General features: G+C 44.1%; 5 protein-coding genes and 2 pseudogenes across 7 annotated transcripts; 4 read left to right on the forward strand and 3 right to left on the reverse strand.

Annotated features, from left to right (window-relative positions):
* Positions 1–3982: 3982 nt before the first annotated feature.
* Positions 3983–4957, forward strand: LOC105097977 (olfactory receptor 51I2-like; annotated as a pseudogene).
* A 1785-nt stretch (positions 4958–6742) lies between these two features.
* On the reverse strand, positions 6743–15940 carry LOC105097978 (olfactory receptor 51E1). The gene is made up of 2 exons (XM_010990607.3): positions 15898–15940; positions 6743–9731 (listed from the first exon to the last, which is right to left on the reverse strand). Exon 2 carries the CDS (start codon positions 9687–9689, stop codon positions 8736–8738), a length of 954 nt encoding a protein of 317 aa, XP_010988909.1. The 5' UTR covers positions 9690–9731; positions 15898–15940; the 3' UTR covers positions 6743–8735.
* Positions 15941–20029: 4089 nt separating this feature from the next.
* Positions 20030–21004, reverse strand: LOC105097979 (olfactory receptor 51D1). The gene has a single exon (XM_010990609.2). It carries the CDS (start codon positions 21002–21004, stop codon positions 20030–20032), a length of 975 nt encoding a protein of 324 aa, XP_010988911.2.
* An 8839-nt stretch (positions 21005–29843) lies between these two features.
* On the forward strand, positions 29844–41810 carry TRIM68 (tripartite motif containing 68). Of its 3 annotated transcripts, XM_010990611.3 has the most exons (8): positions 29864–30046; positions 32811–33293; positions 34884–34979; positions 35771–36031; positions 36474–36496; positions 37074–37174; positions 37329–37510; positions 38361–41810. In XM_010990611.3, exons 2-8 carry the CDS (start codon positions 32868–32870, stop codon positions 38457–38459), a joined length of 1188 nt encoding a protein of 395 aa, XP_010988913.1. In that variant the 5' UTR covers positions 29864–30046; positions 32811–32867; the 3' UTR covers positions 38460–41810. The 3 variants fall into 3 exon arrangements, with proteins under 3 accessions (XP_031316053.1, XP_010988913.1, XP_010988912.1); XM_031460193.2 differs by having other exon boundaries at positions 29844–29928; positions 37329–41810; XM_010990610.3 differs by having other exon boundaries at positions 37329–41810.
* Positions 41811–42791: 981 nt separating this feature from the next.
* Positions 42792–43925, reverse strand: LOC105097981 (olfactory receptor 52I2). Its single transcript, XM_010990612.3, has one exon. It carries the CDS (start codon positions 43764–43766, stop codon positions 42792–42794), a length of 975 nt encoding a protein of 324 aa, XP_010988914.1. The 5' UTR covers positions 43767–43925.
* A 13638-nt stretch (positions 43926–57563) lies between these two features.
* On the forward strand, positions 57564–59049 carry LOC105097982 (RNA polymerase II subunit A C-terminal domain phosphatase SSU72 like protein 3-like). Its single transcript, XM_064491869.1, has one exon. The coding sequence runs from the start codon at positions 58098–58100 to the stop codon at positions 58680–58682; it is 585 nt and encodes a 194-aa protein (XP_064347939.1). The 5' UTR covers positions 57564–58097; the 3' UTR covers positions 58683–59049.
* An 8055-nt stretch (positions 59050–67104) lies between these two features.
* On the forward strand, positions 67105–68187 carry LOC105098062 (olfactory receptor 52B4-like; annotated as a pseudogene).
* The last annotated feature ends 2522 nt before the right edge of the window (positions 68188–70709 follow it).

The raw sequence follows: 70709 nt of genomic DNA on the forward strand, positions 1-70709 counted from the left end.
AGGGGTGTATCTTGGTTTCAGGGTCTTCCCAGGCTTCTGTAGGATATTGTACAACCAAACAGCCTGGGGAAGAGCCAGAGTAAGTAGCAGGGCTCAGACTCAGGTCTTTCTCTGTGTCCAGAGTCCTGGGGGGCACCTCTGTCACCTCCTCCTTTCCTCCTCCAAAATAAGAGTCAAAGAGAAAGAAATGACAGAAGGCAGAGGTAGCAGAGAAACATGGAGATGAGAGTGTTGAGTATCCCCACGGGTGGTTTCATGTCTTGCATCAGGGAGAGATCAAGGAGAATCTCTTCCTGTGGCTCATGGATTAGCTCAGAGGAGGGCACAGAATCTCATAATCTGTTTCTAGGAATGATGCCTAAATTGTGATCCAAAGTGGTAATGGTTAAGGGTACCTAAATCTCTTCTGGGCTTCCATTCTAGAAAAACAGAAATGTTCATGCTTGGCAACACGCGAGCATAGTCCACAGATGTCTCCAGTGAATTTTTCATTCACTCATTCATTCACCAAAACAACTGAATTCCTAAGATGTACCTACCATACATTGTGCTGAGGGAAGCCTTATCAAAATAAATCAGAATTACTGTTCTTGGCAAACTCAAGCTAGTTGAGAGAGAAATTTGAAATTACCATGTAAATGATTGAATGGGGTTTCTAAGACACATGAGTGGACAAACAGAGGAAAGAAAAAAAATATTTGGGCATGGGGAGGGTTGTTCAGCAAAAACAAAAGGTTAGGAGCAAGAAAACCTTAGGGGAAGGAGATTCAGAGGGGGGAAAAAACAGAAAAAAGTGAAGAGGTGGGAAAGTAAAAATAAGTCTATTTCAGGAACACTAGGTTTTGCAATCATAGAATGCCAGGATTAGAAAGATAGATAATCTAGTCCAGTTCCATGATTTTACAGATGAGGAAATTGAGGACCAAAAGGAGAAACTGACAATGTTTAGTATGCATGGCACCAGGTACAATCTGTGACAAACAGTGCAGTTTATTTGAAAGAACAAGGTACTTTGTACCAAACAGAACCAAGTTTAGATCATTCTGTGCTGTCTCCTTGATAGACATTTGACTTTTCTAATCCTCAGGATCTTCATTGATATACATGGAGAAAGTTACATCTATCTTACAATATTGTTTCAGAGCTGAGGGAATTCACTGATCATCAAAACTTGACTAATCTCTAATATGTACCTTATATAACAAGCATAACGCAATAATACAGTGGCATAGCTGGATCCAGAAACCTCGTCTCTAATCCTCTACGTTAAAGTAAGTTGAAGTGCATTGTATCTGCCTCATGAGGTATGTTAGCGCTCCTCCAGCAATTACAAACCATGGAGAGAGAACCAGGGGTCTCTGCCCTTGCAGTTGTCCCAGAGATTCTAGTGCTAGAGCCTTGAAGGGATGTGCACCCAAGTGACGGTGCAGAACTCTGGCTGAATGCACTGATGGACTGGCCTAGGAGATGATTATACAGTTCAGTGGGGCAGGAATGTGCCGATTTCAATGTGGTACCTTACGAAAATTAAGCTGGTTGAAGCAGTTTGGAAAATCTGCAAAGAGAGGAAGGTGGTGGTGTATGCTGAGAGAAATAATACCAGCCAAACAGCTGCCCTAAGGAACTCTAAGAGAGATGACGAGATTATGAGCAATTGAATTAGGGACTGAATACTGGGAAGGAGAGCATAGATGTAATAAGGCACATTGGGCAGATTGAATGAGTTGATTAAAAGACATCCATTAGCTTTAATTCTATGTAGATCATCCAATAGTAAGGTTGTAAGTACACATATGTCTGTGAGAGCCCCCATCACACTTCTCAAAGCGGGGTAGGGATAGACTCAAATACTTGATATTCATGTGGACCTGTTATGAATTTATTTTTCAGAAATTTAACCAAACACTTTATTGGAGATTTCTTCTGTGCCCTGTCGTCCATAAATCCAACGTGTTTCCAATTCTATAAGGCATCATTGCCAGGGATAAGACCTCAACCACCCACCTCTTCAAAATCAGCCACGATCCTAATATCTGGAGCATAGGGGAACAAAAATTTTCTTTTACTTCCTCTCCTTTCATGAGTTTATAGACTTGGTTATTGACCCTGCCATTTATTTATTCAACCAAGCAAATAGTGACTGAGAATCTACTCTGTTCCGGGTACTGCACAATGCAAGAGCCATGTGTCAGCAAATAAAACCATATGGCTGCTGTATTCATGGATCTTACAGTCTAGTGAGAGAGAACAAAAGATTTCAAGGAAAGGAGCAATCATAAAATGTTAAAATGTGTTGAGTGGTATAAAGGAAACTAAGAATGTGTGGTGTGAGGATAATGGGTGGGATATGTGGCTCAGGACACCTACTTAGTGAGGGTCATCCCAAATGGTGCCTGAGAAAATGATGCTTAAGATCTAAGGAATGAGGAGTCAGCCATGTAAAAAGCAAAGAGTGGGGTATGGAATGAACATGAAAGTCCCAAAGTGAAGAAATAGCTTGGCTTATTTAATAGACTGAAATAAGGTCAGTGTGGTTAAAGAACACTGAGCAAGAGGTAGTCTGCTATGTGATGAGGGTGGAGGGTTAGGCTGGTACTGGAAGATACGGGTCAGTATCAACATATATCACATATCACGTCACAACCATTTTATCAAAGTGCGTTGGGGAATGACTGAAGTGTTTTAAAAAAGGGAGTAACATAAACCAGTCACTTCCCTGAACATCAGTTACATTATCCCTGAAGTAGGAGTAGTAATCTTTCCAGGGTCTACATCACAGGATGATCGTGGAGATTAAATGAATAATACGTAGTGAAAGATTTAGAGAAATGTAAAGTGTTAGACAATACAGTAAAGATAACAAAAATCATGGCTATGGTGCTTTGCACCTGAGATAATTTTTCACATACTTTGTCTCATCTAAAGAAAAGGTCAAAGGATTTGGAATGAGACAGACCTGGATTCAATGTCCAGGACTACAGTATATGAGCTGTTCATTCAGAGGTCAACCACTACAGTTGAGTCTCAGTTTCCTCATCTGTATAATGGGACGGGGAAGATGGTATTATCCAAAGTCTCTGTTGATTCTGAGATGGAGAAATCTAGTCAAAAATACTTAGGCACAAATCAAGCAATTTATTCTACAGCAAAAGTGTATCATACATATTATTATCATTGTTATTAAAATAATCAGATTCTGTATGACGAAAAATTACCTGGTAAATGATTTTGTTCAACATTTGCATTGTCACTGAAGGGTAGTACAATTTTCTATTTCATTAAAAAAAAGTGTATCATACAAAATTCAAGAGCCAGAAAAATTGTGACTTTAGGAAGACTCAGTTTCAGGAAGTACAGAGCCATCTCCATAGGGGGAAAAAAGCAGCTTCTCACTCCCTCAGACTCTGTCTCTGTGGGACTGCATGAACTCTCATGCTTGCTTCTCTCTGCATATCTGATTCATTATCCTCTCTTTCCAAAGAGGTATTCTCCTTTTCTCCCTATGCACATGGAAATAGCACGTCCTCAATTTGGGCAGCAAGTGGACAATCACTAGTTTCTCTGAATTCCAATCACTATTTCCTGGAGAGAAATTTCATGCCATCAGCTCATACCAGGTGTCAACATTGGGGATGATAAGCTTTTGCAGGATAGGTAAGATTATGTAGTAGTGATGTGACTCTTAAGGTGCTGTAGATGAGAGGGAACAGCCTTACAAAAGAAATTTATTATGTTCATAAAAGAAATGAGACAATCTAGGCAAATGCACTGGCATAGTTCCTGGAATATAACATAATAGGGAGTCAGTGAATATTTTAATTGTTGTTATTATTATGTTTTGAACATATCAGTAAATGGTATAACCAGTTATGGAGCTTGATTTTTAGAATTTGGATTCAATTACTAGATTGTTCTTTCCTATCATCCTGGATCCTCTCAGTGTCTGCCCAGATTGAAGAGGTCACATCTATCTGCAGACCTCATCCATATCCCAAGGATGCTCCCTTCCTAGTCCTTCATCAACATCTCCCTCTTCCAGCCCCCTGATTTCCTGATAATTGGCATCCCAGGGATGGAAGCCATTCATGGCTGGATCTCCATCCCCTTCTCCTCCATCTATACTGCGGCCCTCACTGGAAACAGCCTGATCCTCTTGGCTGTGAGGAGGACCCCCAGCCTGCACCAGCCCATGTACTACTTCCTGTCCATGCTGGCCCTCACCAATGTGGGTCTCACCTTGTCCACCATGCCCACCACCCTGGCTGTGCTCTGGTTTGACCATCGGCTCATCGGCTTCAATGCCTGCCTGGTCCAGATGTTCTTCCTCCACTTCTTCTCTGTGGTGGAGTCCTCAGTGCTCCTGGCCATGTCCTTTGACCGCTTCGTGGCCATCTCCAACCCCCTGCGCTATGCAGCTGTCCTCACAAATAGTGTCATCATCAGTATTGGACTGGCCATTGTGGCCCATGCTACCCTGTCTCTCTTTCCTGTGCCATTTTTGATTAAGCATCCTAACTTCTGCCCTGGAAATAACTTCCTGTCCCACTCATTCTGTTTCCACCTTGATGTGATGAGGAGAGCCTGTGCTGACGTCAGCATCAGTATACACTATGGGCTCTGTGTGGTTGTGTCCACTGGGGGCATTGAATCCCTGCTCATTGTCCTGTCCTACAGTCTCATTCTGCACATGGTCATGGGACTGGCTTCTCCCAGGGAGCACATCTGGGCCCTCAACAACTGTATTTCCCATATCCTGGCTGTGTCTTCTTTATTCCAGTTATCACCATGTCCATGATCCACCGTTTTGGGAAGCACCTGCCTCCCCGTTACACATGCCTTTGTTGCTTATGTGTAGCTGGTGGTGCCCTCTGTGCTCAACCCCATCATCTACAGTGTCAAATCCAAGCCCATCAAGGAGGCCATGCTCAGGGTCCTGAGGGGAAAAGACCAAGGCTGATGTAATTATGAAATATAACAGGGTCTGAGCACCATAAAAGACACTTGCTGTAGCCTCATAGGAACCAGCTACCCTCAGCAAGTATTGACAATTCCTAGTCTTTGCTAATACAATGGAAAGACCATCAGGCTTGTTCATGTTATGAATGTATGTTCACTGTTTACTTTGTCCTGGAAGCAGTGCTGAGGATTAACGACTGAGAAATATATTTAACATGGCCCTTTCTTTCTAGGAACTCACCATCTTGTGCCTGGATAAAGCATGTAAATACACAAGCAGAATTTAGACATATTCGTACCATACAAAGTTCTGTGCAAGAGATTACTAGGGATTGCAAACTGGTACTTGCCAGAACCTTCCTGGGAAGATTGGAGAAACCTCTACTACAGAGAGTGCTCTTTATTTCATCTTGGAACATGTGTAGGGTTTTCCTCCGCAAAGTAAGAATTAAGAAAGAGAAAAATGTAGGGAAAAAAGAACAACACAAAAAAGGCATTTTTATATTTTTTCCATAAATTTATATTGAACAAGTGAATAAATAAATGTATTGATCAGACGATAGGATTCCACTGGCCCCAGCACTGACTTCTTGTCACTCATCTCAGGAGTGTCCTGTTCTCCAAGAGACTCCCTTATTTGACAGATTCCATAGTAAAGTCTGACAGTGACAGTTGCATCGTCTTCTATGTCCACTTCAGATCTCCTCCAGATTCTCCATACCTTCATTCTTCAACCTTCTTAAAAGCCCTACCTCCTTGTTGGCTTCCTTAGGAATGGAAGAGGCAGATTATAATCTGGTTCTGCACCAGCTTCATTCCCTTTGGATTGAATCTAAGATAAAAAGCTATTAGATGCAAGGGGAATGGACAAGAAGAAGTTTGAGTGTACCTTGTTTAAAAGATCAGCAATGAACATCCACTCTGAAATCCTAAACCAATGCTGGAATATAACCAGCATGGAGGTTTTGACAGCTCTCCAAGCAAGAGAGGGGTCTCTGGACTAGGATGCTGGCAGTCAGAATGGAGAACACAAGGCATGTTTATGAAACATTTCTAGATAAAACCAAAAATAAATGAGCAAGTGACTTACGGACTGAGAGTTCCTATCATTCAGACTTCTCTAGCACCCAGCAAAGGTCCAAGTAGCTGAGATGGTAGAGGCAGAGACAGGAATATCCAAACAAAGAAAATGGGAAAGGTAAAAGGATGCCCATGTAAAAGATATATGATGAAGGTCTTTGTCCGGAAGATACCCTAACTGCCTGCCAAATCACCTAAAAGAGGCAGCGCTCTCTCTTATTCGAGTTCTTAATTCCAGGCCCTTCTCGGTGACCTGATGAGTGTTCATGAAGTAAGTGACCAGACATCTGGTCTAGAAATTAGGAGATTCTTGCTCTAGTTTTATCTCTGGGTCTGGTATTTAATACTTATTGAGAAACACAGGAAGGTGGTGGTGGTGGTAGGATTTATGTGTGTGTATGTTTATATTCACTAAATGGTTAACCCATTTAGGATCCAACCCATGAAACTTTATCCTGAGCTTATTAACTATCATAGACTTGGAATCCCTTTTGAAATCTAGGATAATGGCTGCATCCCCAGAAAAAAAAAAAAAAGTAAAATGTGTCTGATTTATCTCTTTATTATCCATCTATGTGTGTCTCCAATAAAATTTCAAATATAAAACGAATATACACACTCATCCTATGTCCATACAGAAGCATGTACACAAGCATTTATTAAAAATCTGGAAGAATAAACACCAAAAAGCAGTATTTTTCAGGTGACAAGTTTATTGGAGTTTTATTATATTTTTATTTATTTCATATTTTCGAAGTATTTAAGATTTTTCTTTACAGTGATCACATATTGCTTTCCTAATAAGAAAAAAATCTGTCTCTTTCTCTCCCTTCTTTCATTCTGTTTCTTTATTTCAACCCCAGTGTCAGGGCACTACTGGGAACTGATATGATCTTCCACATAGTTCAAAGTGACCAGCACTGAGTCTAGTTTATGTCCGTCATTCTCCTAGCCACCACTCACCTGGGCATAGCAGATTCCACGCTGTCACAATTCTCATCTTCTGGATTCTAGTTCAAGAAACTGGGTATTCAATCTCCATAGCCTTTCTACTGAGTAGCCCTGTGCTACTAGCTATGGCCAGAAAGTCTGGCGGGCTATGCACCATGCTCTCCACTCTACTACCTGCTTCTCACACTTACCTACCTCTCTTTAGGTCTGACTAGCACTCCCCTGTGACTGGAGATCTCACTTCTGCCCCATTCATTCCCATGGCACTCCTGTAGTGCCAATGCTACCTCCTCCCCATTCTGCTTCCTTCTGGAAGTGCTGTGCCTGGCTTGTGGGGCTCCTGAGTGAGCCTCCGGAACCATACTCATGCTAAGTACAGCTATCAAGGACACAGTCATTATTATTGGTCTCGCCTATGGTCTTCTTCTCTGAACCTTGATGCAACAGGCTTCCCCTACATGGTAGCTCAGAGCCCTCAGAGTACATGGTGTCCACTTACATGCTCTACTCTCTTTCTGTGGACCCATGCTTGCCTTCACCTTGCTTCCTGGCTAGTCTCAAAGTGCTTCCTACTCTTGACTCCCTGGTCTATGGTAAGCAGCCCAGCCATTTTTACTGTGAGCTTCTAGATTTTCCCAGCTGCATCTCTCCATGAAGTGTCTCTCCAGAAATCCAGTGAATGCCCACTGCTGATTATACTGTTTCCCAAACTAGCCGCTGTTAGGAAATTACTCATATTGCTACTACATATTGCAAATTACTCCTGTTGCTACTACACAAATACAATGGCAAACAGATCAGGAACTATTGGGATTAAAGCCATCAGCAACATTAACAGGAAATTCCTAAATACAATACTGGCTGAGTGAGAAAGGAACTTAAATACTTCCCCTAGAAAATGCAAAACTCTGGAATGTCTAACTCACTACCCAACTAGTCTAACAGTCCCTCCTAACAATATGGCTAGAGCGTCAAAAGATTTAATTTTTTTTTTTTTTTGAGCCTGAGTGATCTCATCAAACATCAATTTCCCCATTGGTACAATGAGGGTACTAATCATATTTCTACCTAAATCAAAATGTTGATAAGAAAATTACATAAGGAAAAGCATCCAAGGTCTGTTTAACTCTCAGAATACCATGTGTCATCTTTCATTAATGTAGATGAATATAATCTTCCTGTGGATTTACTTTTAAGCCTCTTCTTAAGAACTGGTACTCAGAAGAAATTTTTTTTTTTTCTCTATAGAGGTCATTTTGAAGAAGGAAATCTAGGTACGACTCTTTCCTAAGTTCCAAAGTGGTTGGAGATTCTGAAGAGGAAAACATAGTTTGAAGCCAGATTATCTAACTGTATTATATTCTTATATTATTTTATTTTTTGCCATGCTTAATCCTTTGGTAGTAAATGGTCTTTAGATGCATCATCCTCATCTCAGAATGCTGTGGACTATCAGGGCAAGTGATAGTCTGAATGATTTGGACTTAAGAATTGGACTGAAAGGTTAAGTGGGAAATCATAACCCTCCAACCACAACTACCTCAAAGAACTAAAGGGAAAAATAATATTGAAAAATGGGGATTGAGAGTATACAGTTCTACCAACATGGAGATTCTCCAACCAGTTTCACCTTTGAAGGATCAGTTGCGTTTTTAAGAATTTTCTCCCTAATACTGTCTTCCAAAATCTTGATATTAAAAAAATGAATTGAAGGACTTTGCATGAAAAAGAAATCTGATCCCTGCCACCTAGGGAACTGAAGTATGTGTGGTCACATGGAAAAGACGGAGGATGCGCTGCCGGATCTCCTTAGTCTTCACTCCATAGACAATAGGGTTGAGCACAGGAGGAACAAGCAGGTAGGTGTTGGCCATGATGATGGGCAGGAGGGAGTCATGCCGTTTTCCAAAGCGGTGTACCATGGACAATCCAATGAAAGGCACATAGAATATGAAAACAGCACACACATGAGAGACACAAGTGCCAAATGCCTTTGCCTGGGCTTCACGTGTCAAGCCCAACACAGTCTTTAGGATAAGCAGATATGACAAAGAGATGAGAAGTGAGTCCAGGCCAATGGCAGAGATGATGACAATGAGGCCGTAGATGATATTGATGTGGATATCAGCACAAGCCAGCTTCATGACATCTTGGTGGAGGCAGTAGGAATGGGAAAGGATATTGGAGCGGCAGAAAGGCAGCCGTTTGATGAAGACAGGCAGGGGTGCCATAAGCGCAGCACCCCGTACCACCGCAGCCATGCCAATCTTGATAACACGAGGCAACGTGAGCACAGTGGCATGGCGCAGTGGGTGGCAGATGGCCACGTAGCGGTCAAAGGCCATGGCCAGCAGCACCGTGGACTCCATGCCAGATAAGGAGTGGATGGCAAACATCTGTAGCAGACAAGCATCAAACTGGATGGTAGTGGAGTTGAACCAGAAGATGGCCATCATTTTGGGCATAGATGAGGTGGAGATGAGGACATCAAGGCCAGAAAGCATGCAAAGAAAGATATACATGGGTTCATGTAGGCTATGTTCTGTCCGCACGATGTAGATGATCGTCAGGTTACCTAGCACAGCAATAAGGTAGAGGGAGCACAGCGGGAAGGCCAACCAGAACTGAGCTTCTTCCAGGCCTGGGAGGCCTATTAGAATGAAATATGTGGCACTGGATTCATTGCCATTGGAGCCCACCATATTGAAGAAGCTGAGCTGTGACCAGTGCCTGACGAGTAGAGGCTGGAATACAGAGATAAACCATTATTAGATCCTCTAGAATTCCAGTATCATTTTTATTTCTCTTCATCCTGATGGCCTGTTCTCTGACCCATACTCTAACTTCGTTGCTTATCTAAACTCATTCTATTCGAAACTCAACCTAGCCATCCTTCATAACTGAAGGACCAATGAATATTTACCCAGTCCTACCTACTAACTCCACCTCTAAAGTTACTCCCGAAAACAAATGAAATAGTAAGGCAAAAATTCTAAGCATATTTTAAACCATTTAGTTCACCAAGGATAGGTTATTGGCTAAGTACACATCAGACTTAGATGATAAAAACAGCCATCACTTCTTCTGTCCTGTCCTATACTTATGCTCCCCTATGCTTAATATCAACCGTAATTCTAAATCTATCATTAGGCTACCTTTAAGACTAATCCCAGTCCAATGTAGTAATTCTAAGAGTAACATAGTTAACACTGAAACCTAACCTCTTCACTGCTCCTAATGATCTCTCTAACCCCAACTTTAACATTAACCTAAGGTTTTAGTAGTTATTTCAAATGTAATCTAAAACTTAACATCTATTTAATGATGATAAACTTTAATTCAATAAAAATACCTGACATACTAACTTCATCCTGAACTCTACATTTCACTCTTGCCAAATGTCCATCCAAAGTCTTACACTTGTCCAGAACGCCTAGTTTATATCATAAAAGGAACAATGGCTGCAGTGGGTGCTGTTGGTGTCCCACCCAAATCCCCTTCATCAAGTCAGTGCATCTATGTTTCATCTGCAGTGAGTGTTGAATGCTAAAGGCTCATAGTTCCCACTTTCCCCAGATCAAAGGAGAGGCACTGCACCCAGAAAGTTATGCTTTCCCTACCAGGGTACATCTAGAGGTCAATGAGTGCCTGACATAAAGGTACAAAGGCTAGCCTCCTTGCCTCAGGGTGGGACCAAATCTGTGATGCAGTGTTCCTGAGGAACCAGAGCTGAAGCTGGTGTACAGCTGAGACCACAGCCTTACTTAGCTTTCTTTCCCTTCTCTATCCCACTCCCCTCACCCCTCTTCTCATGACAGTAGTCCTTCATATCTCCTTTAAACAAGAATTTCTACTTCAAGTTCTGTTTCTAGGAGACTCACCAAGCTTAAGAGAGTGGGGTTGACACCGAGGACTAAACCTGATAGATGATGGTATCAGAAGCACTGGAGGAACAATAAATCCTGTACCAGGGTTCTGGTATCCCCGACTCTGGCTATTAAGGTGATGGATATAAGTAGGAATTGCTGAGGTAGAAAATGTCAGACTTGCATTTTCTCAGATCATATCTCTCTGATGAAACAACTATAGAGTTAACTAACTTCCTCTCTTTTTTTCCCTTTCTTTCATTCACAAATATTCACATGCTCCTACTTTTCACTAGATTATATAAACTGTATATATTTACTCACACAGTGTATGTGTATATTTCACATACATACTATCTATGTATATACTAGCTGTCTCCTCTTCCCGTTATGAAAATAGTAACATTTATTGCTAGAGTATATTTAAGATAATTTTATCTTGGCAAGAAAAGAGAAAGGGTTGGTTCTTAAGACCTGGCCCTTGACAACCAGGGTAGGGTATTCTGCACGGGCTACCAGAGAGCAGGTGAGTGTGGAGAAGAGCTCAGGGCCAGCATCAGGAGGGGCTCACACCATTCACTGGGCTCAGGACACACTGATGATCTTTGCTCCACCACTGAGCTGTCCCCCAGAGGTCCCCTCAGACCAGGCACAAAAGGGGAATTACTGGCAGCATGAGTTTTAGAACAGAGAGTGACAGAGTTTAATTCAAACTGCTCGAGGGAGAAGATATAAGGAGCCAGACTTATCCAAGAACTTCAGGTTAAGAGGCCAAAGTCATCAACATCACATAACTCTTCTGTACTGACCTCTCTGTAGCGTATGCCACTGTGATCAGTTTCCTCCTTCTTAAACCTTCTCCTTGCCCCTTCTGCTTCCCATCTATCTCCGAGCACTAGGTCTTTCTGGATCCTCAGCCTCCTCCCCTTGACCCTGAAGCATACTTTTAAATGATAATGCTCTCAGAATTGTATCCTCAGAGCTCTTCTTGTTCTAGATACTCTCCCCGGACTATCTCTTCCCCTTCAGTAAACCCCCTTGTTTACTATTGATTCCGAAACTATTGACCCCAAGTCTACTTGGGAAAGCCTGACTTAACTTTTGTGATCCAGATTCATCATTCCAAAGTCACTAAAAGCGTTCACCTAGCTTTCTCTCAAACATATCAAACCCTCCGTGTCTGTGTCCACACAGATCTGACTAGCAGTCAGTCTCTCACAATGACAGAGACCAAGCACCGATATGGAGATAACCAGGAATCAAAGAGAGGAGGATGAAGCTGGCCTGGAAGTAAGGCGCCTTGACAGCATGAGGTGGGCAACTGTCGCTGGAGGTAACAGCAGGCTGGACCTCAGAAGGCAGCAGCAGGAGAGAAATGAAGGAATGGAGAGGGGAGCCAGGTCCAGGACCCAAGCATCACCCTTCAGTCTGTCAGCCCTGAAGCAGCCCAGTCTCCCACTTGACAGACAGCCTGAGCAGCTGTTGGTAATTAAAGCCATCGCATGCACCCAGAGAATATTTGGCACTCCAAAGAAAACTGGAGCTAAATCATTCTATTTTGAAAACAAAACATAATCCAGGAAAAATATACAAAGAGGTTTTTTTTTTCTTTTTTCTCTCATTTTTAGGAAGCCTTCACTGCCTTAACCCCCAGGGAATAGCTCTCTGTGCTTGAAATTTCCTCTGAAAAAGTCACACTATTTTAGCAAATCCCAGAAATGCTTCTTGGAGAACTGTGAAGGACATCTTAGCCCTTTCTTGATGATGGGGGAACAGAAGCCTCCAGTGATACCGGGAAATCCACTTTGAGGCCTTAAATCTTCCTCATTCCTTCCCCGTGGCCTCCAGGACTCTGGCCCCTGTCCAGCTCAGCCCCCTTACCAGTCCATCCTCATATCCTTCCCCCGAGTTCTCTGAACTCCCTTCTTCCCAGAGACATGGAAAAGCAGTCAGGGGGACAGAGTCAAGAGAACAATAGGGTCACTCCCAACAGGGGCCCTATCGGTTTTATGATTATAACAGAAATCGTTGTATGCCTATAGTGTTGAATGCAGACACTGAATAAAGAGTACCTAACCCAAGAACAATTCTGCATAATAGGATTGCTATGTATCTTCTCTGTATTATAGGTGAGAAAACTGAGGCCCTCAAGGAGTTAAAAAAATGTTTCCAGGGTTTACCAGTTGACTGGTAAAACATAAATTTGACCTAGACTGTTCAGCTCCAAGGCCTGTGTATTTCCCCTTTGAACTGCCTTTAATGTGCTGTACCTCCTGAAAGCTAATCAGATCTGCCCAAGAGGCAGAGGAGAAGAAGGGCTTGGTATGTAAGTCACCTGGCCCAGCTAGAGCCTTGGAAGGCAAACCAAGGGAGCTGTAAAGAGGACCCTCTGGGACTTGAAGACTCTTTCCTTTTCAGCCCCGACTCCTCTGGCTGTGACTTGGGCAGAGCCCACAGTGGAAAGTAAAAAGCTTTATCCTCTTCTGAGTACTTCCTTATTATACAATACAAGCCTCAATACAAGGAGGTATCAGTAATCCCATTTGACATATGAGGATGGTGAGAGTTGGTTAGAGCTCTTTGTGTCAAATCCATGTGCTTTCCACAAGGCCAAGCCCTGCCTCTCTCCCAGTCTCCTTTACAATGAATCAGTGCTTTATACGGACTATTTCAATGTTAATTCCAATGAATCCAAAATTTGTAGAGCCATGAGTCCAGAGGGCCTCTCTAGGGCTCAGGACGCCTGACCAGCTCTCTGCATTTGGGCTCAGTGTGTGGGGCGTGAAGAGAGGGAATGTGAGAGGAGATCCATGGTCACTGCCATTATCAGGCTAAGCACACAGAATGTTCCATGCCTAGATCAGTGGGGTGAGAGCCTCAGGTGCCCCTGCCTGCCTCTGTGGGAACATCTGGAAGAAAATGTCCTTGGAGGGAAGCCCAGGAATACCTGGGAGCCTCTGGCTCTTACTCCCAGGCACAGAGTGGGAAGGCAGACTTCAGGGGCCATGCTGTGGCCAGCAGGGATGATCAGAGCTCGTCATTCACAGGGAGGGACCCCCTTCCTTAACACTCCATGAGGGCAGTGGGCCCAGAATCACATCCATCCTGGATCGTCTGCATTGTCTATCCCCCACACCTTGCTTGGATTTGATAGAGGAGATGAACCCTTACAGGGCCTTGGCCATTCTTTATAGAATGGCCACAGTGAGAATGGAAAGATGGGAGAGTGTATTTCTAGCTCACAGAAGGCAGGGTGAGGCCCCCAGCCCTACCCTCCTCCACTTCCCAAGCTGGACCAGAGCCAACAATATTCCCACACACCTGCGAAGTTTGACCTAGGTATCAGGACCTTTCAGAGCTACTCTGACCATTGCCTACATGCACTGGGACTTTGATTGATACACTGATTTTTTCAACAATTCTTGATTAAATAACTACTGTACGCCCAACTCTGTGCTAAGCATCAGAGAGACTGGGACACAGAGCAAACAAGTCACAGATCAGCCCTCCAGTGGTGGGGAGAAACTGAGACAAGTATGCCATTACCATAACATGTTGTGATAAATGCTAGGGCAGGGGTAAGTCCCAGGGCCTCAGGAGCAAAGCAGACAGTAGCTTACAAAGTTGTCAGGCTCGAAGGGCTTCCCTGAAGAGGTGACATGTGAGCCAAGACTTGCAGGGCCAGGCACAGTTAATCGGGCAGGGCTGGGGCATGGGGACAGCAGCATTTAGTTAGACAATGAAATGTATTGAGTGCCTACTGTGTGCCCAAAACTAGAGAAAAAACAGTGGATAAAACAGTGTGATGAGAAAGCACCAGCCATTCTAAGGTCAAGGCAAAGAGTGTTGTAGGCAGAGGACGTAAGAGAAAAAGGTCTTCTGTTCTGGGGGTTCACTGAAGAAAGAAGGCCAGTGTGGCTGGAGTATCAAGATCACAGGAGAGTTGTAGAAGATGAAGTCAGGGGAGGGCAGGGGCCAGATCACGTAGGGGCCTGCAGGACAGGGCAAGGAGCTTTGATTTAATTCTGAGTGACTTGGGGAATTTAAGCGGTAGACCTGATCTAATTTGTTTTCAAAAGTGCATTCCGGCAAATGCAAAGGCCCAGAGAGAAAGAGAACATGCCTTGTTTGAAAAGCTGCAAGTGGTTCAGTGGGAAGGGATTGGGGGCAGGGGGAGGGGGGATATGCAGTTTGAAAGAGTGCAAGGCAGGGGAAATCACCATGTGGACACAAAATCCGCTTTTTAAATGGGCTGAAAACGGAACCCTCATCCTAGATCCAGACTGGGTCAGGGTCAGAGCCCCCTGGGAAGATTGCTAAATCCCAGCCTCAGCCACAGCCTGACTCCTGATGCAAAGTATAGAGTGAGTTCAAACCCACTTGGAGCCCACGCCCCAAACAGAGCTATAGTCTGAGAATAACTAAACAACAAAGTCCTACTGTACAGCACACAGAACTATAATCAATGGCTTGTAGTAACCTGTAATGAGAAAGAATGTGTGTGTGTGTGTGTGTGTAACTGAATCACTATGCTGTACACCAGAAGTAAAAAAAAAAAAAAATTGATTTTGTAAGTCAAAGAAAGAAAGGGGAAAAAAAGCTACAGTCTGACCCCTGCACACAAACTGAGCTTCGCCTGCACTAACGCCCTGGGTGGGACTAGCCCTGTCCACACACTGAACCCTAGTCCAACTCTAGCCCAGTCCCAGCCCCATCTGTTCGCTGTCCCTGTCACCTTCATTTAGGTCACCCCCTTCCAGGCTCTAGATGGGCACCCAGTAACCTGATCACTAGGAAGTTTCTTGAAAACCACATAGGAAGCATCTAACACCACCCCTGCTTCCCTTCACCACACAAACATAGAAACTGCTGAGTCTGTCTGTCCTTTGAGTCAGGGGCCACCTTCACATCCCCGGCCCTGCCCTTGTACTTTTCTGGTTCTTTCTGTCCTGGTTTCTCATTCACTCAACAGGTCTAAAGAGGGACCCCGAGCTGCAAGAAACCCACACAGCTGGACCCCCCCCCCCCAACCTCCTGTACTCACCTCAGCTGCACCGAAGGCACTGGGGCCCTTTTCTCCAGTCCTCTTCCGGAAGCTGTCTGGCAGGCTGCGCTGGAGAGCAGCCCTCTCTGTCTCCACCCCCTCCTTTGGGCCTCCCTGGTCAGGGTTATTTATTCTCTGTCTTACCTCCTCCCTCCTTCAGCTTCTCCCTGCTAGGCGGCAGGATGCTTCCCAGAGGGTCTATCAGCAGGCACCCCTTGTAGCCAGCTGGGGGTCTGGTGTCCTTCTTGGCTTCTGTGTCTTGGGAAGGTGTGCCTGGGGGAATGGGGAAGGCGGAGCCATGGGTAGAGGGGTCTCTACAACCCTCCCCAGATGGGCCCTGTGTGAGCTGTGACGTTTATGGCAGCTCCCAATGCGAAGCTAGGGGGAATGAGTGAAGAAAGGCTAGAAGAAACTCACTAGTGTGGCCTTGGCCTTTGGGAGGAGCTTTTCTCCAAGTTTCTACTCAGGCTTATCGAACTCAGCCAGGGGAAAGGAAGGAAAAGCATCCAGGGAGACCCCATAATTACATGCCAGCTCATGGCCTCCCTGAAGCTTTCTCTAGCCTCCCCCTTCTCTCCACTGGTGGCGCCTGCCTGGGTCCCTGCTGGCCTGGCTTCCAACGGCCCCACCTGCCTTTCCCCGAAGCTCCAGGGATGCGCCTTCTGTGTCCCCCAGACTCTGGGCCCTGTGTCTGGCTGACTCATAACAGGGATCCCCGGGGACCCGGCCTCTACCTTCCACTCCCTGGCTTTGAGTTTCTGGACTTCTTACTGAGGAAACAGAATGTGATTTCTTAACCCTCCCCTCCCTCTGACTGCAGCCGTCTAAGACCAATGCCATCTGGTTTCTCTCTTAAGGGCAAAAATAGTGAGGGAACATTTTAGAGAGTCTAGAGAACAGTTTGAATGTGACACTAAATAACTTACATATTTAAATAAGTTGTTTAAGTCTCTTAATAAGGCCAAGTGAATTTTAGTTGGTTTCTCTCTATTTTTTAATGACCAGTTTCACAACTATAAGCTTTAAATTCACAACACACGGCATGCTGACATAAGCTATCCAAAATTAGACAATGTCGTTTCATAGTGCAGTGGTTATCACGGCCTCACAAAATTAGATTAATGTCAAATCGGGCCATTTCAACTCAGACCGCATCAAAACTAGTGATTACAAGACCTGCATGTGCCTGTCAACCTGCAGCCTGACACTCAACGCCATCACTCTTGAGCCATCTGTGCCGCCTCCCTCAATCTCCTATTGAGTTAGAGAGTTTGAAGCCGTAAAAAAAATGTTTTTATGGATAATATATATAAAACAATGATTTGCAAGATACAGGATATCAAGCAGTGAAGGACAATGAGCTCTGAGTTATGGGAAACACATGAGGAGAATCCTGGGGTTTCCCCAGCTTACTGCCTGGACAGCGTGTCCACGCAGCAGCCCAGGGAAGGAGAACCCAGGCAGAGGCCAGAGCACACCATAAGCTAAGGATGTGGAGCTGAGAGTCCAGGAAGTTCCAGCTAGCTAGGATTTGAAGGCAGAGTATGGGAGGTAGTCTCTCTACCCAGAGAGAGACTCCAGAGGTACATAGAGGGCCCTCCGCCAGAATCCAGCTGAGAACTGAGCAGCACGTGCCTGTGAACAAGCTCCCTGAAGCTGGGGAAAGAGCCACCTGGAAAGATTAGAGGTAGCACCACCCAGTGTTCACGTAGGGCAGGGATAGCGACTGTTCCCACCAGCCAGACTGGGAAACTTCAAGATTCACAGGCATTGAGTAGAGAATACAGAAGGATATTGCCTCAGTGGTGAGGAATAATTAACCAAGCATTGTCTGCAGTCTAATGCTAGTTTTAGATCACAGGTGATCATTAAGAGCTGGGGAAAGTACTTTGTGGACTTCATAAAATAGCACAGTCAAACTAAGGACTATGATGTGTAGAGACAGGAACAACAGATGAGGGTGGACAGGAGGCGGGGGATCATTTTGGTGAGGGGATAAGTGAATGTGTTCATCGACAATGAACCGGAACCCACTCAGCCTCTCCTCTCTGAGAAGCCCCAGCCAAACAGACATTGAGCACCTTATACGTCAGGTCCCAGAGACAAAGATACCTACTTCTTGTCCTCAAGGAGACAGACAACCATCATACAGATATTTCAGTTCTATGATGAAAGATAGACAGCTGTCGTAAAACTGTTTATGCCCTATGACCAAGGAATAAACATCCCGTAGGAATACACAGCTTTAAGGCTTATGACAGAGGGAAGCACAGAGACTGTAGGAGCCTAGGGGAAGCCCTTTTTATTGGTAAGTGGGGAGGTAATTTGGTTTATTTATTTAATTTTTTTAATGGAGGTACTGGGAATTGAACCCCCGACCTCATGCTTGCTAAGCATGTGCTTTGCCACTTGAGCTATACCCTCCTCCCTGCCACCAACATTTATTTATCGCTTTTTATTTTCCACGTGTTTTCACACCTATTATCCTACTTAATCCCGGCAACCACCCAATGGGAGCTACATTGTATTTGTTTTATAGCACTTACAGTTCCCAAAATTGCTGAGGTGCAAAGTAACCTGCTCAGGTATCAAAGCTAGTGATCCTAACCTAGACTGCATCTAATTCCAACCCCACAGTGTCTCTTTCACTGATACAGTCATCAACCATGTCTAAAGGAACTTCTTGGCAATGTTGTGCTTTCTTTGAATTTCATTTGTAAATTTGAGCATCATTTGCAAATCAGACACCAGTACAGGAAAATAAATTTCAACTTATCTGAAGCTTTATGAAAACATTTTTTTAAGAGATAGAGAGTTGTTTTAATTAATCACAATAAGTCTGGACATCCAGGCATGGCCAAATGGGTGCTGCCCTGCACAATATGGGAGCACCATTTACATAGACCATGATGTAGATGGTGTTTCCTAAAGTTGTGCAATGAGACAACCATGAATATGATCATTTCTTGCACATTTACAACACTTTGCAATCTACAAAGGATGTTCATAGTGTGTAAGCTTTACAACATCACAGCTTTTGTTTTCCGAAGGTTCTGACCTCCCTAAATTCCTGGTCTCCTGCCTCAACAGCAGGTCACAGTATCTTTCCCTCTGCCTTTCCTTTTTTGCTGTTCTACCAAAAACACTCAGGTGTCCTCGATTTTAGAGAGTTTCTTTTAATCCCTATGGGGAGCAATGAACAAGGATGAGGGGGTAGTAGGGAGTGGGGAGACCAATACAAGACACAGCAAGGGTTCTGGCACCTCCAGGGCCTCTCCCTCCAGGTGTACTCACTTAACTTCTAGCACTTAGAATCTGTTAGGTCAAAAATGTTCACATTGAAGAACTGTAGGTAGAAAACAATAGCAATCAGGGACATTATTCATGAAACATACATGCCGGGACACAGCTACTACACAGACCAAAACACAACTGGCACATTCTGTGTGCACTCCCACACACACTAAAAGTCACATATAGTCACATAAAGATACCTACATACTCGCAGACACAATCAGGGTAAATATTACACTTGTGGGAAAACAGTCTCCAGTAGAACCACAAAAGATGTGTACTGGCAGATTCCACATAAATACACCCACATGCACGCAGAAATGTCAACATTTCATGTGTGCTGTCTCTTTTCCTGCTATAGACTCCGTCCCCTCCTTCCCATTACTACCACCCAGATACTTTCATTAACCCCTAAAAATGACTGTGTAACCACTTTGGGGTCCAAGAAAGAAGCTTTATAGCTAACACAGACTCACTGACATGGATACATGGGAGCAAAATAATTAGAATCACACATCAAAATTGATATGAATCGTAGGGTGTGGCATGTACAGCCTTCTTATGTCAAATTACATGGATTTTCCAGCTGGGAGAGAGGAGTAAGTCAAGGCCACCGTGGCAGAGAGACTAGGATGATCCTTCTCCAAGATGTCCTGTCCAGACTGGGTCATGAGCTCTTCTGTACTGATACATTCCTGGAGATAGATATCTAAGGTCTACTTAGATAACTGGGAGCAGACAGCCCAGTGGGTTGGATGGTCCAGTCACCAAGACATTCAACAGGACTGAGTCCTGCCGTCTTTCTTAGGGTTTGAGGACACTAGGGAGGTTATCCTGCTCACCTGCCATCCTGTGAGAATACATGGAGGACCCGTGAACGAATCTCCTTGGTTTTGGCTCCATAGACTATAGGGTTAATCACGGGGGGTAGCAGTAGATAGATGTTAGCCATAATCACGTGGAGCAGGGAGGTGGGGCCACCCAGCCTGTGCACCACAGAGAGCCCGATGAGGGGCACGTAGAAAACCAACACAGCACACAGATGTGAGACGCAGGTGTTGAAAGCTTTGAGTGCTGCCCCCCGGGAGGACAGCTCCAACACAGCCCTCAGGATGAGGACATAGGAGAAGCCAATGAAGAGGGCGTCGACGCCCATGACTGAGAGGATGATGAAAAGTCCATACACCACGTTGACCGTGGTGTCAGTACAGGACAGCTTCATGATATCTTGGTGCAGACAAAAGGAGTGTGTGACAGTGTGCCTTTGGCAGTACGACAACCGCTTCAGGATGAAGGGCAGAGGGAAAAAGAATACAAACCCTCTGGTCAGGGCAGCAAGTCCGATCTTGGCGACCGTGGGCCCTGTGAGCACAGCAGCATGCCACAGTGGGAGGCAGATGGCCACAAAGCGGTCAAATGCCATGGCCAGCAGGATGGCGGACTCCATGGCTGACAGAGCATGGATAAGGAACATCTGGGCCAGACAGATGTTGAACTCAATCTCCTGGATGCCCGTCAGGAAGAGGCTGGCCATCTTGGGCATGGTGACAGAGGAGAGCACCAGGTCAATGGTGGAAAGCATGGCCAGGAAGAGGTACATGGGCTCATGCAGGCGCCTTTCCACACGGATGATGAGGACAATGGCCAGGTTGCCCAGGGTCGCCAAGGCATACATACAACACAGTGGGAAGGCCAGCCAAAAGTGTATGTTAGGACCCAGGCCAGGAATGCCCACCAGCAGGAAATAGGCTGGATGGACCAGAGTTACATTTGATGTGGCCATGATAGGACCCAAGAGCTGAGGCTTCTGCATCCCAAGTCCACAGTCTATGAAAGGGAAGAGGAGAAATATCACTCAGTCATGGCTCGGAGGAGAGAAAGGACTTATCAAGACAGGGGGCTGAAACAGCGATGGCAGAAAATAGAAAGACTAAGTACTGGTCATTCTGAACTCCAGGCTCTTTCTGCTCTGATTCTCCGTAGACGCATCTCCCTGGGGGTCCCGTGACTCTCAGTGTGTGAAGCCCACTCAGAACACTCAGAACATACGTGTAGCAGCTCTTTATTTCCAGAGCTGATGTTGCTGACCACAGGCACAGCTCCTGGCCAATTCTAAACCAGAGCCGCCAGGCTTGCACAGAACCTCCCAAACCCCAGATTTTCTAGCTCATGTTGGGGTTAGGATCCTTCTGAGTCCAGAGTTTGAGGCTCAGTCTGTGGTTGCCTTTAAGACCCACTCTGATCCAAGTTTAGGGCAGGAAACAGGGGCTTAGACTAGATTTCAACAGACAGGTTTGTGTTTCAGCCTGAGTACCACTTCTCAAACTTCCTTGATAGAATCATTTGAAACAGTCATTGAAAACACTGTCTCCACAGTCCTACTCCAGGCTCAGAGAATCAGATTTTCCAGAGATGGGGTCCAGAAATCTAGTTGAGACAGTAAATCCCTTCTCTCTAGGTGATTTTTTTTTTCAATTGAAGTATGGTCAGTTACAATGTGCCAGTTTCTGGTGTACAGCATGATGTCCCAGTCATACATATACATACATATATTTGTTTTCATATTCTTTCTCATTAAAGGTTATTATATTGAATATAGTTCCCTATGCTATACAGAAGAAATTTATTTTTTATCTATCTTTATCTACAGTAGTTAATATTTGCAAATCTCGAACTCCCAGATTTATCCCTTCCCACCTCCTTTCCCCCAGAAACCATAAGATTGTTTACTAGATTTTTTTCTAATCGGAGAAATTTGGGGAAAGCTGTCCTGGAAAAGCTGTTCTGGTGTTCCATGAGATGGGGAGGTAGGAATAAAGAAAGACTAACATTTCCAGCCCCCAGTGAAGAACAGAACATAATCTTTCATTGGGATCTCTCAAGGCCACGTGAGAGACAGTCCCAGATTGTACCTGGCTGGGGTGTGACATGGAAACCAGATGCAGCTTAGACATGGAAAGAAAATCAGTCTGTGCTGCAGCCAGTGCCAGCCGGTGTGCACAGGCACATCCTCCTTCCGCCACTACCCTCCCTTGTAAGCACAGAACACCCAGGCTAAACATCCTTTCTCTACACAGACTACTCTGTGCTAAGCCTCTCTCCTGAGATCCGAACTCATACAGCCTGCTGCCTCTTCATACTTCTGCTTGAATAGCTTGTGGCCTCACACTCATCTTGTCCCAAATAGGAGCCCTCCGAATGGTACCACTGGGTTGCCCACGTCATGCAGTCAGAGTAGCTAGTCTCATTTTGATTTTTCTGCTCTGTCACCTCCACTGTGATTTTGTTTTCTCGAGTAATCTGTTATGGCCTCTCCTTTTGTTTAACACACCCTGCCTCCCTCCCAACCTCATTCTACCATCCACTCTGCTCTCATTATGAAAAGAACTTCCTAACTCACCTCCCTGCTTCCAAACCCAGATATTTCAATTCACCTTCCCCATATGCTGCCATCTAAACAGCAGAACGAAACATGTCAGGCTCCTGTTTAGCAAGGTACAGGTGACTCCCACAGCCTTCAAGATCAAATTGGAATTCCACAGTCTGCATTCAAAGTCATTCCCAGGGTGGCTCCAACTTCAACTTTGCAGCCCAGATTCTCAGTTTGTTTCTTCCTTGTCAATCGCCACCACCACCACCAGCACACACGTGTATTTTTCTCTGGGTAAATTAATTCCCCTTGCCTTGTTTTTTCCGTGAAGGGTTGGAAGCTGGAACTGGGGAGCCTTTCCTGGCACAAGGGCTTAGACAAAGTTTAGAATGAGCCTTACAGCGGTTTGAAGAAATTCCTCTTTGGGTAGGTCACTGAACAAGGTCTGAAATCAGACGCGGTCATCAGGATGAATGCACGCTGGCGGACATCTCCAAGCAACCAGGCTGGCTGAGCAAAGGCCAGGCTTCCTTATGCAATGCGCCCTCCCTGCCTGAGCCTCCGCAAGCTTCCCAGGCCATGGGCAAGGCTGCCCTCCTCTCCTGTTCCCTCCCCACCCTGGGCTGAGCCTGGCATACTCTCCAACAGTGCCTCCGCCCAAGGCAGCTGCCCTTATATAGCTTCTCTGAGGACCCTAGGGAGCGTGAAAGGTGATGAACAGTGAACTACTTCAGGCTCCCTGGGAGCACCGCTCCGCTCAGGCGCCCAAGGACAGCTGAGCTCCGACCCCTACCCAGGGGGGCTGTACTCTGTTAGTATTCTAGGGCCAGCACAGGAGACTAGAAGGAAGGGGAGTGCCATGGAGAAGAGGGATGACCAACACTGGAAGAAAGGAGCTACTGGAGTGGAGGCGTGGGTGCGCACCTAAAAGCGTGCGCTCAGACTTGAATACTCTGCTCACTCTCCGCACGCATTAGCCAAGGGGATGCAGCGCTATGCTCAGGCACTGCCTCTCGCTTCTTGATGCTGCCCCCTTGTGGTAATATGGGAGAATTGAAGGAATTTGGGCAATGGCTCTGAGGTTAGGGAACCAAAGACCTAACTGACCTTGAATCTGAGCTCCTGCCACTGCGCTATGGCCCCTTAGTGTTCTCTCCTCTCCCTAACAAGCCAGCCCTTCCTTCCTGGGGCTACTAATCATAGCTCTCCTGTCCCTGTACCCTGTCCCCACAAATGAGATAGTGTAGAGTGGTTGTTTAAATGTAGCTCTGTCAGGAAACAGACTTCTGTCCAAATCCTGGCCCAACCACTTACTAATGGTCTGACCATCCTTAGCCTCCGTTTGATGTGAAAAGTAAAATGAGATGCTAGAAATTCTCCAGTGAATGTTTGTGTTCATTATTATTGCTCAAAACCACTGGAAGAGCCGGTGAAATAGGAGGGAATCCAGTTGAGATGGTGCTGCAACAGCCAGAGGAGGAAAATACACAGGGAAGGAAGAGCGGGCAGCAGTGCAGAAGGATGCTGAGACATCAAGTAGTAGGAGGGCTGAAAACAAACACAAGGTCACTGGTTACCTTGGGAAGAACTGTTGAGGTGGGTTGGTGGGAATGGAATCTTGAATGCAGCAGAGTGAAGGGTGAGTGGGTTAGGAAGAAATGGAGAAAGTGGATGTAGACCACTTTTTAAAGAAATTTATATGTGAAGAGAAGGAGTGAAATGGGCAATCCATGAAGAATTGGTAGGTCTAAGGAGAGTTTTTAAAAATTTGTATTTTGGAGCATGAAGAGATTGAACACAAGTGTCAACGGGATGGAATTAGTAGAGAGGCTCCCTGTCTTTTACTTCCCACATTCCTGGTGGAGCTCTTCAAGGCTGTGACCCAGGTAGACCCTCTGTCCTTCTACCTCTGTGTAGTAACCATGAGAAATCTCAGCTGCTCCCAGAACTTCCATCACCCAAACAGGCCAGACCAATATCTTGAAACCCAGACATGGTAATGTCTGTTGGACATTATCATTTATGCATCCCTCAGGCACCTCAAACTCAATGCCTCCAACTAAGTTCATATCTCTGATCCCCAGTCTATGCCCGTAATCTGCATGTTCTGTTCCCTGTCACAGAAATGACTGTTGCCCAAGCCAGAAACCTAGAAGTCGTCATCTCTGCCTTCTCTCCCTCTCTCTCTTACCCACGTCTTTGGTCACAACTAGTCACCAAGTCCTCTTTATTTTAACTCACTGATGTCTCATGAATCAGACTTTTTTTTCTCCATCTCCTCTGCCTTTACTCCAGTCCAAGCCCAGATAATCTCTTTCATAGGTCATCAGAAGAGCTTACTTACCAGTCAGCCTCATTGAAGATCTTTCCTACCAATTCATTGTCCACACTGTGGCCAGTGTGATCTTCCAAACACAAGTTAGTTTATAGCATCTTCCTATTAGCTTTAGAAAGGTTGACGTTCACACTCCCTCACCCAGCTCATAGAGCCTCCATGTGCCATCTCAGTGCACCTCTGCATCCTCATCTTCAGACATCTACCTCCCTTTTTGCATGACAAGTCCCAGACGCACTGAAATTATCCCACTGCTTCAACGTGCCTATGTCTCAACCTTCAGTTTTCACGTAATCTTCCCCCATGGTAAAAATACTCATCCTACTCCCTGTTTTTATTCATTCTTAGTCTTCAGGTATCTCTCTAAACAATACTTCCTTAGGAAGATCTTTCCTAAGCCCTAATTTTGATGGATTCACTTTACTTTTTTTCCCTTTGTTTCATTTAATGTCTTCAACATTATGAGATTATTTATTCTCATAATTCTGAGCAGATCTTATCCTCCTATTTCTGTAGTGGGGTGGACACTGATGTGTACATTTAAAAAAGGAGGTTTACAGAGTCGTCTTTCATTCACTCTTAGTGCAGAAGTTATTTATCCTCTCATTGATGTTCGTTCGTAACTCACAGTTCTGTTACTTCAGTTGAGGTCCAGTTTAAGGGAAAGTTTCCTTACATTTTTGGTTGCAACATCAAGCACCAAGTTGGCCCCAATTTTGAATGAAGATTTTTCATGGGAACTTTTCAAGTATTTTTTCACTTGTTACAGTAATAAGGATATTATCTCACTGAGTACTGTGAACCGTGGTATGACTTTTAAAATAATGGTATATCCCTATATTTTTGTTTCAATATTTTTCACAAGAAATAAGGAAGAAAACAGTCAATATAAACAGAATATTTAAACAGTCAATAGCAGAAAACTCTGACCAGGGACATACTCAAATTCTTAGCTTAGGAGGGCCTGAATTATATGAACTTTATGATCACAATTCCCCAGCCCCATCTCATGACGCACCAACTGTCCTTCAGTATGGTCCTACACTAGCATTATTTCACTTCCTCAAATGAAAGTTCTGTTTCCTTACACCCACTTCTTGCTCAAGAGTGGGCTGGCCAGCTCACCTGTGTCATTCTTTATAACCTTCCTAAGAAGAGGCCCAATCTACTATTCACTGAGAAGGAGGCAGAGCTCTGTGAGAACCTACATCAGATAAAAACAGTAATTTGTCAAACCATCATTCATAACCATGAAAAAACAAAGGGAAGCAACTAATGTGGAAAATATCAGAGCTTGAAAAAGGGAAACAAATATGAGAAATAAGATCAAATGGCCCAGTAAAAAACAGGGCAGAAATGAGAGACCTTAGATAAAAAAAATTGTAGCATCATTGAGAACTGAGAAAATCCTGTTGTGTTAAAACAAGAACAGATTGCTACAGAAGGAAAGCAGTGTGCAAGCAAAAAAGAATTATTGGAATTAATAATAATGATAATGAGAGTGTGCAAATTTTATGGTTGGTTCTGAAGCAAGACGGGGAAGAGATAGGAGTATTTTCTTGAATCCCTAAGTCCCCCAGGTGTAAAACACAACAATAATAACAACAAAACCAGAAACTGAGTAGAAAAAGAGTACTCGTTGTCTTTCTGCACAACATTTTGGAAGAATCTCTCAAGTTGACCATGCATACTTCTTGCATGAGACTTGCATAAGAAAAGGTAAGACACATGGAGGGCAAAGACAGGCATTCCAGAATGAAGGAAAGGAAGGGGTGGAGCAGATGGAGTAAAGTCAACAGTCCAGGAATACTTCCTAAAAGCCTCTCCTTCTCCACGAGAATTCTAGGTCTTATTTTTTAGACTCACCTCACCCTCCATCCCTGACTCCCTCCCCTCGCCTAAGTGAGAGTATTAGCAAAGGCCTGTGGCTTTGCTGCCCTGAGCTGGGATTTCCTTTCTCTTCCTTGGGCTGCCATTGAGGGGATGGAAGAGGGAGGCCCTAAATTCTGCTACTTGGATTCCAGTGAGGTATTTATCGATATCATGAGTTGCCTTCTAGAACTGAAGACAGCCTAAAATACTGGAAGAACAGAGGGTATTAACCTCCATTATAAGAGTTCCAGGAAGAGACTTTTGAGCTGAAGGAGGGCAACTACCCGTGGTCTGAGCTGCGCTCCTCCTAGCCTCCTCCTTACACCCTCACAGGTTTTTTCTTCTTACTGCCAAGTCACTACCACAGGAAGCTATCTCCTCCCCTTCAAAGTTTGGGCCTAAGATTGTATGAAACTCCTTGAGGCTGTGGCTCACATGTCGAGAGAGAGAGAGAGAGAGAGAGAGAGAGAGAGAGAGAGAGAGAGAGAGAGAGAGAGAGAGAGAGGGAGAGAGAGAGAGAGAGAGAGAGAGAGAGAGAGAGAGAGAGAGAGAAAGGCCAACGCGGGGAGGGAGGTCTTTCAGCAGGGTGTATGGCACGCAACACGGCCAGTTCCTAGTCTCCGTCCACAAAGTCAGGCCCCAGGGTTTGTACCAGCTCCTACCCCTTTCTTAGCCCTACTTCCTCACCTCCTCCCCTGCCCCCCACCCAGCTCCCAGTCCTTGTTTCTCCTTTGAGTGCCACTCCGCTCCCCTAGTGCAGGTAGACACCATCCCATAGTTAGCCATTCAGCTTGTTGTCCTGGTCCATCCTGGATTCAGGCAGAGGGTTGGGGTCTGCAGTTACAGCCATGGGATGTATCTAAGACAGAACCTCACCTGGACACACCTGTCTGCCTCTCACAGCAAACAAAACACCCCAAGAGAGTGAAAATATTGAAAAAAATAAGAAAAAGTACATCATGAATGCATAAATTATATGTAGATACTAGCCTATCCTTACATAGGCATAAAGTGATTTATATTTAATATAAAATTAAAAATGTGTTAGTTTTCTTACTAGTTTATCTTTGCTTCCAAAGAACTACATTACCATACAGTATCTCTCTTTCTCTCATAACTGAAAAAACTGCGTAACAGCCTATGATCACAGGTAAGTGGTTCTTTTAAAAATGTAACAATGTCTCCAATACTATATTATTAATATGACTGTAATTCTATATGCCATAAAATTTTATAATGATTCATTCATTAGTGTATAGGCTAGGTTATGGTGAAGCAATCATATCAATTACACTGTGACCATAGAGTAATCATATTGCTGATCATTATCAATGCATAAATTGTATACCTATAAGTAAATATGAATTTCTTTTCATATTATCTATTTTTTACATCTAAGGTTAACAATACATATAACACCTACAGTGTTTCATGTCATATAAGACAATATTGATGTAGGTACTGACAGGCAGATGATACATCTTGTAAATAGAATACATAACTTATAATATCAATAAGTACAGTACAGTACTGTAAATATATTTTCTCTTCCTTATAACTGTCTTAATAACATTTTCTTTTCTCTACTATAAGAATACAGTGTTTAAAACATACAAAATATGTGTTAATAGACTGCTTATGTTACTGTTAAAGCTTGGGGTCAACTGTAGGTTACTAATAATTAAGGTTTTGGAGGAGTGAAAAGTTATACGGAGAGTTTTTACTGTGCAGAGGTTGGTGTCCCTAACCCCACAATGTTCAAGGACCAACTGTATAACCAACTTGATTTTGAGTTCCTTAGGAGCAGAGCTCTGTGGCCCATAGTTGTAATCCCAGCACCCAGCACAAAATGCACAAAGTTAATGCTCAGTAAATGTTAAAGAGGCTTGTTTCAATTAATCCGTTTACTATTTCTTTAGGGCAGCCATTTCTCCAGATCCAGGTGAGGCACAGGGTACAGCTCAGCCCTCAGCTACCTCTTTCCTTTTTTCTTTGCTCCTGGCCCCATTTGTTTCAGAAATTTTCTGGACCTCACCCTTCAGAATTTTAGCCATGGCCTGGGCCCTGACATTGGCATGAGGATCCAAAAAATATCAGTCCCCACAGGGAAATCATTTGGAACTGGGCTTCAGTTGGAGGATTTCCTGGTTGTTTTCCATACAGGCGGGATGTGCCTTTATTTGCTTATTCAGTGTTTAGTAAACACCTAAGTACCAGAAAAAGGACATGGTGCAGGCAGTACAAAGAAAAACCCAAATCACTGCCTTTTGCAGTTTGTGTGTGTGTACATGTCTCTGTGCATTTGGGCGAGGGATGAGTACCCCTTGTTTTGGGGGGGGGGGGTGGCGGGGGGGGTGTTTTGCTTTTCAGTTTCTATAGCAGTTTCTGACCAGGAATTCCACTTCTGCTTCCAGTTCCCAGTATCTGCTTCTAACTCTAAAGGGGGTTGTGGCAATAGTGATGAGAAGTTGCCTGCTGAAGCTTTGAAGGATAGGAGCTCGCCAGGAAAACTCGGGGTTTTTTAATGAGAAACCACTATCTGCAGCCTAGAGCCAGGAGAGGTCGCTCATCTTGCAGGTAACTGCAGAGTCCACTGAATTTGAGTCCCCAGCCCTTCGCTAATTTGGGTCACAGAACCAGACATGGCTGGTCTCACACGCTGCTGAGTTTAATGTGGAAAACTGTCAAATGAGCAGCATTACGTCCGGCTCTACCACCCGGAAGGGAAAGGTTCGCCCACAAGAGCCACTAGTCATCCAGAGCGGAAGTGTGAGAAGCAAGGAGTTCCCCGGGCCTGGAGCCAGCTGGGCCTCTGCTAATGCAGGGCCTGAGCGGCCTCACCCAGGAGCCTCAATCCTTCGACCCGTCCTCAACTGACTCCTGTGCCCTTTTACAGTTTAAAAAACTCTGAGTACGGTAAGGGTCCAGAAAAACCGAACAGAGAAAACGAGCCGCCCAGCCTAGAGGTGCGTGGAGCCCGGTCCCCCGCTCCGATTGGCTAGGGACTTCCCGGTCCCTGTCTGTGACTGGTTGCTCCCACAAAGACGCCGCCGGCAGGGCGGGCCGCTCATTGGCTCTGGCCCTGTGGGCGGGGCCTCGGAGCCTGTGGATTGAGGTGGAGGAGCGGCTGGCGGCTGGGGTCTTCGTCTCCTGGCCGGCGGTAAGTGCCGCGCTGGCTGGGCTCGCCGCTTCGGATGCTGCGGACACTCGGCCGTGGGAACCGGGCGTCTCCGTTTTCAGTTTCCGCTTCGGGGCGCTAGTGCCGGCTGAGGAGGGAGGTGGGTATACAGTTGTGCCCCTTCGGAATTCAGAAGTCCTGCTGGCGGCCAAGCTTATTACTCAGCCCTCACCCGCGCGCTGCCCTCAGGCACTGCCGGGCGTCATGTGACCGGAGGTTACCACCCCCTCAGCTCCCGAACGCCGGAGGTCACCACCTTCCCTCTTCCCACTCAGGCCACTCTGGCGTCTCTTCCAGGCTCTGTCCTTTACTCCGCAACTGTCTTTCTTAGAGGGCTCTCCACTCTGCCAAATGCAGGGCAGGAGCAATTAAACGTTTAATATTTAAAGTTTTGCCGAAGTAATTTGTGTATGATAAAAATAAGGCAATTGCTACCCGACCCTAAATCCTTTTTTGCAGGGGCTACCGCTTTTCATTTTCTCATGTTTAGAGCTTTTTATGGCCCTACTAAATCTAAATAATATGCTTCCATCGCAAGTTTTATTTTTTGAGGAGGGAGCAGAGAAAGGTTTATTGCAGGGACGGGTGGCTCATGCCCAAGAAAACCCCAAACTCTTCCATAGCATTTCTTGACTCAACATTTTTGTATTTCTTTACCCCACTTCCCTACTGCCACCATCTTTCCATTTTCAATAGCAGTTTTCATTCTTTTGTTGATCTTTATAGCTTTAAACCATAGATATCAGCTTCTATTGTGTCAGCTTCAGTTGGTAGCTCCGTATTAGACGAAGGTATTGACATTTTTTCCACATCCAACCTATCAGCTGGACTTCAACATTTCCGTTATCTCTCATGTCTTCAAAAATATTTGAGGTACTGTTTTTGCCCTTAGATATGGTAGTGAACAAAGTAGACAATGCCACTCATGAAACTTGTACTCTGAAAAGTAGGACAGTAAACACATACATGTCAAATGACTTTAAGAGCAGGAAGGTGGAGAAGTCATTTCAAACTGGGAGAACAGCAGGAATCCACGTGGGGTGGAATGAGTGGACATGGGGGCTGCAGGGAAGTGTGGAAGTGTCTCTGTTTGCTTGACTGGGCTGTTTCAGGGTGAAGAGAGACCTTCCTACTGGACTGCGTGCCAGGGAAGCAGGATAGGCTCTTCAGTACGTTAGTGATTTAGCAAAACAAGGTTTTAGGGTACTGGATCCTACAGTTTGGTAGTGACAGTGGAAGGAGGAAAAACAGGAGGCAGGGAGGCCAGTGAGGAGGCAGGGCCTGCTAATGGCCTATAACGGAGAGTCCTGCAAAATCTACTGAACCGTCCCACTTCCTTCAGGCAGCCTTACTGGATTACCCTAAGCCACAATGATTTCCCTCCCCTCTTGAATTGTTATTATACCTTAAAGCTAGGGAGGTTAAGAAGTGAACTCACGGTCATGTAGGATGGGGAGACTGATTACCAAAGTGGAAAGTATTGGGGAGGGATAAATTGGGTGTTTGGGACTGACTGATACATACTGCTATTATAAAATAGATAAACAAGGACCTACTATGTAGCACAGGGAACTATATTCAATTTCTTGTAATAGGCTATAATGGAAAAGAATCTGAAAAAATACGTATTATGTATATGTATAACTGGATCGCTTTGCTGTACACCTGAAAATAACATTGTAAATCAACTGTACACTTCAATAGAAAATAAAATTTAAAAAGAAAAAGAAAGCTAAAGAGGTGAAGTACTTTGCCTGAGATAGAATTGTGGAGCCCAGGACCAAGCACCTGTAAAATGAGAACAATAGAATAATGGTTTCTGTAAAATAAATTGAGTCAGTCCATGTAAAATGCTCAGAGCAGTGCCTGACTTATAGTCTACTCAAGGAGTGCTTGGTATTATTATTAATGCATAATACGCTGTCAATTCCCTAACACGTTATAAAAACATTTTGGATTTAGAAACTATTTTCTCTGTCTAGCTGATTTATTCATTCAGCAAATATGTATGCAGCAATAACTGCATGACAGCAACCATTTAGGTGCCGAGGATACAACAGTGACTAAGACCGTCTTGGCTTTTCCCTTTACTGACTGGTAACAGACTTACAAGGTGAACACATAAAAACTGTGCCAAGAGCCTGCCGTTGATCATTCAAGTTCTGTGTCCACACTTGTGGCCCTGGCAGAAATCTCAAGCTTCTTGCGGTAGTGAATTCATAAATATGGGTTTAATTAACATCAGATGACCTTTGTTTTATCTTCCAAGTGATGTTTGTTCATGTCTACTACTAACATATCCCTGAGGAAAGTGTCTTGGCATGTTAGTGAGTATCACTGCAGAGGTTTACAGGGGGTGGAGAAGATATTGCTGGTTCCCTTATACCTTACACTGGAGTGTGCATCACGAGAAAGCAAACTGAACATAGAGGCAGTGGGCTTCCAGCATATTACCTTTTCTGCACCTTGAAGTATGTACATAGACATAGAAACATGCTAGAGAGTGAGGCTGGGGGTATTTCTGGCCTTATTTTGGGTACTGAAATACCACATGGGTAAGTTCTCTTAAACAGACCAGTGCTGGTTTGGCGAGCATGTGGAGGTAGAATAAGAATGGTCTGGTGAACAAACCCAGAGGAGAGTCAGAGGTGACCAGGTGAATGAAAACAGACCTCCCAGCATCCCAACGCTCGGACATCCCAAGATGTCCCTTCTGTGGTGTGAGTAGCATGACCCAGTCAGAACTTCAGTTGGGAAGGCCAGTGCTTATTATTAAACAAGGTCAATAAAGGGTCCAAATGAGGAAGTTATTTTTTTCAGTCACTAAGTATTCCTTGAATAGCTCCCTTTTCTCCTCTTCTCAGCGTTCACTGCCTCCACCTGGTTTTATTCACATTCTAAGGAGAGTGTGGTGGGGAGCCATGGATCCCGCAGCACTGGTGGAAGCCGTTGTGGAAGAAGTGGCCTGTCCCATCTGCATGACCTTCCTGAAGGAGCCCGTGAGCATTGACTGTGGCCACAGCTTCTGCCACGGCTGTCTCTCTGGGCTCTGGGAGGTCCCAGGAGAATCCCAGAACTGGGGTTACTCGTGTCCCCTCTGCCGGGCTCCCGTCCAGCCAAGGAACCTGCGGCCTAATTGGCAGCTGGCCAATGTTGTAGAAAAAGTCCGTCGGCTAGGGCTGCATCCAGGGATGGGGCTGAAGGGCGACATGTGTGAACCCCATGGGGAGCACCTGAGGATGTTCTGCAAAGAAGATGGCCTGATCCTGTGCGAAGCCTGCAGCCGGTCCCCTGAGCATGAGGCCCACAGTGTCATGCCCATGGAGGATGTCGCCTGGGATTACAAGGTGGGAAATGGAGGCCAGCCCCGCTGGACTCTTCCCCTGCCCCTCACTTGGCTATGTCTAGATCAAGAATTTGACTGGAGCCCCAGAGACAAAATGAGAACTAACTCCCTTGGCTTCTCACATCCCCAGCTCTGGGGGCCTGCCTGATAACAGTGAGCCACACCTCTCCTTGCATGAATGACCTCCTTTGACTTCCTTCCCTCCCATTTCCACACCTCACCCCCAGTCCCAGCATGCCTTAATGCCTAACCCAAACTTGCTTTCTGTACTGAGAATTTGTGGGAGAGCAGTTTGGTTTAGCTGGGGTTCTGGGTGCCCTGGATGAGGTCATCAAAGTGGTGCATGTCAGAACCTGCAGACTCCTAGCAGTGCCACAGCTAATCACTCGACATCAGGTGAGTCATTTTAAACTCATTTTATAGACAAAAGTAGGGCTTAGAAATGTGAGATCACAATTATTGGCTTTAGAGCTAGAAGGAACTGTGGCTGAGTCGTTTAGGATTGAGTGATAGTGTCCAATCTAATGTTGTAGGGTCCTTTCTGACTTTAGGTTAAGTTAGTCAAAGGAAGATCGAAGGCTAGGACTCGGGTCTTCCTGCTCTTTGGCAGGTGTTCTTTCTCCTCTCCCTAGCTTTTATTTATTGGAAGAGGTGGTGAGGAGCCATCTCTGACACCTGCTGCTCCTTTTTTCGAGGTACCCTCAGCAACTTCTAACTTGTTCTTTCCTCCAGTGTCCATGCTGAGTGTCTTTATCTGAATCATCCCAATAATTCTGTGATCCATTGATCCAGTACTGGTCTTAATTTTCTCTCTTGAAGTTGAGATTAGGAGGAAATTAGCTGTTTTCCTATGTGAGAAGAATTTCTGAAATACTAAAATTATTTACTTACTCATTTTATTTTGGGATTATTAGAATATGGAGGCAGTACAGCATAGGCCTAAGAGTTAAAGAGCTGGGTTAAGTCACAGCCCGGCCATTTACTAGCTGAGTGACTTTGGATAGGTCAGTTTTCTTGATGAATCTTTGATAAAATGGTTATTGTTATGAGAATACTTTATGCTTTCCAGTAGTAATCTTCTGCGTTAGTATCTAGGATGGTGCTTCTCACCTTTAATGTGCATATGGGCCACCTGAGGGTCTTGCTAAAATTCAGATTCTGATTCAGGAGGTCTGGGGTGAGGCCCGAGAGTCTGCTTTTCTAACAAGCCCCCAGGTGATGCTGATACTGCTGACCCACGTGGATCACGCTTTGAATAACAAGGTTTTAGGAGGTCATAGGATAACAAGGCAGATAAGGATAAAAAGAGGCTTGGATAGGAAAGTCCAAGGTAGTTTTCTGGCAGGGTTGGAAACAGAGCTTTTCTTCTACTTTACAAACAGTCAGAGGCTGTGGGAGTTGAACTGATTCTCAGGTGAAGAGACCTTGGATGTTATCTGGACAGGAATCCGCTCCCTCTGTGACATTCCCATTTCTTCCATCGTTCATCCTGGCTCATTGCCTGAGGGATTCTTGTTTTCCCATCACCTACCAATGCTTGGAAGCCTGGCTCTCCATCCAGGTGGCCTCATGAGGTTTTTATCTCTTTCAGTGGAAACTGCATGAGGCTCTGGAACATCTGAGGAAGGAGCAAGAAGAGGCCTGGAAGCTGGAAGTCAGTGAGAGGAAGCGGACTGCCAACTGGAAGGCAGGTTGCCACCTGGGAGAAGGAGTCTCTGTGGTCCTTTGTTGTCTTGGAGGTGGCCCAGGATGGCTTCCTCACCTCTGAGAGGCAGTGTGGGGCCTGAGGTCAGAGAGCCTGGGGTCCTCGCGCCAGCTTTCTCTACCAGATGTGCTGCCTTACGCAGGCCCTGGAGCCACTTAGTTCAGCTTCTTGACCGTGACGTGGGGACAACTCTGGGCTTACGTCCTCACGCATGAGAAAGGAGAAGTGCACACCTCGTGTATGCTCTAGCTCACAGTGGTGTTACTAAAGTATTGGAAAAATCATCCGGGAAATAAACTCAAGGCCCATAACTATCAAACTGTCAGAACTTTTGACCAATCGAAGATAACACTAAACCAGTCTAAAACATGTTGGGCTGATATAATACTAGGAAGAGGCAAAAGCATCTAACAGTCTAGTTGTTAAACTGTTTTACAAGCTTAAAGTATAACGCTTCTTGTCAGTGTTCTGAAAATAGAATATATTGTTTGAAAATGGAAGATAGTCTAGAGCATAGAGTAAGTACCAAGCTAATATCCTGGGCCCTGCTGCGGTCAGTAAGAGCTAGTAGTAGGGACCCAGAAGCCTGTACTGAAGCTGTGGGAGCAGGAAGGTAAGGAAATAGTATCTTTTGTGTTTGCCCGTGCAGTACCTGGCCCACAGTGGGCAGCACAACATTCAGAGTGTGTGTATATGCACGTGCCACTGTCCTCGCTCCTGGGGGGCCCTTGCACGAACAGTATCTGTGCCAATTTCTGATCTTGGTTCTGTAGGTACAGGTGGAAACCCGAAAGCAGAGTATCATGTGGGAGTTTGAGAAATATCAGCGGTTACTAAAGAAAAAACAGCCACCAGGACGGCGGCTGGAGGTGGAGGCGGCTGCAGCTCTGGCCAGCCTAGAGCAGGAGGAAGGGGAGACCATGCAGAAACTGGAGTCGAATCACAATGCGCTCATCCGGCAGAGCCGGGTCCTGTGGAAGATGATCACGGAGCTGGAGGAGAGGTCCCAGAGGCCTGTCCGCTGGATGCTGCAGGTGAGGAGAGGTTTTCCCAGGAACACTGAGCCAGAGCTGAAGATGGCCCGGGACTCTAGAGAGAGGATCAGCACTTTGCCCGCCAGACATAGCCCCCACACCCACTGTAATGCCAGCTGTTCCGCTACCCCTGGTTGGGTGCGTGGCCTGGCCCATTGCAGTTGTGGCCTCGTGGATGGGGCAGTGTTTAGGCAGCTCTGGCATCATACCAGTCCCTCCCCTCTGGCCAGAGAGTGAGATGGAGCCTGAAGTTGGCCAGTCCAGCTAGAGCTCAGCCTGCCCTGCACCCCTCTCTAGGCTTCTCCCCCTCTACCTCTGCATGCCTTCTCTCCAGCCTGGCTCTCTGCCTGCCTTTCCCTTAGAGAAACCCCCTCCCAGAGCTCTGTGTCTCCCTCTGAGGAACAAGCATACTCATGTGCTGCATTTCTTTTTCTCTTTCTAGGGTATTCAGGAAGTCTTAACCAGGTATGTTCCCATCTTTGGAGCCCCTAGACAGCCCTCTAAGGGATAGTGGGGCCTGGCCGGAGCCAGAAGTGGGGAAGGAACATAGACTAAGTACCTATAGAAAAGTGAGTGCTGGTCCACAGTCTTCTCCCTCTTCCATTGTATTGGCTAAGGAAGCTTTGAACATCTTTCTCTTTTCTTCTGTGTACTTGGCCAGATTCATTTCAGGCATTACCAATAAGAATTTCAGGTAAAGTTGTAAAATGTATGGCTTCAAGTAGATGGCCCAAGAAGGGAAAAGACTGCGGATGTAGCTTCTAAGTCTGTGTATCAGCTGTTCTCCTCCGTGGTACACCTCTTCCTCTCCCAGAGTCAAATTCACATCCCATCCTCCCCGTGGCCTAGGGATGTGAATGTTCTCTGTGTCACAAATCGTCCAGCTCAATCAAATAATCCTCATGTCTCTGCTTTGCCTGGTGTTGCTGGGGAGGGCAACTCACTGACTGTGGCCCTGGCCAAAACCCTCCTCCCTGTGCTAAGGGAAGGCCCATGTGCAGAGCCAGGACTTATGGCCCCAAGGCCTCCCCCTCTCTATCAGGAGCAAGTCTTGGAGCCTGCAGCGACCAGAGCCGGTCTCACTGGAGCTGAAGACGGACTGCCGCGTGCTGGGGCTAAGAGAGATCCTGAAGACATATGCAGGTAAAGAGTGCTGGGCGGGACTGTGATGAGCAGTGGGGGGACCCCTCCTGAAGGACCAAAATGGTTCCATACCTCTGAGTGCCCTGCCCAGCAGAGACCTCACCCAGGCCCCCTGGTTCTGGGCCAGGGGACCAACCACAGTCTTTTTCCTTAGCGGACGTGCGCCTGGATCCAGACACTGCCTATTCTCGCCTCATCGTGTCTGAGGACCGAAAATGCGTGCGCTACGGAGACACCAAGCAGAAACTGCCCGACAATCCTGAGAGGTTTTACCGCTACAATATCGTCCTGGGCAGTCAGTGCATCTCCTCGGGCCGACACTACTGGGAGGTGGAGGTGGGAGACAGGTCCGAATGGGGCCTGGGTGTGTGTAAGGAAAATGTAGACCGGAAGGAGGTGGTCTATCTGTCCCCCCACTATGGCTTCTGGGTGATTAGGCTGAGGAAGGGCACTGAGTACCGGGCAGGCACCGATGAGTACCCGCTCCTGTCCCTGCCCGTCCCGCCCCGCCGGGTGGGAGTCTTCCTGGACTACGAGGCCCACGATATCTCCTTCTACAATGTGACTGACAACGGCTCTCACATTTTCACCTTCCCCCACTATCCCTTCCCTGGGCGCCTCCTGCCCTATTTCAGTCCTTGCTATAGCATCGGAGCCAACAACACCGCTCCTCTGGCCATCTGCTCCCTGGATGGGGAGGACTAAGAGCCCCCTATCCTAGCCAGGGGCCTTGGAATTGTGCCTGGCCCACAGGGGGCTTGGAGGGCCCTGCCCCTGACAAGGGTCCTCTTGAACTGAGCCGAGCCTGGAATCCAGGGATTCCTCTGCCTGACCCAGTGCTCTGCTGCTCCTGGGGCAAAGTCTCCCACCAAACCACTCGTGTGAAAAAGCCAAGACTCAGCAAAACAGCATCACACCCCTGAGGTGCTTATGGTGAGGATCAGGGCGGTTCTTTCTGCCGCTCCTGCCCCTCCTCCCCATCCCCGTCAGTGCCATAATTCAGTCATGAGGACGATGAAGTGGATCCAGTCTTCAGGAAACCTGTTGGATAGGGTTTACCAACGAGCCAAACACATAATGTCCGTATCCAGAGCTGGCTGCTATGCGGGTACCAGCAGGAGGATGCCTCAGTGAGGTCTGATGCCTTTGAGCCCCCACATCTGACCCCAGCTTTCTGTCCTCCCAGCTAGAGAACGGCGTCACCCATTGCCCAGACCACCCCAGTGGCCGTCCCCTCTCTGAGCAGCGGCTGGGCAAGTCACCCTCAGACTCTAAGGAGACCTGACCTGGTCATGCCCTTTTCTCTAAATGTCAGGACCAGAAAACCTGTGAGCCTTGTTTCCATTTTCACTTCATGGATGGATAAACTGAATGGCCTTAGTGCAGCCTGATACGTCTCACAAAGCCGTGGGAAGAAGAGTGTAAGGATTATACATATTCAAATGAAGCAAAATTGACAAACTCGCTTCTCAGGTCACATGTCTGCGTATTATTCATTACATTCAGGTCTGGATCACTCCTGCGTTTGAAACATTTAAAGTGTCCTCAATGGGAGAATGGGTATAGTAACTGTATACTCGCCTACCTCGTGGGATCGTGGTGAAGATCTCAGGTCCATGCCATGCTTTTGTTCCTTGCTCAGGGACAGGGAAGGCAGGCTGGGGATTTTTGCCTAGGTGACCTTCCCATCTTGCCTTGTTCCAGCATCTTTGCAGCACTGCCTTAGTTTCTTAGGGCCTCTCCTGACAGTCTGGAGCCCTTGAGACAGAGATGCCCATGCCCTGGCAAACTCCAGGCCACAGTGATGTATTGTGCATCTATTATATGTGTTTTGTTTTTGAGCAGCGACTGTGACAATGAAAATGATAACAAGAAAAGTGTAAAACAAACGCACGGAAAGGAAGGCTCACCCACGAGCTCTTTGGGCTAATGTTTGGGTCTTTGTATGTCACCAAGGGAATCCTCCTGGTTCTGGTAACTACATAATATTCTACCTTTCTCTTCTCTAAATCTGTGACAGAAGGAGGAAAGCAGCAGGGAAGTGTAGGGAGAAAGATTAGGACCCAGCACAAAAAGCCATATATTATAAGGAAAAGGAATTAAGACTATGTCTGGACCCTTTAGAGTGACTGTTGTGTGTGGTAGAAATAATTCATTGCAAGTCTTAAGAGTATGATGTGGGAATGATTGCGTTGGAAACAAACTGTAAGGCAAGCATATGAGAAGTATTGGTTTTGCCTATAGTGAGGGGCTACAATGTACACTTCACATACTGTCACCGTGATTCTCCGATGTAGTTTCAGCTTGAAGGTAGTGACTGGTGAGTTAGGATTGGGCAGCAAAGTAGATACAGGCAGAAGGGAAATAATTCCTGTAACAAAGAATAGCAAAAATTGTCTTTCTACCTTAATTGTGTTGGTTGTTCACAAATGAAGGAGGTGAAAACAGGCCAAAATGGAGAAATAAACTCCTGCCCACCAGGCTTCCAAGTTGCTCTTTGAACATTAGCCGTAGAAGAGGAATGAACTGGTAAGTCACAGACCTGGTCTTGGCAAAGGGTTGAGCTGACCTACGTTAGAGGGACCGTATGTCTTTGTGTGGTGGGAACTCCCTGGGGAAGTGTGTATAGACTTGAGAAATTAGGGCATGCTTCCAGTTATATCCATGGACACTTACCAGAGGGGCTAGGGGCCGAATCAGTGTTGTTCTTGTACTTTGGTTATTTATTAGGACAAATCTTGGAAGATTCCTAGAAAAAGGATTATTAGGTGATAAATTCATTCTAACCTAGAATGAATTAAGGAATGGAATGGCTTCATTTGTAATATGCTCTTTGGGTTGCTTTCTTGTTTGTTTTATTTTGTTTTTACATTTATAAGCTGATTTGGGTGCTATGATTACTTGTTAGAAGAATTAAAAGGTTAAACACATTATATGTTATCATAATGCCTGATCTTTAAGACCAGGCAAGAAGAGCTTAAGGTCTTAAGTGTATGAAAAACCCCTTTCTCTAAGGGGGTTGCTTAGAATTCCCTTCTAAGAACTCTGTGAAAGCAAGGGCCTCATTTGTCTGGTTCACCATTGTAACCCCAGTCTAGCATATTGTGTGTGTGTGTTTGTGTGTGTATGTGAAAAGTTAAGTGAAGGAACTTTCATCCGTATGCCTAGAATCAAAACAAAAATCAGATCCTCTTGCTTCGTAGGGGCATGAAAGACTGGATGCTACTTAATTTTAACCCTATTCAAAAACTGATTTGATAGATAATTACAAAAGTGGTCTGGAAAGGGAAGAGGCAGGTAACCGAGTGGAAGGGAGAATGCCCTGGAGGCAGGTGGAGGATAGAATTCTCTGGAGTGCCTAGGGTTGTAGCTCCAGCTGGGTGTGATGAGGGAAGGATGAGCTTTGCCCGTCCTTGTTTTACTGGTGGACAAACCGAGGGGTGCAATGCCTGAGCCTTGAGGGGAAAGGCCCTTCAAAGGGTAAAATGCTTGCATTCTGCAGAAGGTGGAGACAGAGGGCAAATTCTTGGGTTCACTACTCCCCAAGGAAATCCAGCCTTCCTTATTTTCAAGCAGAACTGGTTGTAATCTGAGCATCTCCTGTGGGTCCCAGGCTCTAGTCAAACGAGCACACAGTGCTTCATGTGATAGGGCAGGGTTCGTATCTGAATGTGTCGGGACAAGTCCAGGGTTTTCTTTTTGGGATAGCCATGAAAGGGAACCAGTCCACTTTGGGAAGTATGTAGTTCGATATGTGAGTATCAACGGTGGGTCCCAGCTAGTTTCATTGAATACCATTGTGAATGAAACAGCTGGCAGGATGGCCTTCTGATGGAAATGCTGGGACGAAATCTCTTTTGGGTGCAGGCTGGACTATCCCTTTGTCACTTTCCATCAGATTCTTTAAGGTGTCTAATATTCTTTGACTTAATGAACACAGCCAATTCATTGGGTTGCTCGTGGAGAAAGAATAGCGTGACTTGTCAAAATGGAAATCTTATCAAATAGACTTAACCATCTCGTGATCTTGATTTGGTTTTGTGTTGTGGGGTTGTAAGGGGAGGAGAATTTCTTTTTACTACTCTAGGAACTCATTGCATCATTATCTGATTGTTAGAGGCTGATTCCTACTTCTCTGATATTCAGAAGTAGAATACATTCAAGGTAGGTAAATAATATCAAGATTAGCAAAAAGTATAGATGCTAAGTCGTTGAGCAGCAGCTCTCTTTGGAACAGTTACTACATGAATACTGACATACACAGGACTATAGTTTTGGTGGTGCCTAGGACTACCCTCTTAAAATTATGGAATTAGGAATTTATTGGGTATATTTTTAAAGTATATACAGTAAATCAGATGTTGCATTATGTACTTTTATTCATTATTGTATTTAATCTTTAATACCTTCTACAAATTAGCATGTTTTCCCCATCAGTAGAAAGGAGATATTAAGACTTAGAAACAGTAGCTTGCTATCAACACTTAGTAGATTGTCTTTTATTAAGATTTTCAAATGTATCAGAGTCAAATACATGTTATCTCTTACTATGAAATCTTTTTCTTTTAATGTATACTGAATAGTCCGTGTAAGACTTTCTGAAAGGGGAAAATAAAAACAGAAACCATTGAAATAACTGATGACTTGGAGAAGAGCAGTGATATTTCAGCTTCAGGATTGTTATTGTTCTCTCTTAACCTTTTCATCCCAGGGCATACTTCCTTAGAGGTGTCCAAAAGAAGAAATACCTGTGTTATATTTGATCTGTTTCGTATCTTGTAGTAAAATTGCACAAGCAGGACTAAGAAGCAAAGAGAAAGATGTTCAAAACCAAACTCACATTGCCTTTGCTTCTGTTGCTTAGAAACAGAAAGCTGGTTATTAGTATACTGACTCCAGCCAGCTTAGCAATAGTGGGTCTATTAAAAGGATGTAGAGATGTTTCTTATAGAACAGAATGGATGTACCTAGGTGTTCAAAATGAATTGGAACGGGCGAACCAGAGACTCAGTTTCTTCATCCCATTTTGCTAATCTGCTTCTCTTGTTGTAGAACAGATTTCTCTTTCCAAATTGATGTGTGGGAAAATGGCCACCATCCGTGATCCCAAGTTCATATCTCCTCAGGTAAACTGGAATCCACTTTGACTGGAGGACTCTGGTCCAGGTATGAGCACATGACCCAAGTTGAGTGGATTCATCAGTGGGCCAGAAGGCAGGGTCATAGATTAATAGTTACTTCCGTGTAATCACATAAGGAGATGAACAGTTGTGAGAAAAATCAGATGTGGGGGAACCAAAGAGTTGGTTGCTTCTGCAGAAGGACTGGTAGGATACTAAGTTGGAAATGTAGGTCAGAATCTAAGGAAAGAACAACCCCAAATCTATACTCTCTCTGCCCAAACTTCAGATACTAGTTGATTGAAATCATCGAAGGTGTTGTCAGAAAATTAATCATTTCATTCACATCCTTGTTAGAAATTGAAAAGTTAGGCAAAGAGACCCCTTATGGCTTCATCTTAGAACTTCCGTGGCACCACGTAAACCAATAGTTCCACAGATCTGTAAGGTATCTTTGAAGTTAGCTGAAATGCTTAAGGTTTGAACATACTTTGTATTCACGAACCCCGGCTGAAGTGGTCAAAGAGGCAGTGCATCAGCAAGCTCCTTGTTCGCTTTCGTATCTGTTCGGTTCTCAGGCCATAGATGATGGGGTTTAAGGTGGGTGGGATGATCACGTACAAGTCAGCTAACAGCACTTGGGTGTGCAAAGGCACTATGTCCTTCCCTAGCCAGGCCACATAGATGGATGCCATCCCGGGTAGGTAGTACAGAGCCATAACTGCCACATGGGAGCCACATGTGCTTAATGCTTTCAACTGTGCATTCTTTGAGGAGAGACCAAATACTGCCTGGAGAATCAGATTATAGGAGGCAGTAATAAAGAACACATCAGAACCCACCATAATAGAGGACCCAGTCAGGCTGTAGAGACTACTGGGCATGGGATCAGCACATGCCAGCTTGGCCACAGCTATATGCTCGCAGTAGGAATGGAGAACAACACTAGAGCCACAGAAAGGTAGATGACTCACCATCCAACTCAGTGGAGTCATAAATATGATAGCTCTGATGGTGATGGTCACACTCATTCCCAGCATCACTTGAGGTGTGAGAATCCTCTTGTAGTGTAGGGGCTTACAGATGGCTACATAGCGGTCAAAAGCCATGGCTAACAGCAGCCCCGACTCCACAGCTGTGGCTGCATGGACAAAATACATCTGAGTGAAACAAGCATTAAAAGTGATGGAGCTGTCTCCTGAGGAGAAGATGCTCACCATCTTGGGCACTACAGAGGAGGCCATAACAATGTCCACGGCAGCCAGAACACACAGGAAGCAGTACATGGGCTCCTGTAGAGTGGAATCCACCCAGATTACGGTCGCTATGAGGGTGTTTCCTAACAGGGTTATGGTATACATGACACTCAGTGAGATGGCCAGCCATAGATGTGAAGACTGCAAACCTGGGATGCCCACCAAGAAAAAGGTGCCAGGGGTTTCCATTGTATGGTTGTAGGGTGGCCCCAGCATCACAGATGAGACTGCTTTCCTGTTAATGTATAAAGTGATGTTAAGGATGCAATCCTGTAAGACTTATTTCCAGCTATGGTGTTAGGAAGTCTAATGATAGTCTCAACTCAGTGGGCCCAGAGTTAGAAAGCTGACATCTGGGCAAAGGTATCCTGCCTCTCCTCCCATCCTCCTCAATATTCTTTGCCTTACTAATTTCTGTTCGTTGTTCAGAGATCATCTCGTGAGCTGCCTCCTTTGGGCAGTCTTCTCTACCTCCTCCCCCAACCCATGCTGAAACTGAATTAGGTACCTTCAGAGCTTTTATGGACTCTTGTCCGTGCTGATCTCTGAGGGACCTAACTTGACAATCCTAGTACTCTACCTGTGACTTTATTGTGCTCACTTGTGTGTCTTGTTCATGGCCTTATACCTTATACCAGCCTTATAGCTGTGGTGCACAGGTCCATGGAAAGAAGGCATATGTATTCATTATAGCAAACAGTTGAATGAATGAATGAATGTGAAATCAGAGGAAAGAGTTTTCCTTTTATCTTTGTTCAATTCCAAACAATATTTAATAATTGTTGAATGAAACAGTGAACTTCCTGAGATTGAATGTGTCACACTTTGCATCTCCTTCCTCAAACTCTCACTGCCCTAATGCTGTATCTCTCAAGGCCCTAGGCTAGTGAGTCACCACACCAATTGTATGACTAGTTGACTTTACAATAGTCATATAAAGCCCAGGAACTATTTCCTAGGTGTCCAGGCAGTTTTAAATGAAGAGGGCTTATTTGCCAAGGCTCAAGACTAACCTGCCCTTAACTATCACCTCCTGTCTTTCCCCTTAGTAAGGGACTTTCAGGCTAAGAACTCTTCATATCTTTGGACACTGTCTTTACTTCACCCTTTTTGATTTTTCATCAGGCCTGGCTTCTCCCTGAAATATTGGGTAGATCAGATTGACAGAGTACTAGCCTCAGAATCCCATCAGCTGCAGTAGCATTTTCTTTGTTATCCAAGCACTAGACAAACATTTACCTGGTTCTCAATTCTAACCAGGTGGCATGCATTTGCCTCTTCCATTTACCCCTGGAGAGCCAACCACTCACTGGCTGATTCCACTCACTCACTGATTCCACACCCAGGTACCAACAGCAGCCTTGATGAGAGTCCCCAGAATGCCAGATTTCTGGGATGATTGCAAACTATGATCTTTATTGAAACAGACAAACCAACAACAACAAAAAATCCCTAGACATAAGAAATGCCTTATAATGGAACAGAGTGAATAAAGTAATGAGCTCTGTTTCACGGTCAGAGGCTTGCTGTTCCACTGGGTGAAACATCAGTGACAGATCTAGAGAGGATAAGGGGAAGCTTTTTGAAGTAGAATGGTAGTAAAGAGTGGAATTATTTCATTCAGGATATCCTTAAGACTGCTGTGTGTTTCCTGGATGCAGCAAACTTCAGGTTGAGCATTATTCCTTAAAAAGCCAAAGAAGAGCCTGAGGACCCAGAATGCCTCCCCTACCCCCTCACCTCTGATCCAGGATCTCCCTCCCACGTCACTGCCCTGCACAAATCCACATTTCTTCCGAGAGCAGTCTCAGCTGCTGCCTGCCCGTCCTCCTCTATCTAGCCTTGGCAACTTGAAGCTAGTCATACGTTTCATTCCCTCGAGGCTTTTCCCTCATTCCTTTTCTTCTTGATTACCAGTGCTAAAGGTTTATGTATCTTATTAGTCCTTTCAAACAACAGGACATTTAGTTAGGTTGGTCTTTTTTTTTTTTTAATCTTCAGTCTACTGCTGCTGAAAATGTTCTTGCTAAGATCAACAATGCTCTCCATCAGTGACATGCTGCCAATGCAGTGTTTTCATTCTTTATTTTACCTGACCTACCTAAAATATTTAACAGTATTGCCTGCTCCATGCTCATTTTTGGGTTAATTTTTGATTGAAGTATAACATACATACTGTAAAATGCACAAATCTCAGGTGTATAGTTGATAAAATTTTATAAAGTGAGCACATGAACACACCCACGTGGCCACTACCCAGGTCAAGATACAGACATAGTTGGCTCCTGGTCGTTGAGGTGCACTGTTCTTCACAAAGGTCTGGCCAAGCTCTCCTAAGACATTTCCAGCCCAGAACCTGCCTCTGCCTTCAACCCTGTGGAGACATTCACATGTAGACCTGGAGAGCCGATCACTAAAGAAAAGCTTAGACAAGTCACTTCAATAAATAAACTATAGGATATGTAAGGATCCTTTATTCCTATTTAAAGGATGAGAAATATGCAATTCAAATTAAAATTGTCTTAAAGGTAAAAGCAGTGATGCACAGTTCATTTGAATGGAGACTTTGTGTTTATGATAACCCAATGCCTCCTCTCTACAACCAAAACCACATGCTCCTAATCAGCCCTGCTGCTCAGTTTCTACTCTCTCAACTTCCCCTGATCCCTGAAAACTGTCTCCATCATCCCAAGATTAGATTTAGCCCTCCTCTCTCAGCTTTGAACCAAAGTAGTCATGTGTTCCCTGTTCCTTTTCTCTCCGCAATTGCCCCATCATTTCCAGAAGGTAATTTTGGTATCAGCAGTAACCCACCAGACCTGGCCAGCCCTTTGGAGGGGTTGAGGGTTTTTATCCTCCTTTCTAGGGTGACTGCATCAGCCCAGCACCCAGCCCCCAGGTCAGTTACCCACATCCCTGGAGTCTTCTCTATTTGGCTTCCTCTGGTAGTCCACATTTCTTTCATGCAAAAGGATTTATACAGGACCCTTCAGGAGGAGCGGGGAGAGCGACGCTAGATCAAAGACAACATGGAGTCATGGTAAGGAGTATTGTCACTTCAAAGACCTCCCATTGGGAGCCCTCTTCCCCCTTTAGACTATCATCTTGCTTCTTCCCTGGACACCCCGGCTTCCCTTGGCCTCTGTCCAGCAGCCAAACAGTGTAACTCCTCCAGAGACTGATTTTTCTCTGTGCTCTGACCCCAGGGAGCTTTCCAGATTACAGGAAGAGGGAGATGCTTAGTGGATGATGAGCCTTTGTTTCTTCATGTCCTCAGATGATACATAAGAGAATATAGTGTACATTCTGAAAAGAAAACAAAAGGCCCAAAATTAGATTTTTGGAAGCCTGATAGGTGCCAAGCACCCTGCTGAACACTTTTCAGAGATGACCTTTCAATTTTTACAACCCCCTGAACTAAGCTGCCATTATTACAGCTACATTTTTATAGATTAAATTGAGGTGCATAGAAAGTCACAAAGCTAGTAAGCCAGAGAGCCAGGATTCCAATTTTAGCAATCATAATACATTTTTCTCAGTTGAAGGACTCTGCACTGATATCATACTTAATCTCTCAAAGTCCACTTCACCTTCCGCTTCCTCCATTCTGTCTGGGGACTCGTGTTCAGCTTCATTGGTTAGGTACTTTGCCTAGCATGGTGTTATGAAGTCCTTTTTGAACAGAGAAGGGAATAGAGCATTAGGGAGACTAAGGAAAGCTTTCAAACTGAGGGGAGGTCATGAACCTTAGCACAAAGATCTGACAAGACAAAATGTTCTCCAAACAGAAGAAGGTAGAATGCAGGGTACTTGAAAGAAAATGCAAATAAATGAGGCTAGGGGGTGTGCGGGCCATATTTTAGAGGTCCTGACTTCTCTCTGGGCATCACCATGGGGCAGGAATAAAGCTGAGATAAAGAAGCCAACGGTAAGATAGCAAGTTTTTTTTTTTATGGCAAAAGATAGAGATATATGGAAATATGAAAAATCAGGAGATGATGTTGCATGCCCCCAGTTCCCTGAGTCCTCAGCAGAGATATAGTTATTAGTGATGTGAATGGGGGAGAGTCATTCTGTTGCCTTTTGGAGGGGCATGGGGTTGCTTCTCGCCTTCCTCCACCAGCACATTTCTAATGACCAGGGGGTAGTTGAGGTTCAACTTACTAGGCTTAGCATCCATTAGAAGGTGCAGTCTTCAAGCCTGCGAAAGAACTAGTCCCTCAAACTGCTGCACTGTGCTCATCCCCAAGGTACAAGAGGAGGCATTCAGAAAGAGACCAAAGATCTATCCTTGGGAAAGTGCCATCCAAGTGTATTAACTGGCTATTTACATTACTTGATGCAGAACATCGGTTCCCAAAACCCCTGCCCCAAATATCACTGAGATCTCTCAGGAGGTGCCTGCAGTAGGTACCTGATATTCATGCCCATTTTTAATCCCCTCCTCTTGAGGTTGGGCTCAACCTAGTGACTCACTTCTAATGAGTAGAAAGCTGCAAAAGTGATGGGATTTCATTTTGGAGATTAAGTGACCAGCAGACAGTGCCTTCCATCTTGCTCACTCTTTTGCTGTCTTTGTCACTCTTTCTGAGGTCCTCAGGTAAGCCAGCTGCCATGTTATAAGCTGCCCTATGGAGAGATCCACATGGCAAGGAAATTATGAGCCTGGAATTGGATCTTCTGAGGCTTGCCACCAGCCCTGTGTGTGAGCTTGGAAGCAAATGCTCTTCCAAGTGAACTTTCAGATGACTGCAGTCCTGGCCAGCACCTCATTGCAACCTGTAAGACATCCTGAGCCAAAGGCACCCAGTAGAGCCACACCCAGATTCTTGACCACCCCCATCAGAAACTGATGTAATAAATGTTGTTGTCTAAATTGCTAAATTTGAGCTAATCTGTTGCACAGGAAAGATAACTAGTCAAGTCACTGACCACATTATCTATAGTTTCACTTTTATTACAAGAGAAGAGAGTTAATGCAACCACCACTGGCCATTTTTCCTGTTGGGGGAAGTTACTTGATCATGACCATCCTGGACCTCTGGGTCCCAAAACTTCATGGTGATTGATGTGTGGGGAAGATGACCCTTTCTTGCTGCTAATGATCTGATATTGCTATTCCACTAAAAACTGAGAGGCAGACATCAAGGCAGTGTTGCTTGTGACATGGTATGTCAGGATTTATTTAAAAACCTCTGTGCATGGGATCCACATACATATCCAGAGGGATGGAGAGGGGACAGATGCAATTAACAGCCTTCAGGTTGTCCAAACTAAATAACCTCTCATTCAACATACCTGCCTTCTATTCCTATTAGGAGATATTGTCTAGATGATCTTCACTGGCATTCTGCAGGCACAAGCAGAATACTTTTGGAACATCTGACTGTTCAAATCCTTGACTGAGGATCTGCTTCTGAGAAAACACAATCTAAGGCAGTGGCATTCTTGCCTTATTCCTGATCTTCATGGTAATGCTTTACTGTTTCTCCCTTAAGTAAGATGCTGGCTTTAGGAATTAAGTACACATATCACTTATAATCAGTTCTTATTTGAATGCTTTATGAGCAATTGATGTCAAGAGCCTTTTTAACATCTTTGGAAAGAAGCATATTGTGTTTCTCCTTTGATTTATTAATGCGGTGATTTATATTAAAGGATTTCCCATAACTGAACCATACTTCAATTCATTGAATAATCTCACATGGTCATGGGGTATTATTTTCTTAATGTGGTTGGAGTCTGTTTGCTGATATTTTAGTTAGTCTTTTTGTATCAATACTTATAAGGAGGTTCAGCTTTAGTTTTCCTTTTCTGTGCAGTATTTCTTAGGTTTAGCCATTAATGGAACACTTCCTTTGTAGGAAAAAAAAAATGGGTGTTTTCTTCTTTCTCTGCAAATTTCTTTCTCTCTTTTTTTCTGTGAGTCCCCTGTGAAATTATCTGAACCTATTGTTTTTTTTCAGAGAGGAATTCTTAGCTTTATTTCTTTCATGCAGATTTGTTTGTGCTTTCTACATCTGCTGGTATCAGTTTTGAACAAACGTATTGGATTGCATTGTACTGTATTGTACTGTAGCAACTTCACCCAGGTTTTCCAACTTATTGCTTAGAATTGTGTGAATCTAATCATTTTTATTTTATCAGTTTCACTGGTTACTTCCTCTTGTTATTTCTTTTTTTAACTCATTTTTTTTTAAATGAAGTATAGTTGACTTACAATGTCATGTTAGTTTCAGGTGTACAGCATAGTGATTCAGCTATATATATACATTTTTTTTCTCTTTCTCAGATGTTTCCCATTATAGGTTATTACAAGATACTGAATATAGTTCCCTGTGCTATAGATTAGGTCCTTGTTGCTTGTCTATTTTATATATAATAGTGTGTATCTTTTTAATCTGAAACTCCTACTTTATCCCTCCCTCACCCCTTTCCCCTTTGGTAACAATAGTTTGTTTTCTATGTCCATTAGTCTGTTTCTGTTTTGTAAATAAGTTCATTTTTATTATTTTTTTAGATTCCAGATATAAGTGATATCGTATGATATTTCTCTTTCTCTGACTTATTTCACTTAGTATGATAATCTCTAGATCCATCCATGTTGCTACAAATGGCAATATTTCATTCTTTTTATGGCTGAGAAATATATAGATATAGATATAGATGTAGATCTACACACACCACTTGTTCTTTATCCAGTCCTCTGTTGATGGATACCAGGTTGCTTCCAAGTCTTGGTTTTTGTAAATAGTGCTGCTATGAACATTGAGGTGCGTGTATCTTTTCAAACTAGAGTGTTTTTGTCTTTTTGGATATATGCCCAGGAGTGGGATTGCTGGCTCACATGATAACTCTATTTTTAGTTTTTTAAGGAACGTCCATACTGGCTGCACCAAACTACATTCCTACCAGCAGTGTAGAAGGGTTCCCTTTTCTCCACACCCTCTCCAGCATTTATTGTTTGTGGATTTTTGAATCATGGCCATTCTGACTGATGTGAGGTGATACCTTATTGTAGTTTTGATTTGCATTTCTCTGATAATTAGTGATATTGAGCATTTTTTCATGTGCCTGTTGTCCATCTGTCCATCTTCACTAGAGGAATGTTTAGGTCTCCTGCCCATCTTTGCATTCTTCCATACATTTTTCTATGTATCTCTTTGTATCTGTGTTAAAATAATAAAAAATGAACATATTCATAAATATAGGCAGACACATATGTAGTGTACATTTAGAAAATGTGGAATGCATTAATCATAGAGTGTAGTATGTACCATCACCTAACTTGTCCATGACTTGCATGAGTAAGTTGTGAAAGGGCCGTATGGGTAAGTGTTACTCCCTGAAAAGGACCATTGGCCGTGGACACTGGAGGTGGGGTTCCTATTCTTGACCAAGGATAATCCACTGGTATGACACTGGCTCTTGGGCAGGGGAAGTCCATGATGGCCTAGGGAGCTGCCCTACTGTAGCCAACTCCCTGAATGGTGGAACCACAACATGCATTTTTCCTGGTTCCGTTCACAGCAGCATGTTATATTGGAAGATAAAATAGGTTCTGTGCTAGACCCAGAGAATGTGACCAGGAACCACTGCATGAACCCAAGGCAACACCATTAGATTTGAAAAGATTTTGCCCAAGAAAAACATACCATAGAGATGGAGTCTAAGCAACTCCCCGAAAGCCGCTGTGCATGTAGCACAAATGCAGGACAAGCGTAGAGATTGCTCATGAGCTCATCCTGAGTACCGTGGAGTAGTAGTTTGCCTTAAGAAGTTGTCTCACATGTGTGTTTTCCCTTCACCTACTCTGGGTCTTTGAATCCGTATTTCAGCCTGAATAGTGCTCACAAAACCCCAGTGTCATCCCACCTCGTGCCCCTGCTTCTTGCTTAGAAACAACACAAGCCACTACCTCTACCACAGGCTATTGAATGAGTTGCTGTGTATAAATGGATTCAAGCCATTCACATAAAACACTCTCAGGATTAAAACATATTTAGACATGTATTTCTCAGCCTAAACAAACAAAAATAAAATTTTATAAATAAAAGGAGTGACTCAACAAACATTAACTGGTGCCTATTGTAAATTACCAGAACTAAGCTTAGGTCTGGAGATAGAGAAAGAAATACCATGTTCCTCTCTCTCAAGGAGTCCATGCACTAGAGTAGGCAAAAATTAAGCAGTTAAAATGCATTGTGATCAATTAAATAGAAAGCACTGTGGAACGATGTACTTTCTTGTGGAATAAAGGGCAGTCACTTCGCCCAGCTGGGAGTGAGAGAACGTGTCCTACAGGAGCTGATTCCTGGGCTGGATGTTGACAAGTAGCAAGAGTTAGCCAGGTCAGGGGCTTGGGAGAAGCAAGTAGCCAATCTGAGAAGTGAAGAGGAGAGGCAGGAGATGGTCCTTAAGCGATAGGCAGGGGAGACCAGCAGGGCCTTGGATGTGCAGGTGCTCAGGAGTTGCCATCCCAGTATTTGCCTCCGTGGAATATTGATTATTTTGAGCTGAGGGTGCTTGAGAAACGGCAGATGCAAGAGGGCTTTCTGACCTAGCCCTTTCCACCTAAAATCAGGCCATCAGTTTCCCATGAGAAAGGTGCTCTTCCTGTACCAGAACAAGAATATCCTTGTGTCCAGAGACTGGGCCTCAATGCTGAAGTGGGTCTGTACAAGCAAGTTCACTAAAGTAGCCCGTATCTGCACTCGTTCCCGCCTCCCTCCACCGTGTGTCTTCTAGTCACTTCCCCACAATTTACTGCGCCTAGCCCAAACCCCTTTGTCTTGTCATTTCTTCACAAATGTGCCATTTCTTTGCCTAAAAGATGTAAAAGCATCAAAATTCATCAAATTGTACATCTGAAATATGTGTAGTTTACTGTACAGGAACCATACCACAGTAAAGGTGTTTAAAAAAGAAAAAAAATATATAAAAGCTATTTGCTCTGGTCCCTTACTCAGGTCTTCATTATCTTGTGAAGGTCCCCATGCACATGTAAACATTTAAAAATCTTGTATACTTTTCTGTCTGTTTACTCTGCCTCATGTCAGTTTGATTCTTAAGCTCAGCCAGAGACCCTGCAAGGGTAGAGGAGAATTTTTCCTCCCCCCCAGATTCCACACTAGAGATTTGGACATTAACCTGATGTTCAGAGGTGGCTGGCTGAGTGTTAAGGAGTAGAAAGTCGTGATCTGATTTTGAATTTAGAAAGTAAATTATACTGATTTTGACCATTAGGATTTTGGTAGGTGGACTCAGACTCAAATTAACTAGACTCAAATTTTGGAAAGTAGCAGCATCACTAATGCGTCCGAACATTAGAGGCCATCATTTGATCACATCCTGCTGCCACGTTTCCCATTATAAATAGAGACAGTCAAGTAAGTGAGATTTATCACACAGTTTATTCCAAGTAATTGTTAAGAGCATATGTGCTGTTTTAACTACTTAAGATTAAAACAACCTCATTTTTAATGAATTAATTCAACAAATACTTATTAGATGACTATTATGAGCTGGACATTTGTCGGCAGTCTTAAGTGAGTAGGCCGTGGGACCCAAGTCAAAGTTCACAATAACTTGCATGTGTATGAGGTAAGAAGTAAATGTACGCATGCGCTAGTAGCATGAGTCAGCATTATGAACAATACGCATGCGCAGGCACAATAAAAGGACAAGTGCATACACCTGAGGGCATGCCACCCGCTTGTACTGCAATGAAGTGTTGTTTTGCTCTATGTCAGCTCCTTGCGCCATCCAGTTAGGCAGCTCGCTTCCTCGGATCCCTCTCCAGCCCCACGGCGGCAGACAACATTATGCTGGATACTAGGTAACTCGGCAGGCAAAAGCACCTAGAACAACTACCCTCCAGAGCTTTCAATCTGACAAGGAAGAAAGAGAACAATCAGCTTATCAAACAAATGTATTCACTTCCATGTGTGCCTTGGGATTTCTAAGGAAAAGTTGTTTGAGACTTGGTGGGAGCATAGGCTTCCTAGGTGGAAATAAGTTTAGGCTGTGACCTGACAGCTGAATAGACCATTTACAAAGTGTTTGTGGGTGAGGTGGAGACCGAACTTTGAAGGGAGAGACACAGCGTGTGCAAAGACATCAAGGCTAGGTAGAGAATGGTACCTTAGAAGGACTAAGAGGACTACAAGAGCCCCAGGACGTCCTTCTGACAGGTAAGATTAGAACCGTTTTCATTTTTCTTTAAACAAGGGAAGTCACTGAAGTGTCTAAGCAAGGGTCACTTGTGATCTGATTTGTGTTTTGCAAGTTCTATTCCTTTGCACTGAGACCTAGAGCAGAACGGGGCAGAGCAGTAGCAGAGACTTGGGTGCGTACTGCATGCAGAGTTAGGGAGCGGCAGGTAGTTCCTTTAAGATACCTGATTTTGAAGCACTGTAACCCTCGGACCTGAATTGTCCTGGTGTTGGCTCTCTTTTGTGTAATTTCTAGGGCTTTAGTGTTCACGGTGTGGCACTCAGCCTGGCTGCTCTGGTGTCATCTGGGAGCTTGTTAGAAATGTGCAATCTTGGATCTCACTTTGGGTTTAATGAATCAGAAACTGCATGTCAGGAAGAGCTGCAGGTTAATAGAATACAGGTGATTAGAGTAACACTGCTTAAGGTACAAGACTCAAATTAGGTTGCATGTTAGGGACACCTAGCTAGTCTGAGGAACTGTTTCTATCTAGTTCCCACCACCAGAGACCCAGATTTAACTTTTCCCTGAATCTAATGATTTTGAACAAGTCCCCAAGAACTTCTAATGTACAGTGGATGTACATAAGAAGTAAAGATGGGACTTTCAGAAATGTCTCCCCTATGACAGTTGTTCTCAAAGTTTGGTGGCCAAAGGAATCATCTGGAGGGCTTTTCATAATACAGATTTGGGCTTCATCCCCAGAGGATCTAACTCAGTAGGTCTGGGTCCATATTTTATTACTTTCAAGTTCCTACCTGATGCTGAAGCTAGTGGTGTGGGGACCACCCTTGGAGAAGCACTGCTTTAGAGCGTATAGTGATTTTGGAAAATTTGCAATTAACAATCACCTTCCATAAGACAGGCATGAAAAATACAGCCTGTTCATAGATTTTGTCCCTGCGCAGCCATAAAATCTTTTGTTTATCTATCCTTTTTGTTTGCTATTTTTTGTAATTTCTAAGTCTATAACATTCACTTAAAATTATGACACATGTGAAAGTAAAAATAATTTAAAATGTATTACATTTCTGAATGGAAATGCCCAGACCAAGCTGTATTTGAAGGCTTAAAAAGTAGGCAGAAGCTTGCATCAATTCCTGGATTTTCTTGAGAATCATGATTTTAAGAGCATCTGTCAACAACAGAAAAACAATGCAGGAGGCTGCAAATAAGAAAAGAGTTTATTTGGGGGTAATAAGAATTCCAATTCAGTAGACACAGTTTCAAGTATCTTCAAATGACTGTTCCAGGGAAGAGAAAGTGTCAGGGGCTTGCAAAGAAAAAAGCCATGAAGTTACAAGTTGCTTCACAAGAATCAGGATGGACCCTGATACAAATATTTCTCTCTTTAAGGAGAAAATATTTGTCCTTAAAGTATCAGGAGCTATTTTAGGGGAAATTTCTATAAGTAGATCAGCTGTCACAAGTTATTTTTAGGTTAAGAGTCCAGTAAGTATCTTGAGTAACTAGCAGATGTTCTGGATGACCTCATCAGGTCTAAAGGTCAGATTCTATCCCAGCTGAGACATGCATAAATCACACTTCCTCAGTGGCCTCCTGGTTCCATTTTAGAGCTGTCTCTTAGCAATACTGTGAAGACTTTGGTTTTCCTTCCAAATTTGAAATGCAAAAAAATGCTAATAAAGCAGGGAGGTAGTCCAGAATGTGATGTTTGTATTAGTGACCAATTTTATTAATTTAGGGGCAAAGCTTGCACAATCACCCTATGATATACACACATACATTTCTAGATTATCCAAATATATATGAAAGTTCTGGAATACTACTTGGCCTTAAAAAATAATTAACAATGCCATTTGCAGCAACATGGATGGATCTGGAGATACATTTTAAGTGAAATAAGCCAGAAAGAGAAAGAAAAATACTATATATCACTTATATTTGGAATCTAGAAATAAAGACAAATGAACTTATTTACAAAACATAAACAGACTCACAGACAGAAAACAAACTTATGGTTACCAGGGGGTGAAGGGAGTGTGCAGGGATAAATTGGGAGTTATTCTGCAATAAAAATATATATATACAAAAAAAGTGCAACTATACTTGTAATTATAGGTATAATTGAATTGGATATAAGTTCTAAATTTTGAAACAGATTATCCAAACAAATTTATGAACATTTCACTGCAGTGTAACAACATTTTTACAGTCAGCCCAGTTGACTTAATCACTAGGCTAACTGTAGAAATTTGGTCAATCTCAGACCTCATCCACAATGCAAAACAACACAGCCAACTCCAGATTTCAAAAACTCCTGCTGGGTGCTGTTGAGATGTAGTGGTTGAGTCAATCCAATCAATTCCATTGTTCTCATAATTAGATTAGAACTCACCAACCCAGATTGAATCAGTAAAGAACTAGGTATTTCTCCTGCACAGTTTTTATGTGACAGAATTAACTCTCCTTACCAGTTAATGTCTGATTCAGAGTTTTTAAGTCTGTAACACTTGTTTAGTCAACTATGGAAATGAGTAGAAAAAAAGTAATACAAATATTATATTCTGAGTATGAGGTGCTCAGACAGAGTTGTATTTGAAGACATGATAAAGGAGGTGGCATTTACCTGGCTCCCTCCAGTGTCATTAGGAATTGAAGAAAATCAAATGGAGAAAATTTGATGTTTCTGTAACTTGTGAGCCACTATCAGCAGGGATGATTTCCAGAAGTTGCTATTGACACTGGTGGATCATTTTATTAATTTATGGGCAGAACTAGGGATATCATGCTATGATTTAACAAAATTGTACTTCTAGAGTATCCATCATACCTAAAAAAAAAAATGACCAGCAACCATTGTAATTCTTTGTATCATTGAATTAGGTGTACATTTAGAAATTTCTAACACCTTTTCCACATGCATGTCCTCAGGTCATTGGAGTGGCCCATGCAACTGCAATGGTCTGGTTGTTTTGCCCACATTAATACCAGTCCCAAACACACCTCAACTGACAAGGCTGACCAATTTAAAAATGCTTCCAGTTAGTACACAAACGCTTGTGAATAATGAGAGATTTGGATGATTTAATCACTGGATTATTTTGAAGATAGGACTAGGTTCTCCAGTCAGAGCCCACAGTCTAAAAGCTTTCACTAAAGAGCTAACAACAGCCATCAGTGAAAAGAACTGCTCCCCCCCAGCTGCAGAGGTGACCAAATATAAAACTAGTTTCTGTTACTCTAACTATGCTAGTTGGAAGAAAAAAGATGTCCCCAGGTGATCATCACCCTGGCTTCAGAGTCCCCTACGCCACTGAAGACCATCCTTCTAGCTGAAGAATCAAGTGACTGGCATCCGGCCCTCGTCACCATGCAGAGTGGCTGTGGCATGTATGAGTAACGTGGACAGGAGCATGGAGGCCCACGGCATTGTCAGGGTGAAAGGGTTCAGTATCAGGTCTTTTGGAGCTACATCCCATGTGAGGCCTTTGGGACTGGCACCCAACCATTCAATCAACTGTGCCAATAGAGGGAAAGCAACTAACAGTACTGTATTCTCAATGTGGAGTGTTCACACAGAGCCCTACGTGGCAACATGATAAAGGAGGCAGAGTCTGCCTTGCTCTGCTCCCTCCCAAATCATTATGATTTGAAGGAAATCAAATGGAGAAAATGCAGTGTTCTTTTAACTTATGAAACACTATCAGCAGGGATGTTTTCCAGAAGTGGTTTTTGACACTGGTGGATCATGTTATTCATGGGCAGAACTATGGATATCTTGCTAGGATTGAACACAATTCTACTTCTAGAGTATCCATTGTCTGTGGGGGGAAAAAAGTGCTATAAGCATTGTGATTTGGTGTCTAACTGATTTAGGTAGGCTTGGAAATTTCCAGCACCTTTTCCACACATGTCCTCAGGTCACTGGAGGGGCTGGTGACCAGCCTGCCTGTAGCCTAGTTGTTTGCCTAACATCAGTAGTAGCCCCAGACCCACAGGAGTGGGACTGGGCTCACTATAGATTGCAAAATGCTCCCTGGGGTAGCTACACCCTTGCAGAGCATGAGAGGTTCGGGTGATTGAATCTCTGGGGTGCTCTGAGGACCAGACAAGTTTCTGTGGTCACAGCCCATGATGTTCACCCAATCAATCGAGAGCTAACATAATCAATCCATCTGGAGCTAACACCATCAATCAAGAGTTCTCCACCCACTGCCCAGAGGTGACTCCACATAAACCCACATCTCTTTGACCCTTGGCTAGATGGCAAGAAGAGTTGGACCGGGACGGTCATCTCCCTGGCCTCAGAGTCCCCTCGGACCCTGAGGCCCACCTGTCTGGCTGGAGTCCAAAGTAGCCACCATCACCATGCCCTCTTCCCCACTCAGGGTGGCTGTGGTGTGCATGAGTAACATGAACAGGAGCATGGAGGCCCACGGCATCCTCAGGAGGAAAGGGTTCAATGTCAGATCTTTCGGAGCAGCATCCCAAGTGAGGCTCCCGGGACAGCCAGGCAACCCTCCAGTGATTTACGATTTCTCGGTGACGTACGGGCAGATGCGCAAGGACCTTTACCGGAGAGACCGAGAACGCTATAGAAGCAATGGCGTCTTGCACATCTTGGGAAGAAATGAGAAAATCAAGGCCCGCCCAGAAAGATTTCAAGAGTGCAGAGATGCCTTCGACGTCATCTTCACCTGTGAGGAGCGCGTCTACGACAGGGTGGTGGAAGACCTGTGTGCCCGAGAACAGGACACCTGCCAGCCAGTGCACGTCATCAACGTGGACATGAAAGACACCCTGGAGGACGCCACCCTCGGGGCGTTGATCATCTGTGAGCTGTGCCAACGCCTCCAGCAGGCGGACGACGTGGAAGGCAGTGTGGCGGAGGTGCTCCTGTCAGCGGAGGAGAAAACGGGAAGAAGCTTCCTTCACACCATCTGCTTCTACTGAGGCTCTCGGCTGGTTTGGGTTCCTTCCGCGGTCAGACCTTGTGCGTGGACTTTTAGACTAGTCTGGATTTTTTGACAAAAGTGTCTTGAAAGCCCTTTCCACTAAAAGCCATTTGTATGATTTTTCAGGTTTTTCAAGAAATAGACCAGAAAAGCATTTTATGGGAAAGGGAATGTGGACTACCAGTAGTCATCAAAACCCTTCCAGTGTGGGGGACAACTTTTTATGGATTTTACCTTCAAGCAACAATTCAGTGCTCACATTGCTCTGCAAGGAAGTTACCATGAAGGACTCCATTTTCCAGATGAAGAAAGCAAGGCTTATAATGAAGTGCTGGACAAGTGGTTTGTTGAAAATTATTCAGAAAAAAAACAGTGTCTATTCTATCATTTTATAACAATTTCCTTTTGCTCATTTTGCATGATATATTAATTATAAAAGGGTGAGTTTTTTGTGAGATAGGAATGTATTGAATGCCTGAAGTTATAGATGCATTTATTTTTAGATTATATGTCTTTAACAAATGCCATCTTCACTGGAAACCCAGGGTTGATCATCTGCCACATGTTATTGAGACAGGAAGGGGGAAGGGCACAGCTGGTCAAGGAATAGCACAGCAATTAACACCAGAATGGCGGAAGGTTCAACCTCTAGTAGGCCTTGAGGCTCAGGACGGAGGGAGATTTGACTTCTCGTAGACAGTGAGCTTCATTATACTCCTATTGTAATATATTAACATGGTGAATAACATGCCCACAGGCGCCATGACAGTCCCAAGGCTGGCCTCAAGAGGTCAAAGAGTGGGAAATGGCCAGTTTCCTGGGAATCCCAGCCCCTTCCCCAGACAAGTTAGACTGGTCCTTCCACTTATTAAGATATAAAGCTACCGAGCCCATAAAAACTGGCCTTCAGGAACAGCCCGCACTTTGTCTATGGAGTATGTACATACTTTTACTCTAAGCTGAGCACCCAAACCCCACACCTTATGGCCTTTCTCTTGCCTTCTGATGTATCTCTGTAAGTAAATCTACCTGTATTCAACTGTGGCTCACTCTTGAATTCTTTCCTGCGCGAAGCCAAGGACCCACACTTGGCGGGGCACGTCCCAGGGACTCAACCAAAGCCTGGGACATGGCCCTCATGCCCCACATCCGTTTTTCCTGCATCATTATGACTAAAATCTAGGAATTATCTGTTCAATTAAATAGTTCAGCATATGAAATGAAATAAAAACATCTAATTTAAAGAAAAGGTGTATTCTTGTTTCTGGTAGGGGAAAGTGTTGACAGTCTTAAGTGAGTAGGTCGTGGGACCCAGGTCAAGGTTCACAATAACTTGCACATGTATGAGGTAAGAAGTAAATGTACGCCTGCGCCACTAGCACGAGTCAGCATTATGAACAATACGCATGCGCCACTAGCATAATAAAAGGACAAGCGCGTACACCTGAGCACGCACCGCCCGCTTGTACTGCAGTAAAGTGCTGTTTTGCTCCATGTCGGCTCCTCACGCCTTCCAGTTGGGCAGCTCACCTCAAATCCCTCTCTAGCCTCCCTTGGCTGACAGATGGATTATGACAACATGAGCCCCTTGGTTTCTTACTGTTAAAGCTCTATGAGTGACATGGGGGAAAAGCACTCTCTCAAAGGAGAATTTTATTAAACTGAAAATGTTCATGATTTGGATATTGGGGTCCTCGGAAAGTGGATCCTCACTCCTGGGAAGTGAAACGTTGGTGATGATCAGCAGTGTCACCAAGGCTTGTGTGATTTCCAGGAGGAAATAAAGACAGGTCGGTGACAGAGTTGAAGGAGTTCACTTGCTGTGTAAGGAAGCAGATGTCAGCTTGCTTTATGGCGTGTAGCCAGGGTGGAGCAGGGGTGGGCCTGGAGGGAGCAGCTAGTACAGTCATTCTTGAGAAGACGAGGGGCCTGGGAGTCGGGTGGTGGCTCTCGACAGGCGGAGTAGATGGCTCTATGATCTTGCTCCTTATGGTGGCTATTCGCCTTTTCTCCATTCATCCCTTGCTTGAGCAGTGTCTGCTTCACCTCTGCCTTTCTCACATACCTACATATTTGCCCCAGGCCCAGCTAATGACTGTTTTAGCTTTAGATCAGAACTCTCCTCTCTGCTTATCAAAGGGGCAGTGTGGGCTGTGCTTCTCGGCTGGTCTCCCTGTGAACTGTTGAAGCAACCTGAGGTCAATTCTTCTTGTAATCGGTACCCTCCCCCTGCTTCAGGGCATGAAGACTGCAGCTGTGTCCGGCCCCATTGTCAGCAGCACTTGGTCGCGTTTTGCTCCCGGACCTTGCTTCAGACATGTAAGTACCACTATCTGTGAAACCATTTATGTCTCCGTCCCTGACTCTGGGCTCTCTTTGGTCCTGAAGCCGTGCAAGTACAGGTATTGCAGACCTGTGTGGGGTAGCCCAGCAGTGTCGGGTCATGGAGAGCTGCTGGAGTTGAAATGACAGGACTTGGTGAAGAGGAGAGAGAGGGGAGAATTTTGAATCGCTCTCAGTTTTCTGTCTTTGACCACAGGCGTACAGGTCCACATACCTGCATGTGGCAGTGCTGGTGGTGGGTGGTGAGTGTTCTTTCCGGCTAGATTCACTGTCCTTTCTAAGTTTCTTAGCGGATGGTGGGTAGTCCAGGTCAGGATCGGGAAGGGACAGGGATCACTTCAAAATATGGGAATGATGCAGGAAAACGGATGTGGGGCGTGAGGAGTGCAGAGTCCCGGGTCTCGGTTGAGCCCCTGGGACGTGCCCCGCCAAGTGTGGGTCCTTGGCTTTGCAAGGGAAAGAATTCAAGTGTGAGCCACCGTTGAGTAAAGGTAGATTTATTTAGAGAGACACAAACTGCATAGAGTGTAAGGCAAGAGAAAGGCAAGGAAAGGGTGTGGGAATTGGGTGCTCAGGTTAAAGGAAAAATAGGTACACACTCCATAGACAGAGTGCGGGCCGTCTCCAGACGGGAGAGAGCGAGCGCGCAAAGGGCCACTAGGCGTGGTGTTGTCACTTTTTATGGTCTCAGTAGCTTCACACACCTACAGGTGGGATCAATCCAACTGCCCTGGGGAAGGGGCTGAGATTACCAGGAATTGGGCCTTTTGCAGTTAGCCTTGGGTCTGTCATGGCGCCTGCGGGCGTGTTATTTGATCACGCTGTTAGGAGCATATAATGAAGCTCAAGGTCTACTGGAAGTCAAACTTCTTAATCCTTAAGGCCAGCTGGGAGGTGAATCTTCCACCATTTTGGTCCTGTCTCAGGAACACAAAATGGAAGTAGCTTTTTAGGTAGTGCTGGGAGCTCTTTTGAAGAAAGAAATGATTTTCCCAGATGATATTATTTTTACCAACAAAACCACATGGGAGAAAGTTAGAAAAGGCTGTGAATTGAGCTCCTCTTTGGGCATGCACAAGGCAAACATGACAGAGAGAGGAGGCAAGGGCCGTGGGTGCTAAGATGACGAGTGATTGCACTGATGAATTACAAAATATAAAGTGTGCATAAAAATGAAAGGGAATGGGACTGGATTAAATCGGTTGTGGAATATAGTCTGTCTAAGAGCCCTTATAGTTCAAAAAATATAAAAAATTGGGAAGTTGGAACTTTGAGTTTGGTGAATGTACTTCTTGAGATTTTGATCAGGTGGTAGAGTTCTTGGTGTAATTGTGGAAGCTAACGTCGCTGGTAGACTTAGACAAACACAGCTGAGGAAGAGGTCAAAACACTGAACATTGTGAGTATTGAGTGGGGAATCTTTTGTTTGCTGGAGCTGCTAAAAATTAGAGTAGTAGTTGAGTAAAAGGATGCCTGAGAGGGTGCCCGGGGCCCGTGTTGCTTTCTGAGCCCCCAGTGCCTGGGCCTGTGTTGCTTGAAAATTCTGAGATGAATTAGAGGCGATGATCACAGCTCAGAGATGGTTTACGTCGAGCTGTGGATGTTACCACATTGGCCAGGACGGTGAACGCTGGCAGCATTCCACAGGCGGTTCGGGATCTTACTCGTGGTGAGTGTGGTCCCAGGATGCAGAGTCCTGATCTTCATTATTGCTTGGCCCTTTTATCTGTATCTTATGATGCTCCTCATTGTGGCAATGTCTTTCCAGCTTTGGATCTGCTGAAATCGAGCCAGAGCTGGGACCAGATGGCTGCTAAATTCTGCCCTGGGCTTGGGGGTACTTCATTAAAAAGAAATCATGGGGTGGGGAGATTCGGGCTAGATCAGGTGTTACGTTGTAGTGGGAGAATAGTTTCCAGGTGGTGTGAACTCCACTATTATTCTTCGTTTTGCCAAAGGGAGAGGAAGTTATATTTGGAAGTTGTAATGGTCACTACCAATATCTACCCGTCTAACCATGAGGAGTGGGAAATAAAGGTTTCCACGTGCCGTATTGAAAATACAGTGATTCTGTGAGTATACACACAGTTCTAATTAAGGCATAGAGGCAAATGAAATGTTTACATGGTTGTTAAAGATGAAATGACAGCATTTGGATGAAAATTGCTAAAAGATTTGACTATAAATGTAACTACAAAAGTTATTTATGCCAAAGGTGGCTCTGTGACTGGGACTGGTTCAAAGGCATTGCCACGGGTGTGCATGACAGATTTGCCATGGATGTGTTTATTTCTTGACCTGGGCGATGTCTGCCATATAATAATCCACTAAGTCATTCATTTGTTTTGTTTTCTGTGTTTGTGTGTGTGTTTACAATAACAAGTTTAAAAAATCCAAAAATGAGAGGAGTACTTTATAGTCCAAGAGGCAACAGCCTAACAATATAAGTATGTCAGTCGCTACATTTGTAATTATTTTCTTTCTTATCCTTCACTTCCCAACTCCAGTTGGCCCTGATGTTGCTTCTTGATTATATATTCACCTTCTGATAGTTGTTCCTGCTTTTACTTCACTCTAGATCCACTGGCAAAGGATGTAATACTTCAACCTTATTCTGTTGGTCAAAGCAAGTCGCAAGGGCATCACACGTGTAAGGGAATGGGTAATAGACCGCAGTTCAGGATGGGGGAGTTGGCTTGTGTGTACAGGAGAGGGAAGAATTGTTGGCATCCATTTTTTGCAGATAGTCAGCCATACTTCACACACTATCAGACTGACAAATGTTTGAGAACTTGAGAGTATACTCTACAGGCAAGGTTGTGCAGGGAAAGGTACTTTGATACACTGCTGGTGGTAATGAAAGACAGCATAGTCTTTATCAAGTGAATCTTTCACACTAGAGCAAAACTGCAAGCACGTCTCCCCTTGACTAAGGTGATCCTCCTCACAAGAATAGACCATAAGATCTTTCCATAAAATTATCCAACTGAAGAAGAGGGAGAAGAAGAATAGAAAAAAGAGGCTTTCAGATACTAAAGCAACAATGTCAAAAGGTCTTACATATATATTGTTAGGATTTCGAAATGAAATGAGAGAATGGGATAGAAAAATGTTTTCTAAGAAACGCTTGCTGAATATATGCAAATGAGGTAACAATAATCTGTTTACAGATGAAAAAAATCCCAGTGAATTTCAAGGAGGTTAAAACAAGGAAAGCTATGCATAGGCCCAGGCAAATCAAACTGAAAATTAAGATAAAGTGAACAATTCTGAATGCAGCCAAAAGAGTTAGGCAAATCAAATGGAGATGCATCTAAGATAATCAAGTCTCACACGTCTTAGACTGAGTGCTAAGCTTATCAAATTATATACCCTTAGCCAACAGAGCTAAACATCATTACTCATGATTTTGAATTTGAAACTCATGTGAATTTCATGTAATCCTTTTCATGAAGAATAAAACTTTAAAAACCACAAGTTCATATTAATTGTAAGTATTTATATTCCTGTTGCATTAAAATAGGCCTGTAGCAAAGCTGGTTTACATGATAGATGATTTCTGTATCAGATTATGTGGAGACAAGAGAGAAAAGGAGCAAACGGGAGTGTGAGGGGAGAGAAATGATCTTAGCTACCTAGCCCACGTGAGAGGGGGGTGAGCCTGACGGAGACAGTGCTGTCCCCGGAGCCCAGGTGTCAAGTGCTTCCCTCGAGGGCTCTCATGACAGGATAAACAGCCCAGATTCTGCCGTGCAACAGGCTAAATTTCGTCTCCAATCTGATGTCTGTTCCTGAAGACCCAGTCTAAGGCTGGTGAGTGAATCAGACATCTGTAGATGGGGGCGGTTCCAAGATAAGGTAAGGCCAGGGCAGGTGTTGTGTCCCAGACAGGCCAGATGGGACAGGACTCTTGAAGGCTATTGATATACATACACAAAGAATGGCAAAGACCAGAGACACAAACCTGGTTGGTTACAGCACACGTGAAGGGTGAGGTCTGGGAAGGGAGGTGAGAGTACACGGTTTTTTCCGATGTTACTGAAGTTAGTAAATAGATACCATCTCCCAAATAACAGGTGCCCTAGTAATTCAACTGGACATGAGGAAACAGAGATACTGATTTAGATCACAGATGTGACTTGGCAAGTATGAGAAGAGCCTGAGCATGACTGGCATCTGTGCTGGGGCTCCCAAAGCAGGATGTGGAAAGAAGAAATCCAGGCCTTCTTAGGCAGATTGAGAAGAAAATATGGGAGAGGAAGCATTTGAAAGGGGATTTCTAGGATGAACATGTATTAGACTTAAGTTGCTCCATCAGACCAAACAGACAAATACCCTGAGCTCCCTGGCTTCAGTCTTTGCTGAAATTAAAACACACACACACACACACACGCCAAAAACAGAACAACACTTCCCTTCTACTTCTTTTGTTCAAACACATGACCATCATCAGCCTCCTATAATCTCCTCTCTTCTCAAACCCCTGACTTTGTTGAGTTGTGTCTTCCCTGGCTTCTTCCCTGTCACAGAGCAGTCCTATGCTCTGTAAAGACAGTTCCCTGTCTCAAGGCCAATGACTGGGCTCACTTGACCAGTAACTCTAATGGTAGAACCACTTCTTCCAGTACTGGGAGGATGAAAAGGAGACGATTTTCCTCCTTTCAAAGAAAAACAGAAGCACCAAGAGAAGTAACCTAGGTGGAAGGTATAATGTTAATGTGCAGAACATACCACTTAGGTATTTTGAGATAACCCTTCATCAGAGCGAATTAACATTTGTCTCCAATTCTCCAAAACCATCGACTTATAATTTTTTTTTTACTCTCAAATTTTAAGCCCCTAGGATCCTGTAAGTTTCCCATTTTTTTCTAAATCCCCAGTTTGCAATATGGTGCCTTGAAAATCGTTAATGCTCAAAATATACTTGCTGATGACTGAATTTATCAATGAATGAAAGTACACTAGCAAATACATGATAAAAATTTCACCCCTAGAAAAATCTAAATATAATGCTGTTGCATGTCCAGCAACAATGCCTTTCTTTTTCCAATTTCAATCATTTCTAAAGTTAGTTCCCTAAAGTGTGAGCAGGAGTGCCTCATTTCAGGCACACAGGCCCTGTCAGTGTTACCTCTTAAGGTCTCTTGACTCTCTTCACAAGTGAGCAAACTCTACATGATAAATTCAAAGCTTTCGAATCTCATTTCTATCAATTATTGGTTTGCTATTTGGAAAATGATTCACATTCACTGAGTCTCAGTTTCCTTTAGTGTGAGAGGGAGATACTATCCAGTCCCCAAAATGGATGCAATATCTAAATGCGAAAATATACGAAGTGCCACAGACGGTGATGACTACTGTCTCTGGCATAAAGCAGATGCATAATTGATATTAGTTTAATTCCTCCATGACTATTATGTTAAGACCCAGTTTATTCATTGACCATTTAGACTCCTGTCTCTTTAGTCAATTACAGTTCCAGTAAACCTCTATTGGTAATTTTCAAAACTAGAGTAGTTATTCTAAACCACTGTCTTCAGACATCTTTGATGGCTACCCTCTGTGTAAATGATGGAGTCTAAGGTGATCAGGGTCATTCACAATGAGGAAAAATCAGCCTGTACAACTCCTCCCTTGCCCCCTCCAATATTTCCTATGCATAAGACACCCTGGGTTGGGAATGTTTTAGGAACTCAAATATTTTCCATGATGATTCTCCATTTTCATTTTTCACCTTATAATAAGCTACTCAATGTCAAGTTTAAGTATCATCTGTTACTCCCTTCCAGACACACACAATGGTTTTCTCTCTGCATTCATAACCATCTGTTTGTAGAAGACATACGGCAATTATCTGTAATTTGATTAGTTGGAAACATGTATCTCTGTTAATTAGTGTGTCACTCATTGAGCTCAGAGAATATATCTTATTCACTTTTGCGTTTTCTTATTTGTATGCTCAAAGAAGATGAAGAGTGTGGAATACGCTAAAATCTCCTGGTGACTTTAAAAAGAAAATCTGTGTTTTCCTCTGACTCTGTGAGTAAGAAGTGATGTCTGTAGTGGTCTCCCTCAGCATGACTACCTTAAACCACACTGGTGTTAGCCACAGAGTCTTCTGCTTGCTAGGCATCCCCCGCCTTGGGGACCAGCACGTGTGGATTTCCATCCCCTTCTTCATTCCCTATGCCATCGCCCTGCTTGGGAACAGTCTGCTCATCTGCATTATCCTCATGAAGCGCAGCCTCCATGAGCCCATGTACCTCTTCCTCTGGATGCTGGCCAAGCAGACCTTGTCCTCTCCACGTGCACGGCACCTCAGGTCTTAGCCATCTTCCGGTTTCATTCCAGGGAGATCTCCCTGGATCGCTGCATCACTCGGATCTTTTTTCTTCTCTTTCACTGTCATCTCTGAATCAGGGATCTTGCTGGTGATGGCATTTGACCACCACATTGCCATATGCTACCCACTGAGATACACCACTATTGTTACATACACGCTGATTGGGAAAACTGGCGTTACCATCTTTCTAAGAAGTTATTGTGCAGTTTTCTCCTTAGTATTTCTTTTGAAAAGATTGACTTTCTGCCAAAATAGTATAATTCCACGCAACTTTTGTGAACACAGTGGCTTGGCCAAATATGCTGGTAATGATGTTCAAGTGAATATCTGGTATGGACTCTGTGGTAATGTCAACAGTGGTCTTAGATGTCCTGATAATTTTTGTTTCCTATGTGCTGTTTCTCCATGCTGTCTACCACATGCCTTCCCAAGATGTACATCACAAATCTCTCAACATGTGTGTCTCCCACGTCTGCATCATCATCCTCTTTTTTGGGCCTGGAATCTTCACAACCCTCACTCAGAGGTTTGGACGCCACATTCCACCTCATATCCACATCTTGTTGGCTAATGTCTGCATTCTGGCTCCACCTATGCTGAATCCCATCATTTATGGGATCAAGACCAAGCAAATCCAGGAGCAGGTGGTTCATACCGTTTTTCCCAAAGCAGAAATAACTTTGGAGGAGGAACAGAGTCTTCAGCATCTCTAGCTATCAATGGTGGGTGACAAGGGTCAGCTGAAACATTAAGAAATAGCACAGCAAATTTTACCTCTGGAAGAAAATTTATCAGTGAGTTCCCAGGAGTTGTATCTTCTATTGGCAAAACAATCTCAGAAAGCTTTGTAATGTCTGACTGGGCAAACTACATCCTGCAAAGAACCTGAGATTCTTTTCCTGGAGTCGTGTGTCTCTTTTAACACTAACCTGATAATTGAAAATAGATCAATAAGAACGGTATTCTGGCCCAGAAATTTGCTCAACTCTTCTTAACTGAGTTTCTCAATCTCTGAGACATCTTGTGATATCTGAACAATCACATAGAAATCTCTGTTCCTTTATGTGCTTCATTCTAAGTAAATGACATTCTTTTATCTAGAATGGCTCAGTGGCTCCTAAAGTTTGCAGTTATTTCTATTATTTTATAGTTTATATCCTACCATCTTGTGTATCTGTTTTAGGAGAGTGGAAATGAATTGTGTGATGCATATGTTGCAGATTAACACTTGAGAAAACTGAGGCTAATCACTCGTGCTGGGAAAAGACTTATGTGGTTTCTGATGGGGTGGCATCTGCTGGGAGAATGCTGAGGAAGGGGAACTCCCCCAGTCTCTGTGTCAGGGCATGTTCTTCAATGATCTCTTCAGCAGAGCATCCAAGGCCTTTGCTGTCCTGATTCCTGGCCTCTTTTATTTTTTTTTAAATACCTTCATTGTGGTATGGTTCCTATACAGTAAACTATACATATTTCAAATGTACAATTTGATGAATTTTGAAAGATGTATACACCAATAAAACAACTACCACAATAAGATAGCTAACATTTCTATCACTCCCCAAGAGGTGCAATTTTCAAATTCCCAATTTATCCCTTCCCACCCCTCTTACCCTCTGTTAGCCGTAAGTTTGTTCTCTATATCTGTGAGTATGTTTCTGTTTTGCAGACAAGTTCATTTGTGTCCTTTTATTATATTCCACATATAAATGATATCCTATGGCATTTTTCTTTATCTTTCTACTTCACTTAGAATTATCATCTCCAGGTCCATCCATGTTGCTGCTGCAAATGGCATTATATTATTCTTTTTAATGGCCAAGTAGTATTCCAATGTATGTATACACCACAACTTCTTTTTCCAGTTATCTACCAGTGGACATTTAGGTTGTTTCCATGTCTGGGCTATTGTAAATAGTGCTGCTATGAACATTGGGTGCATGTATCTTTTCAAATTAGAGTTCCCTCTGGCTATATGCCCAGGAGTGGGATTGCTCCATCATAGGGTAAGTCTATTTTTAGTTTTTTAAGGAACCTCCATACTGTTTTTCATAATGGGTGCACCAAATTATATTCTCACCAACAGTGTAGAAGGGTTCCGTTTTCTCCTCACCCTCTCCAGCATTTATTATTTGTGGACTTTTTAATGATGGCCATTCTGACTGGTATGAGGTGATACCTCATTGCAGTTTTGATTTGCATTTCTCTAATAATTAGTAATGTTGAGCATCTTTTCATGTGCTTGTTGGCCATCTGGATGTCTTCTTGGAGAGATGTCTATTTAGGTCTTCTGCTCATTTTTTGATTGGGTTGCTTTTTTTTTTTTGATATTAAGATGTATGAGCTGTTTGTATATTTTGGAATTTAGTCCCTTGTCGGTCACATCATTTGCAAATATTCTCTTCCATTCTGTAGGTTGTCTTTTCATTTTGTTGATGGTATCCTTGACTTTGCAAAAGCTGTTAAGTTTAATTGGATCTCATTTGTTTATTTTTGGTTTTATCTCTATTACCTTGGTAGACTGCACTAGGAAAACATCACTACAATTTATATCAGAAAATGTTTTGCCTAAGTTCTCCGCTACAAGGTTTATGATGTCTGCTCTTATGTTTAATACTTTAAGGTATTTTGAGGATTTTTGTGTGTGTGGTGTGAGGGTGTGTTCTAATTTCGTTGATTTACATGCAGCTGTCCAGCTTTCCAAACACCACTTGTTGAAGACACTGTTTTTTCTCCATTGTATATTCTTGCCTCCTTTGTCAAAGATTATTTGACCATATGTGTGTGGGTTTATTTCTGGGCTATTCTGTTTCATTGATCCGTATGTCTGTTTTGTGCCAGTACCATGCTGTTTTGAATACTGTAGCCCTGCAGTATTGCCTGGCATTTATAAGAGGTGTTCCTCCACCTTCATTCTTTTTCTTCAGTATTTCTTTGGCACATCTGGGTCTTCTGTGATTCCATATAAATATTTGGATGGATTATTCTAATTCTGTGAAAAATATCCTGGGTAATTTGAAAGGGCTCACATTAAAACTGTAGATTGTTTTGGGCAGTGTGGTCATTTTAACAGTTTTAATTCTTCCAATCCAAGAGCATGGGATTATCTTTGCATTTCTTTAAATCATCTTTAATTTTCCTTATCAGTGTTTTATAATTTTCTGCATATGTATCTTTCACCTCCTTGTTCAGGTTTATTCCTAAGTTTTTTTTTAATGTGATTTTAAAAGCAATTTTTTTTTCTTTTCTGACATTTCTTTGTTAGTGTGAAGAAATGCAACTGATTTCTGTATGTTAATCTTGTATCCTACTATTGCCAAATTCTTTTATCAGGTCTAATGG

This window comes from Camelus dromedarius, chromosome 12, assembly GCF_036321535.1.
Source record: "Camelus dromedarius isolate mCamDro1 chromosome 12, mCamDro1.pat, whole genome shotgun sequence".
In the NCBI taxonomy this organism is placed as follows: Eukaryota; Metazoa; Chordata; class Mammalia; order Artiodactyla; family Camelidae; genus Camelus; species Camelus dromedarius.

Bases quoted from the DNA above. Each gene is read 5' to 3' on its own strand.
- LOC105097982 (XM_064491869.1), top strand. From the start codon at position 58,098: ATGCCCTCTTCCCCACTCAGGGTGGCTGTGGTGTGCATGAGTAACATG.
- LOC105097979 (XM_010990609.2), bottom strand. From the start codon at position 21,004: ATGCAGAAGCCTCAGCTCTTGGGTCCTATCATGGCCACATCAAATGTA.
- LOC105097978 (XM_010990607.3), bottom strand. From the start codon at position 9,689: ATGGTGGGCTCCAATGGCAATGAATCCAGTGCCACATATTTCATTCTA.
- LOC105097981 (XM_010990612.3), bottom strand. From the start codon at position 43,766: ATGCTGGGGCCACCCTACAACCATACAATGGAAACCCCTGGCACCTTT.
- TRIM68 (XM_031460193.2), top strand. From the start codon at position 32,868: ATGGATCCCGCAGCACTGGTGGAAGCCGTTGTGGAAGAAGTGGCCTGT. The intron at 33,294-34,883 runs GTGGGAAATGGA...TATCTCTTTCAG, and splicing joins ATGTCGCCTGGGATTACAAG to TGGAAACTGCATGAGGCTCT. The intron at 36,032-36,473 runs GTGAGGAGAGGT...TTCTCTTTCTAG, and splicing joins CTGTCCGCTGGATGCTGCAG to GGTATTCAGGAAGTCTTAAC.